The sequence below is a fragment of the Juglans regia genome, chromosome 7, assembly GCF_001411555.2.
Source record: "Juglans regia cultivar Chandler chromosome 7, Walnut 2.0, whole genome shotgun sequence".
In the NCBI taxonomy this organism is placed as follows: domain Eukaryota; kingdom Viridiplantae; phylum Streptophyta; class Magnoliopsida; order Fagales; family Juglandaceae; genus Juglans; species Juglans regia.
The window spans coordinates 10062560-10134648 of record NC_049907.1 but is presented as its reverse complement, the minus strand read 5'-3'; the positions used below and the strand labels follow the sequence as shown (position 1 = coordinate 10134648).

Sequence of the window (72089 nt, the reverse complement as noted above, 5' to 3'; positions counted from 1 at the left end):
AGTAATTAGCAAATATTTTAACCAATGAGGATGAAAATGGGGTTTCATTGGAGTAGTCAAAAGGTTAGCTAAACTGATTTTTGTTATGGTGCTTATCCAAATATTTGAGACACTAGCTAGTACTCTCCAAAAAGTGCATGCATGTTATAAATTATGAAAATTAACACAAAATATATTTTATTTGATTAAAAATTAAAATATGATCGGTAGATCTGCGATATTTGATAAAAATAAATTAGATAAAAAATTATAAAAAAGCTAGGAATTAATAATATTTTATTATTATATAGACTTTAAATTGATAATCTATTAATTATAATATAGGATTAGGTTTTGAGTGGAATAGGTAAAAGGCAAAAAGTGTGACATTAAGCAAATTTTGGCTAATGGGATATATGGGCAAGCTGATGGTAGTAATGTTCTAATTAATAATACATGATATTAATTTCCAACGTAAAAAGCAGCCACCGCTAATCGCTATGGGTATGTCTTCCCTTTCTAGTAACAAACAGAAGGATTATGTCGTAGGTTCTAATCCCATAAAGGTGGAGTCATCTCTTTGTAAAAATAACCAACGGTATGAATCTAAGTGCTATGGGTGAGTCGGATACAAAGTGCTGTAGATAATATGAATATACTGAAGGGCCGAATGATCCCTCTTGAAGATCGGGCTGGACCCCACACCACAAAAGCCCACGTACCAAAAATCAAAAGCCCCCCCTCAGCACAACGCATGAACTAGGTCCAATCGCCAAAAGGTGCCGACATGGAATTCGAATTCAATCATTATTAAAATGTCATAACAGGTAAATAATCATCGAGCAATGCTACGTACAGTTTTTAAATAAGAACTGTATTATAAATATATTTAATTTTATTTTTAAAATTTTTTAAAATTATAAAAATATCCCTATTAAAATGATTTTTTTCTAATTTAATAAAGGACCTGTACATACAGTCTCCAAATGGATATTGCAAATAGAATTTCTCATAATCATCCCACCCGTAATACTAGCTAAGTATATTCGAATATTCTACTCAGCCTCCGGTTCGCTACCCGCACGCCACACTCCTGACGTGGCCGAACCCGGTTCCTCTCCACGTCACGGTTCTTTCTCTACTCAATCCTCTCTCGGATATGCATCTCACGCCACTCGACGAAACGTATCTCCCTCTTCAATACGCATCTCCATCTTCGAGCCTCAGAGAAACGTATCTCCCTCTTCGAGCTGCATCTCCATCTTCGAGCCTCAGAACACTCCCTCTTCGAGCCGCATCTCCATCTTCGACCCTCAGAACTCTCCCTCTCGAACCTCATACTCATCCCGACGGTGTAACTCCAAAATCTCCGAAACCCTAGAAAATCTCCAAAATCTCCCAAACCCTAGAAAATCTCCCAAACCCTAGAAACAACTAAGTGGAAGATATGCATTTTATTTCACCCCTTCTCTCTCCCCCCTTCAGCCCGAAGCCACTGGAGTGATGGGTGCTTAACCTTTGAAGACCCATCTCCCTCACCCCTTCAGTAGAAGAAATTTCATCTAAGGTAAGAAATTTTTTTTTCCAATTCGTTTTAAATGTCTACCTTTGAAGACCCATCTCTCATTTTGATTTATGCATTATTTTTGGAGACACAGGGACCGATTCACCACAACTGTTTGAAGAACCATCTCGCTGACTCCCTTCAGTTTTTCAGTTTGAAGAAATCTCCGTGAAAGGTAATTTTTGTTTCAAATTCAGTTTGTGCATCTACCTTTGTGTCAATGCCGATTGAAAACCCTAGTATTTTTTGTACTCCAAATAAAAAACCCTTTAGAAATTAGGTTACATCCCTTGTAAATTACATTTTGTTTTTGTAAAAGCTCTGTTATGAACAATGTGAAGTGTTGAATGTAAAATAATTGCCAAGTAAACAGTTAGCAATTTGCGCATTCTTTTAAGCCAGATAGTTTTGTTAGTTTTGTTAGTTGTACCCAAATCTTATGTTTGTATTAATTTGTATTTTAGTAAATTATATGCCTCTGGTTGGCTGTTTAAAACAATTCTCTCATGATCTCATTGTATTTATGCTAATGTGTAGTCACAAGTGGTCTGCATATGTGACACAATTTTTTTTTTTAGTTACTGGTCATGAAGTTACTGATAATTATTTCAATTGTCATACTATTGCCAAAAGGAAATTAAGGCAAAACCCTTTTCATCTTGGCAAACTTGCTAGTGCATTCCATTCATAATTTTGTGCAATAGAATATAGGTTTGTAATGGCAAAAGACTAGTGGCAGTATCATGAGATTGAACATGCAAAAGCAATATCTTAATACAGAGATCAAAAACAAAAAACTTATAAATCAACCAAATGATGAAAACTACTATTAAGGCTTCTGTTTGACTGTTGTGTCTCTCTCTTGGAGTTTCTGCATTTTTTTTGGGTTGTATTTATTCACCACAACCTTTGACCCATCTGCCCACCCCCTTCAGTAGAAGAAATCTCTATCAAAGGTATGTTTTTTTTTTTTCCAACAATGTTTGGGTGACTGCGAACACATATTCTGGTGGCAGATTAGGAATATCTTCTACCTCTAAATGTGTGTATATCCTATGTAGCGAGAATTAGGGAAATTTTCTTTTTCATTTTATGTGGTTTTTCCTTTGAACACTACTTATTAATATCTCTAATATTGTCATCATTTATAAAATTAAACGAGACCTTAATCAAATTTTTAGATTGTCTTGGACTAATATGTCACTTTTTAGTTTTTCACTAACTATTCAAAAGTTAAATCCCATGTTCTCTTTTAATTATCTTACTCTTTGTAATAATAAATACTATTTATTTAAACTTTATTTTATACTAATTATAAAATTGTTAATGGATTGTAACACGAAGCAAAATCACAACCTTTGTAATTTTTTGCATTGAAATTGTGCTCAATAGCAACCAAAGTCATGTTACACATTCTATCAATACAATGCGCTTGTTGTTAGCATTTTAACTGCTTTTGCTTGTTAGCATTTTAGCATTCATTTTTCTGGTTTTAGATAAATTTTTACTTGGTATGAAACAAAAAAAATAATGTCAAATTGATGTGAACAATAGATGCACCCAGATTTTATATGGCAGGTTTGATATTCTGCTCCTACTGTCTAATAATTCTGATAATGAAGCATGTGGGTAATAATTCAATGTTACACTTAAAGTATTTTATGTCAATCATCACGTAGATCAACTATGGCATCGATTCAATCATCATCATGTATACTTAATGATTTTGAAATGGAATTACTGAGTTGTTGGTGTGGTTTGAAAGCGCCATTAAGGATCTCCCACACCTCCAAAAATCCTGGAAGGAAATTTTATGCTTGTCCGAAATATGGAACGGTAAATAATTTGCCAAGTTTTGTATTGCTTTAACGCATGTACAAAATTATATATACATGAAGATTGAAATCCTTGAATTCTATACAGGAAGAAACAAGATGTCAATTCTTCATTTGGGCAGATATACTTCAATTAGTAGTATCTGAGAAAAACCTGGTGAGAGAGAATGAAATTCGGAAGAGGGAGGATGCTTTATTGTTGCGTGAGTATGAAGCTCAAAAAGAAAAGGAGAAACTAATAGAGAGAGAGAAAATGCTGAAGAAGCAAGAGGACCTACTTCGAGGAAAGTTAGTAGAGAATAGGGTTGTACGTATATTGTTGTGTTTATATTGGATTGTATCTCTTGTAATAGTTTTTGGTTGGTTCTGAATGTAGATGTATCATGTTAGTTTGAAATATAAATAGAATGATTAGATCCTAACATGTATGATATGTTATCTATGTAGTCTAATTATGACAGCTTAGGCTGGTTGCACTGTTATATGATTGAAACTGGGTAATTATATTTATGGTTGTTATGTGATTGTGGATGGGTAATTGAATATCTGGTTGTGAATGGCCCACTACAAGTGTGAATTTGGAGGTGGCTTAAGTAAGAAAAAGGAAATCCAATCTAAGCATAGAGAAATCCATTTCCTCTGCTTATTGAGCGCTTAAAGAAGTCAAGGTATGGGTTCTTGAGGTTTAACATTGTCAAATACGCCAATGTTGCCTTTTTTTTGCTTTTCTTCTCTTCTTTACGTGCAGTACTTCATTGATATGGGTAGTGCATTGTGGTTGTTAACAGTAGTCTTGGTTCTGCTGTGTATTGTGTTTTGTTTGGTCTTGTTGGTGGGAGTTTTGGTCATAGATTCTATTCTCCTATTCTGTGCACAAGACTTTGACATACTTCAGAGTTTAACACGAATGGGTGAGGCTGTTGGTTTCTCCAATTCTTTGCTGTTGAAATGCCTGATATTTGCTGCTGAAATGTCTTATCTTTGTGGCTAGTGGTATTTATTTTTTCTCAATTATTTCTATCCTGCTGATGTTAGCTTAATAGGAGAGCTGAATATCCAAAACAGATTCGTGTATAGTTGAGTTTTGCCTAGATTCGCATGATTATTAATAATTACTTGTATAAAATAAGTAAATACGTTGACCTTGTTTTTCATTTGGAGCCTTCTACATTGTAGATTTCTTCTATGCTAATTAGTGATAGCATGTAATGTTTGTGAGTACACAATTCAGATAACTTATTTCGTTGATGGTGTCTTGAATATACACAATTTCTGAATGGGGAGTGTTAATTAGAATTACTAGTCATATTTTCACATATATTTTCAACGAATCAGAATATATAGCTCAATGTGTATATAAACCCATATTTTACTATGGTTGTCATTTGTCTTTACAGGTGCTTATTTATTACAACAAATTGAATCAGCATTTAAAAATGGGTTATGCTTAGGACTTGGCGCAGAGGCAGAGGCATCTGGTGTTTCAACTATTCTTCCGTTCTGGTTGTGAATGTGCTGGACTTTTCTTTTATTTTTCTTGTATTTACCATGTATGTATTTAGAAGGATATTGTGACTTTCAGTTGTGGTTGAAGGAAAGAGGCAAATTTGCTTCATGGCATACTACCATCTTTATTGACTACTACATTGCCACAGTTTTCCAATATGCAATGGACATGCAATGGACGTATCATATAAAATTTCCCAATATTATCATGCAACGAAACCATCTTTTTAGACCTGAGAAATGGAGCATCTGAAGGATGCTGCAAGAAATAAAAATATCCATCTAACATATTGGAATTATTCAGCCATTACCATTTTGACAATACTGAATGTGGAAATCAACCAACCCAAACAAATGCAACTTCTCAACCATGGAGAGTAAAATCAGTTGGCGCATATTGTTTCTCTAATTTTTTACGTAATCTGTCCTCATCTAAACAAGCTAAGCATACAAGGTACAAATTTAATAATCTTGTGGGGTCTACGCATACAAGCTACGGAGCCATATTGTTTCTCACTTTACAGGATTTTCACAGAATTCACTTCTCAATAAAGTCCTTGATGTTCTTTGGCCAGATAAGGTACTCTTATCTTTTCTTTGATTCAGCCATATACTCGTGCGTCCAATAAGTTGGTTGTGCTGGCTTTAATAATTTGTCGCCTGGAAAAGTTGCACATATGCCTTCTGCAACTTCTACTCCAGTTCACTCTATTAGCATCCTGAAGAATATAGAAGTAAAATCATTATGGAAAGCTCATAGGAGATAAAGAAATAAAAATATAAAATCATCGCTAGATAGAAGTTAATACCTTCCTTCAGATTGAAGTTCAAGGAGAAGTGCATTGATCCCACCATTAATAAGAAAATCTTCATGAACGCCCTAAGCTAGTAGTTTCCTGATAAATCCAATTATCAAATGACTGAAAGGCAAACACTGAGAGGCAAAAGGCTTGTCCTTGAAAATTTCTTACAGGTAATCTAAAGGTTTCATGCTCATTTCCCAGAATTTACAAGAGGATCCCTATATAAAGGTTAGTCAGCAAACCTTAACAATATAATGATTATCACCATTATTCCTTAGTCACATGAACAAAGAAAAAAAAAATACAGTCCAAAATATCCAATCAAGTCCTTCATATTATAAAAGTCTACCTCAACATAGTACATAGGTTCATCACAATGAGGTCCCTCTCGAGCACCCCAGATGCAATCTGTCCAAAATACAAAATCCAATTAATGATGGGCTTAAAGTTTCTGCTTGTCATCTAATAGAAAACATCATTCCAATTACCTGGCCCCTGAACACGTACATTCCTTGACAGCATTCAGCAAATTCTTGTGCCACTTCACCAGAGACCGTGTCATCTAATAGCATGTTAGGCCCCTGCATGTATGGCAAATTCATTCCCAAACCCTTTTGTTGGCAAAAAACTACTGCTATTTTTCTTTTTTAATGCGAGTAGCAATTGACACAGCCACAAACTTATCCTCCCATTATGCATAATTCAAAGCTAAAATCCAACCTCCTACACCAACAGTATTATCCACAACACATATATACCTGAAGCAGAATCTTCCCAAGCGACATCCTCATCTGCCAGCCACTACAATCCGACATACAAATGATCTTTCCCCTCCACTAGCCACATTGCCTTAGATTTCAGAAGCAAACAGTTGCAGAAAATGACATATACTTGCCCATTCTAAATAAACTTTGATTATGTCAAAGTTTTGTGCAGAGAAGCTATGACCAAAACTCTATCACAAAACTATGTTACACAGCAGCAAATAGTTCAGCACAAGAGCAGCACCAATTTTTCCTGCACCAAAATAAAAATCACAACCATGAAGTTAAAAATCAGAGTGATTATACAGGCAAGGTTATTGAATAAACTATACTCTATCATAAAACCAACAGAGAACATTAACTATTCACCTTGAGAACCTAATATCTACACAGCATACATTTATTTTTCACAACCATAAATGCCCACACTCGCATCTATCTTCCACCATAGTTCACAAAAGCTGAGATCTCCAAAATATACATACAAAACTCAGCGACAATATCTCTATCTTCCACCATACTTCACAAAAGGCTGAGATCTCCAAAATATATATACAAAACTCAGCTACAACAGCATAGCTAAGTTCCATCGGGCAAGCTTGGCATAGCCTATATTGAAAATGTCAACATTATTCCTGAAGCAAACACTAAAACAGAAAAATATAAATAACAAAAAGGGGAAATAACACCAAAACCTGCTCATTGGCCGGAAGCATTGTGTTTTGTGTTAGAGTACTACACTGGGTTTGGATAACAACCTCATCAACAGCAGCACCAACTTCTGACACCGGGAGGTCAACATTGTCTTTAGGGTCGTCAAATAGATTCCTATATGTCTACATTGGAAAATAAAATCAATTGCATCTCTATCTTCAACAATATATATATGTTTCTCATAATATCTACCGTTACTAGTCCAAGGCTATATGTGATACCTGTTTTTTCTTTCTCTTCCTTGTAGCCTTCTCGACCATCGGGACCTTTCTTCTAGTTGGCGGTCTCCCTTTCCCACGAACAACGTGCGGGCTTAATATCTTCTTATCCTGATTGGCGACTACGTTCTCTTTTAATTTTCTTGAACCGGACTCAGTCTCTAATCCGACATACTTATGCTCAAAGTCATCCAACATATGAAAGAATGCATTCACATGCTCATCATTCCGGGAGACACGGGTCGCAAATCTTAGACATCTTTGTACGACAAGGTCATACCGTCGTGCATCCGCATTGACCCGTACATCATCATAACTACTCTTAACCAGTGTGTATCTTCTCTTTAAATCTTTCCTCCATCGATCCAACACATATTTCTCTGGCAGCTCATGAATGTACTTCATCTGACAGACTTTAAATGCATGCCTACAGAGAATCCCCCTCATCTCAAACAAGGCACACGTACATTGAACTTCGCATTCAGTTTCATTAAAGTAAACTATGCACTTCACAATTCTGGACTGTCCATCAGGTGTAGAGATTTCTTCCAAAACATCGAAGGTGGAAATGCTACCTTCATTGCCCACAAGTGAAGGGTTACATAAAAGCATCCCCCAAACCTCTGCTTGGACCTCTTTAAATTTTGCGTTCGTGTATAATGATTGAAACTGCCTCTCAATTTTGAATAGGGATACACATGGAATTGTTTGGTTACATGACTGGAAATCAGCTGTCGTCTCCGCCTCCACCTTCTTCCTCAAAGCATTATCAAATTGGTCGACAAATTCTTTCAATGTCGTACCGGAATGCACATATCCATCGAAGAACGCGTTCATGCTTTCAGACCGTTGAGTAGTGCTCATACCAGCCCAGAATACACCTTTTAAGTAGACTGGTACCCAAAATGACCTCTCGGTGTACAACCCCTGCAACCATGCATTCTCAATCAGCTCATATTTATGAATTAACTGCCCCCACTTCTCCTCAAATTGTTCTATATTTTGTGTATCATAGATTGCACTCTGAATTGCAGTCTTCAATCCTGCGTCATATGCGGAGTGGGATCCCAATTTCTCCGGCAGTTTCCGCATTATATGCCAGAGACAATATCTATGTCTTGCATTCGGGAATACAATCTCAATCGCATTCTTCATTGCCCTGTCTTGGTCTGTTATGATTGCTGCGGGTGCCCGTCCATTCATGCATTCTAACCATGCCTCAAACAACCACACGAAGGTACTTGTGTCCTCGCTTGAAATCAAGCCTGCCCCTAAGAGTATAGACTGTCCATGATGGTTTACTCCAACGAAGGGAGCAAACGGCATCCCGTACCTATTTGTTAGGTACGTAGTATCGAACGTGATAACGTCTCCAAAATACTCATATGCGGCCCGACTTCGTGCGTCAGCCCAAAACACATTCCTAACCCTAAACTCATCATCCACATCCATGACGGAAACAAAGTCATCATTCATTTTCCTCATTCTCTTAAAGTAGCCGTTTAGTGCTTCACCACCTCCTTTACTCATTCTTAAGTATCTAGCTTTGTCAATAAAATTCCTACAATCCTGCTCTTGGAAAGCTAAATTCTCAAACCCCCCCGCCTCAGTCACAAGTGCTTGGAAATTTTTATTCATCCGAATACCCGCTCTGTCATTCAAGTCAAGCATTCTCTGACTATATTCATCCAAATGTTTGTGAGATCTAAAAAATCTTGATTTTTGTGGACTAACTGTGCTGTGATTGTGAACAAGATCAACACTGGTCAACACCCATACCCCATTCACAAACCGGGCATTTATCTTTGCCTTACAATCAGTTTTTGTCGTTGGCCGTGGCTTTGATAAATTACTGTGGCTAGGATAATACTTCCCGCCACGTGCACAACCAATTGTCACATACTTCGCACTCCCATCCAGATCTCTCTTCGTTCTTCTTATGATAACACCAAAACCCTCTTGTTTGGCGTATCGTTTGTAATAGTCTAAAACCTCTTTATCAGTAGCAAAGTGCATACCAGCGTTTGGAGGCTCAACTCTATTATCATCATCTGAGACTTCATTCATCCCCTCCCCGTTTGGCTCTATATTTATGTCGGATGAAGTTCCTGACAAGAAAGATTGCATGGTTAGTAAAAATTCAAATGTTTACTATATTTAGTAGATGTTAACTGATATGCATGTAAAATTAGACCTTCTAAATTCTGATCAGCTACAGAATTGGATGGCATCGATGGCACACGCGGTGGCATCGTCGAGTGCTGCATATTTCGAGATGCACATTATTTAGTAAGGAAAATATGGAGGTACAAGAAACAAGCACAAAAATAAACTACAAATGAACTACCTGGGTTGTATCTTCACATCATGTCAACTCCTCCGGAATACTAGGTTGAGGGGATGGCATGGTTGGTCCAAAGGGTGGCGGTGCGAGATGCTGCAAAAAATTTTTACTTAGTTACAATGACTCAAACCCACGCATTAAACAAAATCAATATCCATTCTACACTATACCTGGCTACCCCAAGCATATGGAAATGGATGTGGATATGTTCCTGAGAAGGAAGATATCCACATGGTTAGGAACAATATATGTATTTTTAATATATTTAGTGGATGTTAACTGATATGGTTAAAAGTGTACCTCCTAAATTCTTTTCAGCTACAGAATTGGATGGCATAGTTGATGACTCACTTGCGCAATGTGGGTAGGGCATAGTTGGCACACATAGTGGCATCGCCGACTGCATAATTTTTCATAATGCACGTTATAAGATAAGGAAAATACAAACGTACAAGAAACAATCATACTCAAATGAACTACCTGGGTTGTATCTTCACATCGTCTCAACTCCTCTGGATTACTTGACAGAGGGGATGGCATGGTTGTTCCTTGGGGTGGCTGTGGCAGATGCTACAAAAAATCTCTATTGTTAGCATGACTCAAACCCATGCAATAAAAAAAATCAATATACTAAAATAACTTTACCTGACTACCCCAAGCGTACGGCGTTGGATGTGGATATGGATATGGATATGGATATGGATTTGGAGGCATCATATATGGCACGTTATATGGATTTACATTTCCATAATATCCCTATAATATATAAATAATCAATGGATTAAGTAAATGCTAACAATATCCCAGGCTGCGATATTTTCAAATAACCAACTAAAGCATACCTGGTTTCCTGAAATCGATGTAGAAGGCCTGGGTGGCCTTCCATCTTCCTCTTCGCCCATCACACAATTTATTCAATATCTATTGATGAAACAATATTATATCAACATAAGAAATCCCACAACCTATTATTGAATGGGTATAGAAGCTAAGGGCTGGAAAAAAAACCTGCATACATCCATCGCTACTCTTTTAGAATTTAAATGAAACTTGTTTTTATAAATGTGCTTGTTATAAGAATATTGGAATTTTAAAAACATATCTTCCATTTAATATATGAAACCCCATTCAATATATGAATTGCTAGCGTATGTGACATGTTTGTCTTTGTTAGAGTTCCTATAATTCTTGGAAGCAACATTTGGAAGCAACATAATAGAGGACAGTGAAAAAATTAAAGACTTCAGACTCGCATTACCCAAATGCATCTAATAGTCTAAACTGTTTCTCTAGACTATCCCACATTTGTTTATAAACTAGTTTTCCATTTACTTGCACAAAGGCAACAAACAACCCCATCCAACTAAACATTAGTGGACCAATTTGTTTCACACAAACTATTGTGCAGAATATATAGCCTCATGAGTCATCTATAAGGATGGCTTAATGGGACCAAATTGTTTCAGAACATAAATTTTTTTTTCCTTATATGTAAAAAATCCCATAACTTCTAAAGATAGTTTATTTTTATTAGAGAAAATAAGGGCCAAATATTTAGCATTCACAACCAGTTGACCACTGCTTGCAATATCATTTACCTTTTCCAAATGTGTTGTTCATTAGATAATATTATTCAATCTCTAGTTCTCTTTTTATGTAAGTATCTTCTCCAAATAAAAATTTCAAAATGATATTTCAAACATCTTTATTGTTTGTTTGTTTTTTTCTTTGACTAGATATCCTTATCCTCTTATATCATTATCATCAAGTTCATGTCTTTTTAGGGTATTTATAAATCCATATAAAAAAAAAACAAAGACCTTTTCCAAATGTGTTGTTCATTAGATAATATTATTCAATCTCTAGTTCTCTTTTTATGTAAGTATCTTCTCCAAATAAAAATTTCAAAATGATATTTCAAACATCTTTATTGTTTGTTTGTTTTTTTCTTTGACTAGATATCCTTATCCTCTTATATCATTATCATCAAGTTCATGTCTTTTTAGGATATTTATAAATACATATAAAAAAAAAACCAAACAAACAATTAAGATGTTTGAAATATCATTTTGAAATTTTTATTTGGAGAAGTCACGCAACTGCTACTGATTGGGCATGTTGAAAAAACAAAATAAAATACAACAATATCAAAAATCAATTGGGCATTGCTTAATATAGTGGAGGTGCCGTTCAAATACCTCCTATCTATCTCCTTCTTGTTGGTGGGTGGTTTACGCAAACATGGGGCCAGAGTATCTGTACAGAATGTTGAAAACACAGATTAAAACAGGAATAAAAAGAGAAAAATAAAAACCCATTCTCTTTTATTTCTTACCCTTACAGTGGCTCTCGGCAGCAGCAACCCAGTGGAGGAGCCACGCACTCGGTGGTTACTGTGAGTCACTCGGTGCTATACGCCGTGATGGAGCCACCCACGCACTTCCGGAGTGATGGAGACGCACGGGGCTGGCAGAGGGTGAGGCCGGCGGCGAAAGGACACCAGCTGGGGGAGTGGAGGAGAGAACGCGGGGGAAGGAGACGACGCAGAACGCGGGGGAACGACGCAGGGAGACGAAGCAGAACGCGGGGGAAGGGAGACGAAGCAGAACGCGGGGGAAGGAGACGAAGCAGGGCGACGAAGCAGGTAGACGAAGCAGGCTGAGTAGAACGCGGGAGATGACGCAGACAGGGCGACGAAGCAGAACGCGGGCGATGCGGGCGACGCAGGCGACGCGGGAGACGAAGCAAGGAGACGAACGCGGGTCGGGGGGGGGGAATTGAAATCAAACTAAAAAGGGAAACGCATGTTTGCATTAAAAATAAAAAAAAAAAAAATAAAATACACGTCGGATGGAGTGCGGTGGATGGATGAACAGTAGGCACCTGTATAGTAGAACTCAAGTATATTAATTTCCTCCAGCGTAGCAGCGGATCCGAAGCCCTACCAAGGATTGGAGAATGTCAAGCCATGAGGCAAACCATTCTCATCACGTGCTTAGACTATATAAATAGAGTTCAAAGAACACAATTGATTTAACTTCTAAACCATCTGAGAATTAAAAACACTCTCCACACTCTATTCATCGAAGGTGTCTCTTACCACACCTAACCTATCTCATTTTCTTGTTGCAGGTTACTAAAAGTCGTTAGCAGAAATTCGAAACACGTCCGTAACATATACATTTGTAATATGTTACCACGAGTGAATATACGTTTGTAAGCTGATTGACAAATTCTTCAAGTACATTACTGGCCCTAAGAGCTTCCCTGCTTAGTATCAAGCAAAGCCCGATCCCGGCCCAAAAGCTACAGGGCCTGGCCTTTTCCCACTCTTAAAAGATTATGCGAGGGACAGAGGAGAACCAGACCCAGCCACCCGCTACGTATAATATCGCAGAAGAAGAGAAATCGCTAAGAACGAGAAGTAGAAGAAAATGATCTACAGGAAATGGAGTCTCCTTACTGGCCCAGTAGCAATTCTCGGCGGCATAGTCGGCGCTGTGGTCGTTGCCAACTTCGTCTTCTTCGAGCACGTAAAAGCTCTATCATCTTTTTCTTTCTGGGATGAAATTTCGATTGTGTTATCTTAATGTCTCTATCTTTTCTTTTCAGATCCTCTATTTTTTTCATAGACTCAAATGAGTTATTTTTGTTTGATTGAAGGCCTCTTCTTACTGGGTTAGATCGGGACTGGCTGAGTTGATTAGAAAGTTAGGGTTTTGAAATTTAGTATCGTTTATGTTACTATAAGCGGAACTGTGATTGATCGGAATCTAGAGGGAAAGACATTCAAGAGTTTGAGTATTTGATTCCGACTGTTTGGGTCTCTGGAAATGTAAAATCTGCGCTGTTTTACTGGGTAGTTATATGGCTTAAGCAATAGGTGAAATCGTGACATTTGACTTTCTCTTTCCTTCCTTTGCTTCTAATCCTGACGTGTTGTTATATTATTTTCTCACGAGAAATACCCGGAGCTGTTTGCGGCTTACCGTGATCCTTGTGAATTCTGCATTGGATCTCTTAAGTTTAGTATCAAGTGTGATGATGATTTGAATAGGGAATTGCATCTTTTATATTTCTCCAAAGTCTTGAGGTCTAATTTGTTGATCATGGAGCTTTGGCTATTGGTAGGATCTGGGTGGGCTCTTGTCTAATCAAATTCATGCGTGACTTTGTCAATGGATAATGTAATTTTCTTGAGTCATAAAGTATAACATGTTCTACATAGGTTTTTCTGATGTGTACTCCTTCGTGTACCTGGTACTCCCTCTTATATGTATACATATATCTTTAAAGTTTACCACGCTACGTGTGCCTGTAATACTGGTTTGATTATTTTCACCAACATAGGTTGAAAAATGTTCTGGTAATTGATTTTGAAAAGCTTAGGATTCCTAGGGTGCTTTATAGTATTCGACATTTATAATGATATGAGAGAAGCCTCTCCTCTCACATTGAAAAGGAAGGATAACTACTGTATTTATAGAAGCACCTCACTTTGGGAATTATAGAAAGTGACATCTGTTCCATATGTTTAGGATACTACTTTCGATGGAGACTTGCTCAACATGCTTTCTTTCTTTTTCAAACTTTTGGCTTCCTGGAAACGAATGGAGCCTCATATGCTCTTTTTGGTTGTTGGAAAACCTCATAAAGCTAAAGATGCTATTGGATTCGTGAGGGCCAGTGAGGCCTGGGTACCAGCTATGATGAGTAGACCGAATTGTTTCCTAAATGCAGACATTGGGCTTGTTGGTGCTTAGGACGGGGAGTGTTGACCTCTATTAAGCCTAAGCACCATTCACTGTAATACTATACTCGACGGTGGCTTCATACGGTATAATGTAGGTTAGGAGATTTCTCGAAACTGTTATGTGGTAGCTCATTTTGCTTAACGCATGCTTTTTCGTTGAGTCTCCATGCCTATACCGGTGGTGAATCAAAGAGGCAGGATGCCCTCGTAAGGGGAGGGGGAGGGATTATAGGGTCACACTTTTTAGAAATGTCTAAACACTGTTGGAAGTTTTTTTTTTTGATAAGTAAGAAGAAGTTTTATTAGAAATGAATGTATAGGCGAAACCCATGTACACATGAAGTATACAAAAGAAAACACCCAAGTACATTCTAGGAAACGGAAAGCGACATTAGAAAATCTGAACGGAAGATCCGTTAGTCACTAAAGCAGAAAACCAAAACAGCAAAGAGTGCACAAAGAAATTCCAAAGTTGCTCCAAGTATGCTCCTTGTCATTAAAACACCGCTCATTCCTTTCCATCCAAATGCACCACATGAGACACAAAGGGACCATCTTCCAAGCTGCATCCACTTGAGTGCAACCACGAAGCCCTTTCCAGCGTGCTAGAAGATCTACCACTCTCAAAGGCACGACCCATGCGAAGCTGGTTCTACAAAAAATGGGATTTGAACCTTAGACCTCAGGGCCGGGGGGAGCATATTCCCCAGCCCAAGGCCTTTACTACTTGAGCCAACCCCTAGGGGGGAGCCAGTCCGGCAATGTTATGTATGCTGGCTGGTGTTCTAATTTTTCTGAATTTGATTGGGAAATTGTGATCGATATTAATTTTCTTTCACATATTTTAAATTGCAGGATCCATTCCTTAAGCCAGAGCAAAAGAAGCAAGATGCACCACCAGCAACCAAGTAAAAGAAAAGAGGTGGACAGTTGGTGTTCAATGTGATTTATGGCTGTATCCGGGTCTGTGTTTTGCTTGAGTATGTTTGTCAAGCACACTAACTTTTAGTCACATAGTGGATCTTGAATTTTTATTTGAATAATACTTCTGAGATTCCGAAGCAAAATTGACTAATGATAAAGTGCTATATTAGAATTCGGTTACCTCAATGAAGAAGTTATTTCTGAATCCAAAGAATGACTTGTGTTGAAGTTGCCGTTTGAGCCCTAAATTCTTATTCGAATAATATTGAATTTGACTTGGTAGACTGGGAATCAATGAAAAAGTCTTTTTTGTTTCAAAATAATCTTATTAAGGTCATGAATATTGAATCTCATAATGTTTTGTCTGAGCAGCTGCGATCAACAATTTGTCAGCCTAATGTTGGAAGTGGCTTAACCAACTGGATTTTGGTTTTTCATTAGTGGTTGGAATTTGGTGCTCTAATGCATCCGTGGTATTTGTGGCTCCAATTATAGCCCATTTCTTTAAGCATTTTATATCTGGTAGCCATTCTGGAAGATGTGCTTGTTTTTGGACGGGAACTTCAGATTCAAGATCAGAATGAATAACTTGTCGAGGCTTATGCCAACGGCCTTGTAGCTTTACTATATTTACATACTCCTCTCTCGGGAGGGATATCCTGGATGGCCTTCCTGGTGATTTCATTTAGAGCATGCTGAAACTCGGTTGTTACATCCCAACACGATAAATACTTAAGGTATGCCAAAAACTTTTAGTGCTATAATACAATGAAATGAATTCGATCTCATTTTTAGACTTCGCATCCCAACAGTGAAAGCTGTCAGGAAAATGCCTTCCTGGTAGCTTGTGATAAATCAACGTGTAGAGGAATTATCCGAGTAAAACACGATGGAGAGTATGTGCAGATGGCAAGAAGACCACATCTCAAATATTCATAATCAACTTAGCCGGGGACCCTCAAAACGCAGATAACCCAAAGCTTAAAATCATCTGTATTTTTCACCATTCACCAGCAATTCCATCACCAAGTCATTCCAAGAGTCTATTGGCCCTGGCAAGCACCAATGCAAACAATCATTCTGAACTTTGGCATTCTTATCATTCGCAAAGGGCTGGAACTGCCGGTAGGGTCCCGGGTGCCCATCAGGCCTCAATATTGAAAGGCGGGTTGTATCCAAAAGCTTCAACATCACCCCATTTTCAGATCCTACTGCAGCAGCCTTGTCAAATTCTTCCAACTCGATGTCACGCATCATACGGTCCACATCTCTCATATCAACCTCGCCGTCTTTGAATGGCATTGTTCGGTTGCAGTATCCTCCACTGAACCATTCTCCATTCTCAAAGTGGTCTGGCGTGGTAGTTCTGAAGAAAACAAATGCCTTCTGGCCATGACGTGTGAGAAAGTTGAGAACCAGCTGAAGTGCCTTGCGATATGCATAGTCAAATCCTAGCTCTGTCAAGTTCTTTCCAGGGCAGTAATGACAGCCTGCGATGGTGTTGTTCTCATGGTAAATTGCCGTTTTGAGAAACCATTTGCCACCAGCAATTACCATGTAATCAAAATTCTTATATTGATTGGTCCAAGTTTCGTCGAGTTTGTCAAGGTAGAGCTGGATTTCTGACGAAGAAACCCCATTCGTGTCCTCAAAGATGGCTGCTTTTGTGAGGAAAGGAGTCCAAATTACTGAAAGTGTGAAGTTGTGAGTAGGAAAGTGCCATCTTTTGGAGCGGTATTCCTCATCGTGGTAGACCTCAACAGCTTGTTCCACCTGTGGGACGGCAAAATTGTTATTTGTAGAATCAAATCGTCAAAACCGAAGAGTGTCTGTGACACGCACTCAATGCCCCGGAGTCAACAAAACAACAATAACAGAAACAACTTCAGACGGCAAACTCAATCAACCATGTCAGGTGGCGGTAGGTCCAAGTATATGTTCACTATAATTACTTAATATTTTAGGACACCGGGGGTCTAGATTCTTGAGAATGAACATACAATACAGTCCTGTCCCACTATGTACTTGTTCTCAGTTAGGTAAACTTTTTTCGTGGGGATGATATTGAGCATAGCTCAGCAACGCATGAAAATGAGAGAGGAACAAAACAGCCATTTAAATTGTCTGCATATTGCAACCAGCCTTTTTCTCGTTATTGTGTTCAAGTAGGGTAAAATGACCAACATTTCTAATTAAAGAACTCGAACAGAGGCAATCAAACTAGTAAATGCTGTTAACTATTAATTATACAAGTCGGTTTCCCTTGCTTCTTTCCTCCCCTTTGTTATTGAAGACTGATGAAATTTATGGGCCTAATTCATCTCATAAAACCGGTTGTATAAGAGAGGATTGCTCATTGCTTATAAACATGCCCAAGACCTTGTCCACAGTCAATGTGGGATTATTCCTCAACACCCTCCCTCACGTGCAGGCCAGTATTTTTTCTGGTCCTTGTCACGGGGTAAGTAGTGTAGGCCCACATTCGTCCTATGGCAGGCTCTGATACCATGATGAAATTTATGGGCCTAACTCATCTCATAAAACCGGTTGTATAAGAGAGGATTGCTCATTGCTTATAAACATGCCCAAGACCTTGTCCACAGTCAATGTGGGATTATTCCTCAACACCCTTCCTCACGTGCAGGCCAGTATTTTTTCTGGTCCTTGTCACGGGGTAAGTAGTGTAGGCCCACATTCGTCCTATGGCATGCTCTGATACCATGATGAAATTTATGGGCCTAACTCATCTCATAAAACCGGTTGTATAAGAGATGATTGCTCATTGCTTATAAACATGCCCAAGACCTTGTCCACAGTCAATGTGTGATTATTCCTCAACAAAGACTACTTTATCTGGAGAGTAGATCAAAATAACTGCCAACTAGGGTTTTGTTGGTGATAAGTAAACCTAAACCAATCAGTGCTAATAAATGTAGAAAAACCAATAACAGGAATGTCCACGATACTAAACTGTTAACATTCAGGAAAAGCCACATCCCACATGATAGGTAAACCTGCTTAGACAAGACATTACAACCTCCTCAGAGCAGTAGTCGAACCACAACCAACACGATAAATACTCTCTAGGAATGGCTCATGAGAGCTCTCTAGGTGCTGTAGAAAGAGGGAAGTCTTGGTCATGGAATGACACCTAACACTGATAACCCATAACTGTTCACTCCATGCTTTCACCAATTTTTATTGCCAACGAAAAAGTGGTAAAGTTTTCACAATTGTTAAAGAGTCAAGGATGCTTAGCTTTAACCCGAATCTTGGAAGACAGCGTAAAGCACATATTGATGATTACAGTGCTTAAGCAATCAACTAAGCAAGAGAAAAAGGAATATTTAACAACCAAAACAGATATAAAGACATGATTCGAAGAAAACATGACAACCAAAATCTGATATTTCTAAGTACTACTCAGATTAAAGTGTACCTGTGAGAGAATACAGAGCAATGACTGCACATGGTTACGTGAAATGGAATCGCCAACAAAGGCCCATGACTTATTCCTCATAAGGTCTAGAAATCTCTCGGAATTGAACCTGGGTAACTCACAGTCGAGTGGACGCCACCTCCAGAAAAGGTAGCCTGAATCGGGACGCCCATTCCTCATACAATTTTGATGACTCTCAACCACATGGCAGCTCTCGTCGGTGTAAGCTGGACCTGATTTGTCAGCTATCCAATCTCCCGTGAATATATCACACTTTTCTGCAACTATATGGCGTCAAAACAAAATCAACATAATTGTCTGATAGAAAATCATAGTGGGCACTGATATTTAAGGAAGGAGAGTACACTGGAATTAAACTCGAAAACAATCCACTGAATATGGAAGGTACTTATTTTTTTTATCTGTGCCCAAAATGACAAACTAGTTTGCTAGCAAACAAAAGCTCATAAGAAGAGAGAACTTATTTTCTAACAATAGAAAAGACGCAATAAAAAACCAGCCCGCTATTTTTCTTGAAGGAAACAAAAATCAAAGAAAACCCATTTTCTAAGCTAATTTGCATGTTCTCTCATTCATGCATGCCTTCAAATAAAAAACGATGGAAAAGTTCCTCACCATTATCAGATGTATGGTTTTCATTTACAGGAGAAACAGCAGAAACAGGCGCCTGAGTGGAGACAGAAACCACAGGGGACTCTGTTTTTCTCTCAGAAACAGGGGGTGTCTCTAACTGTGAAGAAATCCTGATCGAATCAGAGGAGAAAAGACGAAAAGCCAGACCCAATAAGAGAAATGAGACAGCAAACTTCACAAAGACATGATTGAGTTTGTGGAGTGATAACAGCAGTTTCGAATCCCGTTTCATTGCCTTCACCATTTGGTGTAGAAAAAAACCAAGAAATCTCTGAGCAGTTGGGGAGAGAGAGAAAGAGAGAGAGAGAGAGAGAGAGAGAGAGAGAGAGAAGGAGAGGAGATAGTGTATTAGCATGAAAAAATTATTATTGAGGATGTAAAAGAGAGAAGAAGGTTGCTTACAAGGACGTGTTGTCTCTTTACGCTTCTTTGCAGCGGAGTTATGGCCGAGTGTGGATATTAAAGACTCGAGCGTCAGATATTTGTACCGTGTGATATACGAAAAGAACGTCGGCGTTTTGACCTCACATTCAAGTTTTAACTTTTATGAATCCACTGACACTTTTTATAAAAGAACTGTTGTGACAGCTACGCACTTTTTAAGGCGAAGGAAATCGCTTTAAAATATTTTTAGAAAAAAACTCGATCACATACCCAACATGCAATAGAAATTTAATTTTAAATCTTTTATCTGATCAAATTCTACAGAAATTTAAACGACTTACAATTAAATGTGATTGTTTTTTTTTTTTTAAATTTTTGCATTAAAATACATTAATTAAAATAAATCAACATCTTACTTTATAATTTTGGAAATTACAGGGGCCAAGTTGTTCTTCTGTTATATTTTGGTTTCGAATTACTAAATATCTTTGTTCAAACTTTAAAGCTACGAATGAAAAAATATATATAAATTGAGTTATATGATAGGAATTATATAATAACATTACACAGTCGATAAATATTATAAGATTTACTTAACATGTGTTAAGAACTTAAAATTCACACACCAACTCTAAAGAGAGTGATTCTTTTATATTTAATCATCTTAGAACTTGGTTGCACTTCAACTTCAAGCAAAAGAGAAATAATAAGAATAATGCTATACATCAGTTACTATTCACTCTCACACTCTATACTTATAGTTTTTTTTTTTTTTTTTGTTTCATAAGGTATGAGAGTGTTTTTAATAGGGTGTGAAGTAGTGAATAGTGGCTGATGATAAATTTTTTTAAAATAATAAATAAAGACAAAAATAAATAAAAATTGGTACAATGGGGTACAAATGCAGATGAAGAGAAGAATATATGTCAACCGGTCCAGATCTAAACACTTTGTTCTGATTATTTTGGTAGCAAGTTATTGGGAAGAACCGTGCTACAGCCCCCGCTCCCTCTCCCGCTCTCAGTCCCGCTCAGTGTAAAATGTAGTGTTTTTTTATTTTATTTTTTTATACATGTATTTTTTTAACACTATAAAATATTTTTTAAAAAAATAAAAAAATTATAATATCATTAAAAAACACTTACTTAATCATTAAGTAAAAAAAAAATATATTAAAAAAATAAAAAAATGTAGCGGGACCGGGAGCGACCGGGAGTGGTGAGAGTAGCATTATTCTATTGGGAAAGCCATTCTGATGCACATGTCCTGTTTGCCATCTAAACATTTGATAGTGACTGCTTTTAGAGTGTTGTTACATCAAAGGTGGACCACTTTTTATTATATATTTAGCTAAAAAAAAAAATTAATAATATAATTATATTCCAACTGATTATATTATGTGGGCATGATGATTTACACATGTTTGATTAATAAAATGTTTTTATTTTTTAAAAAAATAATAGGGTATGGGGTTCATATCAGTCAAAATTAAATGGACCAACCTAACACCATGCACCAACTTATTTAGAAGGGAAGGAAAAGATTTGAGAGCTTATACATCTTTATTTATTGACTAAGACACTTAAACTAACACCAAAAATAATTATTGCTCTCACTTGTATTGGTGCATGCGGGTAGAACAATTGATAGTTAGGAATTGGAGAAGTATAATATAAAAGGAGCATGCTACTCGTGGCCCTAAACAAAAACTTGGTTCATCCATTAAGGGCATGTGGGTTCTTTTAAATAAACCAGTCAAAGATTGGCCCAATCTTGCTAGGGGTGCTGCCCATCATTCGTGAGTATATTATTATTAGAAAAATGATAGTTGTAGTCGTAAGATTACAAACGCCACGCAATCACTTTGAAAAGAAATGAATAAATACGATATCTACATGAAAAGAAAATTAATTTTTTAATAGTGGACTCACTCTTTTTCAAAGCGACTGCACGGCGTTTGCGCGCTCCACGACTGTATGTAGCATTACTCTTATTATTATGAGGTTATTATGCTCCGTTGCTATTTATAGCGCGGAGTACATAATCACCCCCACCATTATCTTGTTCATGTTATCAAATTAATACTTGTGTTTAGATAAAAATGGCTAGTGGTCTTCACTCACAAAACTTACTACATGCTGATACCCCGTATAAAGTCACTTCATAGATAATGGTCATGAGCTCAATTTTTAAAAAATAACGACTCACTCTCAACTAGCTAACAGATGCAAAGTTAACACATTACCATAGTGTCCTCAGTCCTTCGGGACCCAACAGAGTCTGGTGAGGAATTTCTTATTTTACAAGAGGAGTTCAAACGGAAGGCAAGAAAGGGGAGGGTCATCTGACCATACTGTTCACATTCTCCCTTGATCGAAAAATGCACGAACAATTTAGCACCATCTATAGGATTCATTTATTGCTTTCCATATAAAAGGTTGCATGACCAAATAAAGACTATTTCTATACAAGAGACGCATCTAGCAAAATTACTCCAAAAGAACCACGAACATAAGCCTCTTATCACTATGTTATTTAAAGTTTAAAATAGCATGCGTCGGGGCGTATGTTGCACATGTAGGCACTACACGCTTGTGCATACGATGTGCAAGGGTGAGTACCAAAGCTTGCCCCCAAGCACAACAGGCACTTAGCTTGCCCTCCCTGGGAATACCTCAGGCGCCCAAGTAATGAAACTTGTCCTGAGGAACAAGCATATTAGGTGAGAAATGAAGCTTGCCCCATGCAAAAAGCTTTGCGAGTACTTTGCTTGCTGCACTACCCACGCTCATGGGCAAGCAATGAAGGTCGCCCCGAGCAACAAGCGTGCCAGGCACTTAATTCCCTAGTGCTACATTTCTCTCAAAGCAACCATAATGGTGGGCTATGTGCCCGCCATAGATCATGCATCATTCCACTAGTTCCTAGTAATCCCTTAGTCGCAAGCTACATATGTGATCGTGAATTCGCGGGTTCAATCCCTCTTCAAATCTCATGGCCCTTTGTTCCTTGGCAAATCGGGATAGTATTGAAAATTTGGCTACATATTCTTCTACCATTATAGATCCTTGCTTTAGATTGGTAAATACTTTTGCCTGATTTCCTTGACAATTTGTGGATAGTATTTGTCAAAGAACTATTGTTTGAATTGTCTTCATAAAATGTATCCCTCCGCCAAGGTATATACCAATTGCTGCTTCCTGGAGATCCACCACCTCTTATGCTCTGATACCAAATAAGCAGTGACAACCCAGGTTTTCTTTTTTATATTTACTGAGAAAATGAATAAATAATAGACTAATAATATTTCAATAACTTTTTCTTATATTCGAGTCCTCTTCACTATCCTTTGTTGATAAATCTTGTTTATTGTAGTATGCAAAGCAATCTAAAATGGAAACTCTAGAGCAACATGAACAACATTGTTAATGCCTACACGGGTCCAATGCTAGGTATAGGAAACTTCAACTCTATTCTCGGTCAATCTAAGAAATATGGAGGAAAACCCTTTGCAAACTCCTCTCGTCAGGGTGGTTTAAAAACCTTTATGCACGAAAACGGTCTGGTTGATATGGGATTCTCAAGTCCAATACAATTGGTCAAACAATAGACATGGTATAGGGAACATTATAGAGAGGCTAGATAGAGGAGTGGCTAACCTTCTTTGGACTCTTCTTTTCCCTAGTGCAACTATTCAACACCTTCCCATAAGCTCCTTTTATCATTCTCCTAGTTTTCTAGATACAATGGGTAAAAAACACATTTCCAAATCTTTCAAATTTGAAGAATTCTAGATAAGAAATCCTGCTTGCCAAATGGTGATTCAAAAAGCTAGGGATACCTCTTTTTCAGGAACACTTGGATTCTTTCTTTCAAAAAAAAAAAAAAAAAAAATGAAAGAGGTCAAGATCCATTCTAACATAAAACATCTGACCCTCTCTATGTCCCAAATTCACTCCTTTGAGCCAACCCACAACTCCATGCTTTTGGAAGAGAACTTAAAAGAAAATCTCAACAAGCAACTTTGTAGAGAAGAAATTCTTTGGTGTCAAAAATCTCGATTAGTAGCTAACAACCATAGATCTTAACACAAAGTTTTTCCATATGTCAACCATGATGAGAGGACGCAAGAATTTTATTGAGAGTTTGAAGATCATCCCCAATCATTGGGCATCCAATCCCACTGATATTCATAACATGTTTCTAGAGCATTTCCAAAAAATCTATAACTCTTTCAATCCTACCTTGCTTCATGATTTGGATGATTTGTTTCCGTAAACAATCTCTGAGTTGGGTAATAATTTCCTCTATGAAATCCCTTCTAATGAGAAAATTTTATCTACACTAAAACAGACTCCTTCCACAAAATCTCCTAGTTCAGATGATTTCACAGGTTTGTTTTATCAACACTATTGGGATATTGTGAAAACTGATCTCAATGTAGAAATCAAGAACCTCTTCACTCATGGGAAACTTTTCAAGGAACTGAACCACACTCACATTAGTTTGATCCCTAAGACTAATAATCTAAACATAAATTTTGACTACTGCTATACATGAGACATAAATCCATTGACTGTGCCCCTTGAGCCCTAAATGGGTGGTGGCGCATACTACCGACGACTCCATTGGCCGTGCCATTGACACAGAAAGAGTCGTCGATGCCCAACGACTCTATTGGGAGTACTCCAGCATCAAGATTTATTTGTTCCATGAGCCCTAAGTGCGTGGTGTCGCAACTCAAACACCCGATGACCCAGTTGGCAGCGTCGTTGACACAAAAAGAGTCGACGGCGTCCGACGACTCTTCTGGGCATACTCCGGCTTTGAGATCTTCTCTGGTGACAGGATCTATCTCTCGTCGGGCTTTTCGTGGAGGTAAATCATAGATTTGGGAGTTCAGATCTACAGTGCTCTATCTCTCTCCTTGTTGAGGCAACAAAGAGGAATGGAGCTTGGGAGAATCTGCTTTTGAAACCGAAGGTTTGATTGAGATGGGTCAGATTGTGAGCTGTTGGGTGGAATCGAAGGCTTTTGAGCTTTCACAAGAAACATGGGGGTCCTCAATAAATATTGTGGAGAAGAGCAAAAGGGTTTGGAGGTCTCTAGTTATGGGTCGTAGTGGCATAGGGTGGCTGGTGGCTACAGTGGAAGTAGTGTTACAGGCAAAGAGAAACTTGGAATTCACAAAATACTTGTGCGAAGGTAACAGAGCCTTCGTGGCTCAACGAGGCTCCAACATACATGGTAGATACCTAACTGTTACCGAATATGGTAAAGGAGGCTGGCAAAGAGATCTAGTCATTCCGGAAGGGTACAAAGGGCTAGGTTGGGAGAAATGTTCTGTCAAGTTATGTAGAGCCACTACTATTTTTTATCCATTCATGATGTTAGGTCACGACGGGAAAGCCATGAGAAGACATTCGGTCATTAGAACATTAATTTGAAGGTGAAACAAACAGAACCAAGACAACCGTGGTGGCAAGACGATCATATGCAGCAGCTCTGAAGACTGGTCATGCTTTGGCTACTCAATTTGATACCAGGGGCAAGAAGGGGAACTGTGAAAGTGGCTTCGAGACTATGCAGACCACGCAAGGTTAGAACCAGCAGAAGGAGTACATTAAAGGAGATGAAAAACAAACTTTTCGATTTGGAGGCAGTGGTTGTTTTTTTTTTTTTTTTTTTATTTAAGAAAATAGACTCGCTTTCAGCTAAAGGTAACAAGGTTGTAAGGCCCAATAAGAGGGAATCCAAGATAGACTTGAATTAGTTAAAATCAGAAAAAAGAAAACAGAAAGTCGGGTTCGGCCTAATCCCTATAACTAGATCCAGAAGAGTATGGAAGGTCAAAAGGAAAATAGGGTCATTCGAAGTGGGTTCTATGTCAAGTATTGGCATAGAGACAGCCGAAATGGAATGCCCTTCGTCACATTTTAGCGTTCTCCCTGAAGAAATGATGGTACCCTCATTGGACCTAAGTGAAACCCCGAGGCTTGAGGGAGATGTAGGTTTTACCGAAGTGGCACAGAATGGATCATTGGAGGGGGGGGGGGTGACGCATCTCCATTTCTCGCCGAAGAAATTACAACACCCTTGTCGGTGGTGGGAAATTGTGGGTTTGCCGCCAACCCAAAACTTCCAATGGTGACCATGGTCTCACCACTCATGACAGAGAGAACCAATTTGTCAGTATCGCTTCAGGCATCTTGTGACAGTAACAAGGGTGCTGTTGAGGATGGTGTGGAGGAAATTTTGGGCTTGTCGTTGGTGCCTTGCGAGGATGAATGTTTAGGGCCTAGTGTTCAGTTGGGAGTTGAGTCTAGGGAAGATGTTGTCCCCTTGATATCTCTTTGTCCGTTAGCTGTCTCATCATCAGATTGAGTTATGCAAAAGGTTAACGAAATACAATAGTGTGTGGGGATTACATGTGGAGGATTTGACAACCAATTCATAGCACTACTCACTACTATTGAGGCGGGTCACCTATTGGAACCGAAATCAAGTTTTAAGAAGAGCAGAGAATTTAAGTGTCTTACTTGGATAATCAACTACAACACGAAGAGAGGTAGTTTAAGTTGAAGGAGGATTAAAGGGAGGGCATGAATGTAGCTTCGGGTGCAGTTTTAGTTTTGGGTGTAGTATGTTGTAGAATGTAGCTTCCAAGGGAGTTTTGGGTGGCGTCTTGGTTTTTTTTTGTGAAAACAAGGGGTTGGGGTAGTTACAGTTGCTTTGCTGTAGGGAGGAGCGTTTTGTCCCAATCGGGCTTAGTGTATACTGGTCATTAGGGGTACTCTATTATGGGCTAGGTGTTCTCTTTTGTATGCATCCAGTGTACTTGGTTACGCATATTAATATTAATAAATTTTTACTTATAAAAAAAAAATCCAAACATTGTCCAACAATTCAGGCCCATAAGTCTTTCTAACGTTTGCTACAAAATTATTGTAAAAATACTAGCAAACATGATCAAATAAATTCTTCCAAAAATCATTTCACCTAATCAAATGACTTTTATCCCCTACAGAGTATATGAAAATACTATCCTCGCACAAAAGGTATTCCATCACCTAAAAAAGAAACGAGGAAAGTAAGCTTTGATGGCGACTAAAATAGACATGGAAAAAGCCTTTAACTTTATGGAATGGAGCTTACTATCAAATTTCTCAACTGGCTGGGTTTTCATCATATTTGGATCAATTGGATCAGAGAATGTATCTCTACCATTTCCTACTTTGTGGTCATTAAGGGGAATTCTCATCGTTATTTTCACCCCTCTAGAGGACTAAGACAATGGGACCCATTGTCTTCTTTTCTCTTCGTCATTGGCATAGAAGTACTCACTCGGCTCATTTGTAGATAGGAGAGTCTAAGAGACTTAAAAGGTATTAGCATTAGCAAACAAGGTCCTACCCTTACTAATTTTCTTTGTTGATGAGCTTATTCTCTTTGGAAAAGATTCAACCTAAAATGTCCAAATTTTTATCAATTGCCTAGAAAGATATTCCTCTTGATTAGGTCCAAAAGTTCATTTTGGAAAATTCTCAATACAATTTAGCAATAATACCCTGCCTCAAACCATAAGAGAAGTGAAAGAGATTAATTTCAAAATTGCCTCATCCAAGGTCAAATACCTAGGACTTCCTCTTTCCTTCAAAGTCTAAAAAAGAATTCATTTTGCATAAATCCAAGAAAAAATGTCTTATAAGCTAGCAGAGAGTATATCCTTCCAAATTAACAGTGGCACCAACATAAGAGTTTGGTTTGATCTTTGAATTCCTACACAAAATTCTTTCCAACCTTCAACTCAATTTGAATCTATTTATAAGGATCCTTCCCTATCAATTTATGAGTTAATCTTAGAAGAGCCAAGATGTTGGAATACCCTTCTTTTACAAGCCCTTTATCACCAGGATACTGTGAACAAAATCCAAAAAATCCCACTTGCTCAGAGTTATTTTCATTCCATTAGAGACAAAACAATATGGGTTCATCATTCATCAAGAGAATTCTTGGTATAATTTACATATGCAGCTATTACCCTAAACTCAAACAATCAACAATCCCCCATTCCATCCGCTCTCTCGAAGAATCTCTAGAAACTAAGAATTCAAGATAGATTGAAGTTTTTTGTTTGAAAAATTCTATGCAATAATATCATTCCAACCAAGTCTTTGCTGAAAAATTTTCTTCCCTTAAATGAGGACCAATCTTGCTCCAATTTGTAATATGGATGAAGAATCACCAAACCACTTGTTCTTAAAGTGTTTTTTTGCAAGAATTTTGTAGAGACAATCACCTTGGCCTCTAAACATCTCTTGCTTTGCTGATCTTGGCATTAGTAATTGGGTCAAATGCATTTTATCTCCCTCTAAATTTCTTAGCCTCCCAATTAATGAAAGTCATTAGTTTCAATTGTTTACCATTCTAGCAATGGATAATATCTGGCATTTGAGAAACCAAATTGTCCATGAGTCAATCAACTCAATTATAAAAACCTTTGTGACTAGGGTTACAAAGATCATTGTAATGCTTGGGACAATAAACAATTGACCAACCCTCAGAATTGGAAGCCTACACTAAAAGACCATTTCTTATTAACATTTGATGTGGCTGTAAGAGACACATGTAGCACAACAACGACAATCTGCAGATCAAAAGAAGGTTCTCTGAAATTTGATATAACTAGTTTCACAAGAAGTCAAAACCCAAACCAAGGTGAAGCCACAACTTTGTATATAGGCATAAAAGAGGCAAAAGAATATTGGATCAAGAAGCTTACAATTGGAGGGGATTCCCAAGTAGCAATCCAAGCGATTGAGGAACTAGAAAAAGTTTCAAATTGGACAACAGAGCCCATAGCCAGGGACACTAGACTCCTATTATAGTCTTTTGAAAGCTAGAATATTAGGAAAATACATTGAGGTCATAATCAATGCACATATTCCATTGTGTAATGGGAAACTTCCAACAATATCCATGGAAGTATTCCTCTTATCACAATCCCCCCATGCCTGCTAGATTTTTTATAGTGGTAAAGATCCTCCTTTTATAGGCCTTAAATTCAGTACTCTTCTAATTTTGTGTTTTGCTTCTTCTTATATATGGATGCTGCAAAACATAAATCCATCATAAATTTTGTCATTATGATGCACCAATCATGTTATTTTCGTTTATTTATCTAGAAAATAGCATTCTATGTTCGTAAAATAAACTCAATAATCATTTTTATGAAGCATTAAGGCGAAGATCCTGTAGGAGTTGAGGCATACAGAGAGATTGCTGGTGCTACTCATACTACGATGGTCATAGCCTAGTGAACATGATTGCTCCGGTATGCACCAAAAACTCACTTGAATTGCCCTCACCACTTCCTCCATATCCACCTCCTTGTAATACAACCTTTCCTCTAAAAGTCCCTTCACATTACCCTTCTCACATTCTTCATTAGCCCACAAAGAGAACATTTTCCAATTCGTTTCTACAGATACTTCAAAGTTCCTTCTCTCACTCATTGTCTCCAACAAAATCATGCCAAAACTATAAACATAAGATTTTGTTGTTAATGGAAGATTTGCTTGCCATTCTGGTGTCAAATATCCTCTAGTGCCGATGACGCTTGTCATGGTTCTATGCATGTGGTCTAGCTTTGCAAGACAAAAGTAGGTTGTGTTTGGTTGTTGAGGCAAACTCAATTTATCTCAACTCATCTTAAACAAATCATTAATGGGACTAGGGTTGTAAATGAATCAGTCTGTTCAATAGCCTGCTCGATACTTGTCTGATTAAACTCGAATTGAACTCGATTCGTGAAAAAAAAAAAGCTAGACCGTGAAAGCAGATACCCACTCAATTAGTAAATGACACGTGCCCAACTAAACTCGACTCGACTAAAACTCGTTAAGGCCCGCATGTTTATGCCCGAGTCGACTCGTTAGCATGACTCGATTAAAACTCATATATATATTGATAAATATATACATACATCTATGTATATACATATATATATGTATTAGCTAATAATATAAAGAAATGATTTGTACAAGCTCCAAATAGATAAGTCCCATACAAGCTCTTGTAAAAAAGTAGACCTCACCTTAAAAAGTGTAAAAAAAATTATTTTTTATTAGTGGGATCCATTGTTTTACAAAAAGTTTGTATGAGACTTGTCTATTTGAGACTTGTATCTAGCATTACTCAATAATATAAGTATGACACTTTTATAATTAAATATATAATATGTAACCTAATTACTTATGCTTATATATTGAATATGCTTCATAGTTATATTTTATAATTTGTACAATATTTAGTCGATAAAATTTAATAATTTCATATGCTAGTATGTAAGAATCATATATGAAATAGATATATAAAATCATATTATGTCTATGTATTAATAATTTATGCAGGCATATAATATGTTGTTAGGCTTTTATACACCACAAGCTATCTTTATCTCTATAATTTTCACTGCTTTGCAACCTAGAACAGTGGAAATGTAACAACTCTCAAGCGAAAAAGGTATAACCTGTCAAAGGAAAGCCCATTTGGATTCAGAAAATGTCACCTCACCTCACCTCAACTCTTCTCATCATTACAATTTTTCTAAATTCTCATGCAAAATATAATAAACAAATCAACTTTTTCAAATTTCAAAACAACAATAATATTAAAAAATAATATTTTTTTCAATTTTCATTTTTCATCTAAAACCATCTCATCTCATCTCTGAATCCAAACCAGCTCTAAGAAGAAACATTTCCAGAAATGCATATATTTTCCTTTTAAGGTAATTGAAGACATGCTTGTTAGTCTCGTTTGACATGCTCAAACCTAGCCCACACAAGGATAAGGCTAAACGACACCACCAGGGCAACTAGGTACCCAGCCATTGCTCCATAACTCACACAAATAGGCCATTCCTGCATCATGACGTAAAATCATTCCAAACCTCGATAAGAATGAATTACAATGACCCAAATTAATCGAGCAAATGGAACTAAACTATTCAGTTTGAGAACAGACAAGTGGAGCAAACATCTAATAAACCTTAAAATATATTAAATGAGAAGGATGATATAAGCAATAAACCACATAAACAGAGAGCATCACAACATTTTAATTCTCCATGTTGCAGACCACGATTTTAAAGTTACTTAAAATAAAGAACAAGAAGTTCAGAAGTATCCCAACCCCATGATACCTTCTATGAAGTGCATCACTCAATGAACTGATATATCTGCCCGAGATTGATATCTTCAAACTATTTCAAGGATAAGCAGAAGTACCTTGTTTGTAGCTATCGCTAATTAATTATCTCAACCTTCTTTGGACTCATGAATCAATCGCTCGTGTAAGACTCACTATGAAAGGTTCACAAAAAGCACCAAGATCTGATCAATGCCAAACTGATGCGAAGGCACTAACTAACCTAATTCCTGAACAGTAAATTCCAAGAAATAAAGAATTTTCCCTTTTCTCAACCAGAACCGGCCACTTTCATGTCTGCCAGCTGAATTGGACACGATGATATAAAGAGTGCTGATGATCACTAACGCTAATCAACTATTAACAAGTAATGTTTGAAGTAGTAAACTATGAATAAAAAGAGATGTAGCACCTGCCATGGCCTTTCCCAATCAAGCGGCATTGGCCAAGCCCCAAGCCAAGCCCCAATAATAGCTCCATGTGCCGGTAGGCAAATCATAAAATCTAAAGATCCAATTGGCCGACAACTAACAGAATAGAAGTTTCCATTATCAAATATTTATCCCAGTTAATGATAAAAACGAAAACATAAGCCCCATTGGCTGACTTAGTTAAAAAAAAAAACCTAGTGATTGGAAACTAACTTTGTGTGTGCAAATATCCGTTGCCAGTCCTTCCACGATGAACCAAATACAGAAACTGCAGGCACAATCTGCCAAAACCAAAAAAGTATTGACTATGTAAATGGTCTTGTATTTCTAAAGTTGTTTATTATTTACTTTGAACAAAAGGATAATAATCAGATACTTTAGAAGAATAGAACACATGTATTTAGGTCTAATAAAACGTTATGGAATTCCAATCCAGATACTCTGAAATGTTATAATGTTGAAACTGTAAAGCAGGGAAGCGTATTTCATACTTACAGTGAACAATGACATCAACAGAGACCAGTTAATGGTCGTTAAAAAGTATCTGTGTCCAACAAGAGTGGTACAAAATCAACACATATCATGCAATATAACTAAATATTCATAACAACCAACTGAAGAATAAGAGTCCATAGGTTATCAAATTTGAAATAGGTTTGATAGAGGGATCATTTAGATGTATTCAGCCTTCAAAGTTCTGAAAACATAACTCACAGTTGAGGTTGAACAGTCACAGCTTATCTTTGAAGTTTGGAATATTCCAGCTGAATATCCAATACAATGGGCTTTCATTGTGTTTTCATTAAAAGTTTGGAACATACAAAAAATATTCCAAAAAAGAGAAGGGTGGATTTTACCAGATGGTGATGATTATGGGAAAGGAAAGGGTTGTTTCAGAAAGGAACAGAAGTGTGTGAAACAATTCCATCCAACCTAAGATGAAACTTCTATTTTCAAGATTTCTTTTATGGACAAGTAACTTAAATTTTCAAAAGTATTCTGATAAAAATAAAGTCTATTCAGCCCTTAATCACATACCGAGTGCCAACAGGTGCGCCCAATGCAATAGCTCCCAAAGAAATTACTAGAGCCCCTACATAGCAGAAACACAATATATGATATTTCATCTTTTTCCCTTGCAAAGTCATCATGGATGGTGCCTTACCTAGGCAAGTTTAACATGAGCTTAATAAGGTTTATTGCCCAGTTAATAAAGCACTAGCCTAGGCAAGTAGGCAGTAGCAAAAAGATACATAATCTTTGCATAGGTGCAGTTATCTTTCTTCCTGGTGTATGTTTTCTCTTTCAAATACTATAGTATGTTAAAGATACAACCCATTTATCAACGGGAAATAAAAAAAAGTAAATGCTTTTTTTTTAATAAGTGTAAGTATATTAATAAAAAAATACGCAAAAGCCATGTTCAATACAAAGAATGTCCTAGCTAAGTAGAAGCATTAGAAACAAGGAAATCATGGAAATCTTGGCCATTAAAGTTTACAGCAATGGCCAAGTACAAAGACTTCCAAAAAAGAAAGCATTTAGTTCCTCCATTGTTCTTTCTTTGTCCTCAAACATCCGTTCATTCCGCAACTGCCATAAACACCACATAACGCAAATAGGCAACATCTTTCATACAGCCCTGATATGTTGGTTACCTTTTAGATCTGTCCAACTAGCCAACATCTCCACTACAGACTCGGGCATAACCCAGCCCAAGCCTAGTCTTCTAAATACTTCATTCCATATCCCTCGAGCTACCTCACAATGTAGAAGAAGATGGTCCACTGATTCACCCTCGTTTCTACACATGCAGCACCAATCTGCGATGATCACCCCTCGTCTTCTCAAATTATCCGTTGTGAGGATCTTACCCAAAGAAGTGGTCCACACGAAAAATGCTGCTTTGAGAGGCGCCTTGTGTCTCCAAATCATTTTCCAAGGGAACTGAGTTGGAAGTTCTTGTGACAGAGATTTATAATACGAGTGAAACGAGAATAAACCTTTACCCCTAGGTATCCACCACAATAAATCAGCTTGATGGTTACTGCGTTTGAGTGAATACAAGAAGCTGAAAAGAGCTGCAAAATTGTCCAGTTCCCAATCTTGTGCCGCCCGGCTAAAATTAATGTTCCATTGGATTTGTTCCCCCACTATCACCATTACTTCTGCCACAGAGACATCATTGGCACTTGCCACCCTAAAAAGAACAGGAAATAGATCCTTTAAAGCACCATTACTACTCCAAGTATCGTACCAGAATTTGATCCTAGTCCCATCTCCAAGACAAAATCTTGTGTGCCGGGAAAAAACCCCCCATCCTCTTCTTATATGTTTCCACAAACCCACACCATATGCCCCGCTCACTTCATTGGTACACCATCCCCCCCATAATTCTCCATATTTACTCTCAATCACCATTTTCCATAAAGCCTCAGGTTCTTTATGGATCTCCACAACCATTTCCCAAGTAGCGCCCGATTAAAGATTCTCAAATTTCTAATGCCTAAACCACCAGAAGAGATAGGACTGCATACTTTCTCTCACCTGACTAGGTGAAATTTAAACTCTTCACCCAATCCTCCCCACAGGAAATCTCGTTGAAATTTCTTAATACGAACCGCCACACTTGCTGCAATAGGAAACAAGGACAAAAAATAGGTCGGTAAGTTAACGTACTCTTTATCAAGGTAATCTTACCGCTTTTTGACAGATACAATCTCTTCCATCCTGCAAATCGACGCTCTACTTTCTCAATCACTGTATCCCATAAAGAAGCCGCTCTCAAGGCAGCCCTCAATGGAAGACCAAGATGTGTCATAGGGAGTGATGAAATCTTACACCCCAAAGTATTAGCCAATTGTCCTATACGCAGCACACCTCCAATAGACACCATCTCTGATTTATCCAAGTTCACTTTCAACCCTAAAACTGCTTCAAAACAAAGGAGGGCCTTTAATACTTGAATCTGATTATTATCTACCTCACATAAGATAAGAGTGTCATCTGCAAACAATAAATGTGAAATATTAATAAGTCCCCCACCAGGGGATCCTATCGAATAACCAGTCACACGCCCATTTGCGACCAGGGCAAAGGTCATTCTGCTCAAAGCCTCCATTACAATAACAATGGGTACAGCGGATCTTCTTGTCTAAGACCTTGTGTGCTATTAAAAAAACCTGTTGGACTTCCATTTATTAGAACTGAAAATTTTGCCGTAGATATACACTAACGGATCCAAGATCTCCATCTTTCCCCAAAACCACACCTCCTTAGGAGGTCAAGTAGAAAATCTCAATTAACATGGTCGTACGCTTTCTCCATGTCTAGCTTGCATATAATCCCAGTATTGCAAGCTTTCAGTCTACTGTCCAGACATTTATTTGCGATAAGGACCGCATCTAAGATCTGTCTATCCTTTCTCCATGTCTAGCTTGCATATAATCCCAGTATTGCCAGCTTTCAGTTTACTGTCCAGACATTTATTTGTGATAAGGACCGCATCTAAGATCTGTCTATCCTTTACAAAAGCAGTTTGAGGCTTTGAGATTATCTTTCCCACTACCTCACTAAGGCAATTCGCAAGTACCTTAGAGAGAATCTTGTAAACCCCATTTACTAGAATAATGGGTCGGAACTCCCTAATCTCCTCAGCCCCAACCCTCTTCGGAATCAAAACAAGGAAAGTGGCGTTTAGGCTTTTCTCAAATTGTCCAGCTAAGTGAAACTCCTAGAACACCTTCATGAGATCATCATTTAATACCTCCCAGCATGTTTGAAAAAAACCCATAGAAAACCCATCAGGATCCGGAGCCTTGTTTTTGGCCATCTAGGACCACTTCGAAAACCTCAACCTCCTCAAACGACCTCTCCAAACGAATACCATCCATAGGCCCAATAGAGTTGAAAGCTAGCCCATCAGGCTTCGGTCACAACCCTCATGCACGGTAAGTAGCTGTTCAAAGAAGCCAACTACATGATCAATAATTCTCTGCTCATCCTTACAATCTGCCCCATCTATCTTCAGCATCATAATATTATTAGATCTCCTATGAGAACTTATAAAAAAAGATAGATCTCCTATGAGAATTGGCTACCCTGTGAAAAAACTTAGTATATCTATCTCCTTCATTCAACCATAACGCTCTCGACTTTTGCCGCCACGAAATCTCTTCTAATAGAACGATCCTCTCAAGATTTACAACCAGCACTAGTTTTTTAGCTAATTCCTCCTATGTTAAGGTCCTGGACTCTGGTAGCCTTTCCGTTTCTACGATTTCCCTTGTCTTGGTTTTCTTGTGTTCTCCGATGTCCCCAAAAGACTGGCTATTCCACAACTTTAAGTCTTGTTTTAGAACTTTCAATTTACCCGCCGACATGAAACTTGGAGTGCCCTGAATCTGATAAGATGACCACCATTGTTTGACCCTATCAACAAAACCTTCCATTTCCATTTCCATCTGAAATGCTCTTAAAAGAGCATGCTACCAAAAATAACCCAATGAACTCCTCCTTTTTCTCCAACACCCTTTGGTCCCACATCACCAAAACGCCTCCTAAGGCCCTGTTAGCTGCCAAATGTACCCACTCCATGTGTGCGCAGCTCCATAAACTTCTTACAATTCTTGTGGTAATAACTTTCAACTTCGTCTCCTGTAAACAAACAATGTCCGCTTTCCACCCTCACAGCAAGTTTCTTACTTGAAGATGCTTACTCGGCTCATTTAGACCATGGACATTCCATGAAACAATTTTTGGTTTCATTTGGGAAATGCCAACCCCTTTCCTTTAGTCCTCTCCCTGCTAGAGCTACCTTCAGAGTTCATTGACCAAGTCAACCTCCTGAGTTCATGCTGTTTCTTGGAACCAACTTTCCTTTGTTGTTGATGACCCGCTTCGATAGCCGTGAATAATGCCATGAACTGCTCCTCATAACCTTCACACTTCAAACCCACCATTTCCTAAATATCCTTTACTGTGTTAAACACTCAGTATGATGCATTCAACTAATCTGGAAACAAACACTTCCACGGGATAGGATTTTGCATTCGAAATTCCAGTTGTTCCTCCATATACTCTTCTCCTAACACCAAACTCACTTTCCCAACAGAGTTGTTTGACACATGAATAAGCCTCTGAGAGTTCTCCTCATTAGAAAGGAATAAATCTTCACTGGCCAAGTCCCCTGTTTCACTGTCCCACATTAAAACGACATCGTTGAACAGCACAGGGGCACTCGCCGGACCCTCGACGCCTCCCCCACACACCGTCGACAGTTTCTGTCCACTCCCTGGAGGAGAAAATGCACTCGGTGGTGGTGGAAGGTCCACTTCTAGATCTGTCGCCTGCTGTTTCGTCTCCTGCAGATTTGTCCCGCCCTCCAGTTGCTCCACCACCTTCATCGGCAGCTTCTGAGGGTGTCGCGATGAGGACTTCGGCAAGTCCACCACCCTCTGGTGGCGGCGCGACCACAACTCCTGCTGAGAAGGCTTCCTTCCTCCACCCGCGTAAATTGCCCTAGGCCTCCACGCGTTTCGGGCCTTTGGATTGGGCCTCGGCCTAACAGCCCTCCACCCTTGTCCATGAGGGTCATAGGCCTGGACCAGTCTCGGCCCATAATGGCCCATCTGAGTATACGAGGCCCTTGACGGCCCCTTGCTGGCCCTTGAAAGCCCTTCCACTTCTCCTCCCCCTAAATGCCCCGTTTTGCCCATCTCCATGCCATCCCCAACAATACTCAACAACTTGGCTACTTCCCTTTGCAAATTCTCCTACTGCAACTACACCTCCCTCACCATGCAGAGTACCTCTCGCACGTCGCTTTCACACTCTCTTTCCCCAAAGAAGCCCTGAGGTGCTCGAAACTCTTCACCATCATACCCTCCCCCGCCGGCCCCATTTCTTGGAGCAGCGAAGGTCACCAACGGAGATAACGCTTCTTTATAAGATTTCGAATGCACCACCTCCTCCCACTGCCTCCTTTGAGCATCACACCACTAGACCCAGCTCTATTTCTAACCACCTGGGTGACCTCCCTCAACACCTCCCTCATTCTTCTCCAACCCCTTCCCCCCTCTTTTTCAGGGATAATAATAAAGCTACGGTGGCCCCCTTTAGCATACACCGCAACCTCCAAGAATCTACCACGATTATTCGAGCATCTCTACGCAATGAAACTCCAATAACCCTCCCTTATTGACGAGTAATAATCCTTTCTTTCACCTATCACACTCTCCTCCAAAGCTCTCTCAAGCCACTGCGCAGTGCTCAGCCCCAGCAATAACTCCTGCTTAAACCTCCTACCTCTCTCAATGATACGTACCAGACTACCTTCTCTCACAATGGAGAAAAGCTTTGATTCAATGACAAGTTCCCTTGTGCATCCCATCTTAGCCAACGTCGACAGAGTTGATAAAACTAACTAACCACCATCCTCGACGGCAAACAATGGAAAGATAAAAGTTTTTTTTTTGCCCACGTATGGAGAGAAAAAACTTAAAAAGTGCAAAAAGAAGACTTCTCAATTCTAAAAAAAAAAAAAAGACTTAAAAAGTAAATGCTACAACCTTATCTACACAAATACGCAGTTAATTAAACTAGATTGGTCCTAAAATAATTGAAACGAACATGTGATACCGATTAAAGGATACATGTTTTAGTAACTATTATATATTGTGTACAATGTGTTCATATGAGGGCTCTACCACAAAAAAAATAGTTCTAAACAAGGATGAAATTAGCAGATGATATCACTTTTCCAATTAAAACATATTTCGATTCTCCACAACTTGTCAAGTAGATTTCCAATTATCGTGAATTCATCTATAATGTCTATCGAGCGTGCACCAAAGTGGATAAAATTTTAAATATAATGCACAACCTCTAAAACCTAAAAAGCATGGCCAACCTCAACATGACTCAAAAGCATGAATAGTGAAAACCATGGCCAAAGTTCTTCCAGCATAACGGTATGAGTTATACATTACCTGGGATGACCCAGGCTACTTGAAAACATTGATTTCAATTACCAAGGCTATGAAGTGATGGACATTTACTTCGTAATCTAATCACACACATGTCAAGAGTAAAAGACATTGTGGGGAACAAAATACTAACCAACAGGAAGTCCTAGTAGCCCTCGTCCTACGGCTTTCAAGTACTGAGAAAGAGAAGTCGTGAGTGAAATATTTAAGGGAAAAAAACTCAGTATAAATACAAGACAATAGATAACAAAAACACAGTTATTTACTGAGAAAATAATGAGGAAAAAATTGATTCAAGTTATGAATAAATCCACTGCTCTGAACCTAGCACATACATTTGGTCCAATTGACCAGAGCCTTCCATTCCTTGAAACTAAAATTATTAAATAACATATAACTCAAAAAAAAAAAAAAAAATCCCACATTTTCACGTTAACCAAACTGATGAAAAAAAATGTAAACTTTACCGAGCATTCTTCACGATTCTTCCGGTGCCGACTATAGAGAAGAATCACAATTGGGCACTCTATAACCTGATTAATTAAACAAAACACTAAAATGACAAAAACTTAACAAAAGAAAAAAATATATATAACAAACAGAAGCATGATAAGAAAGAGGATATACAGAGATGAGTAGGAGAGTGAGAGAAGGGTGAGAGACGAGGTTGACGGAGTAGACATTGTTGGCCAGCAGAAGGGCCAGACCCAGGCCCAGCCCAGAGATCAGGTGTACAGAAAGTGCCTCAAGAGCTGAGATGGAAGGGGAGGAGGGACTGATTTCTGCCTCTGGTTCTGGTTCTGGTTTTGGTTCTGCTGAGGATTTCACGGACGAAGTCGTCGCGTTAGCCTTCATGTTTTTTCTGTTCGAGCTCCGTCAAGAAAAAAACTTGTAAAGAGGATTAAACAGCGACAAGAAGAAGACGACAAAAGCGATCATAGCATAAGATTCTGTATATACGAGTTTGGTTAAACTCATCTCAATTCATTTCAATTCATCATTACAATTTTTTTAAATCTCAATACAAAATATAATAAACAATTCAACTTTTTCAAATTTTAAAATAATAATAATATTAAAAAATAATATTCTAACAATATTTTATCATCTCAACTCAACTCATTTTAACATCCAAACACAACCATGTCTATGCGATGAATACTTCTCTTGCTACCAGCACTCCAAAATAAAAATAAAAAAAGAAAAGAGACCCACAGTGAAAAGTATGACTTCCTTTTTTGAAATATTAAGTAATTGAAAAAAAAAAACAAGAACTTCAAATAACACAAAAATCGATAGGTAAAGAACTTAAATATATGAATACCCATACCCAGGAAAAAAAGTCAATTAAATGAAGAAACAACAGGATGCATGCATGAGAAAAATTGAAATACTTCGCACAAGCCACAAGGGTTTGTGTCATATGATATGAGGGCAGCAATACTCAGCGACGAAACATGAAACGATCACTAATTGAGATATGAGAAACAAACCTCTTTATCTCTCGGTCTGTCAATCTGTCTCCTCGTGGCGTATGTGCAATACTTTGCCGTGATGATAGGGGCGTTGATTCATGGGAGGCTGCACTGGTGACTGGTGGATCTAAGTGGACTTCGCTTTATGTGGGAGACGGAGCAGAGTCCCCGGTTCCATGGGCATATGTGATTAGGGGCGTAAAAAAAACTGAAAACCGTTTAAACCCGACCGGATCTTAAACCGGTATGGTATCCATTTTTATATTTTAAAAATGGACTAAAATGATAAAATCGAATAAGATCGATATATATATATTTATATATTTTATACTATAGTATACATTATATTTAATTGCTAATCCACATAACATGAAATTTCAATCTTATTATTCAAGTCTATTAAATTTATAACATACAATTAATATAACATGTAATATAACATAAAAATTAATCTTATAATTTTTAATATAACATTTGATATAAAATCTAAATTTTAATCTTATAATATAAAATTAATAACAATCTTAAGTATAAACATTAATATTAAGTTATTAATATAAATTTATTTTTACCGTTTGGATTCGAAACTTACCTCAATTTATCTCATCTCATCATTACAATTTTCTCAAATTCTCATATCAAATATAATAAATAATTCAACTTTTTCAAATTTCAAAACAATAATAATATTAAAAATAATATTATAACAATATTTTATTCAACTCATATCTGAATCCAAATGGGCCATATATATATATTAATGATAAATAAATTTTTGGCATAATAAATTATAATGTATATTTTTTTGTAAATATATTTTTACACATTTGATTATATATACTCGTATAAAAAGTCTAGAACTTATACAGACTATAGTTAATTTCAATATTATACCAGTAGATGTTAATTATTATAAAATAATATAATATAAATAGACTAACTGTGACTCCCCCAGATTCTGTTTGGGATCAGACGAATATCTGAAACTCTGGGATATGCAACAAAAGGTTATATGCCCTCGTTCATGACAATTATAGATGCAATGCATCTAGCATGCAATTAACAATTGTAATATTCGTAGCGGATAATTTTTTTCTTTGAACAATACTATGTACCAGAACTAATGTATCCAAAAATATAAATATACTTTATGACATTCACAATATAACTAATATTCAAAAGGTTACAGTAATTGTCCAACAGGTCTATAATATAATTAGTACTGGAGACAAAGCTCCCTAAGTATATGCAAAACTACGATAACTGCTAGGCTTATCCATCGAGTAGCTCGCGCAACTCGATCAAGGATGCCATAATACTATCGAGGAAACGGAGCATCGAAGTGATGAGCTCCGCGTCGTGCTGATGTTGTCTAGTCAACTGCCTCCAATCGATCATCTGCAGCGCTTTCTGATCCTGACACATGATCTACCATTTTGGAGGAAATGGTAGTTGTGACTACCACGGTGAGATTTGATTACAAATCTTAGCAAGTTAGCAGAAAACTTAACATACAGTTTAAATATGCATGTATGACAATAAAAGCATGAATGCATATATGGTAATCATAAATAAGGATGACGTGACTTGGAATATATCATGGCATGAACTGACATGACTTAAACAGAGCACAGACTGAACTGACGTGAACTTAAACATGACATAAAGCTGAACGTGAACTGAACATGAATTGAACTTAAGCTGAATGTGAACTGATTGAAATTAAACATGAACTAAACATGAAATGACTGAAATTGAACATGAGCTGGACTGAAAATTAAATAACATGAGCATAAACGTGAAATACATGAATTTGGAATATTGTTCAACAGTTTTGAGATGCATAAACTGTACTCGAAATATAATGTAACATGAAACAAAAAGGACATATGACTTTACGTAACGTGACGTGACATGTATGTGAGATGCATGAGTTGAAGTAACATGAAACAGATAAACAGTATGTGACATGACATCATGTGTAACAAATAACATTACTTGATATGACATAACGTGTAACATATAACATTATGTGACATGTCATAACATGTAATAGAAATGGCATGTGAAAGTGATTTAATCAAGTAATTAAGCACAATGCTAGAAATCAGATTCAATATGAAATCAAGTTTGGGGTTTCGAGTAACCGTTTAGGGTTTCAGTTTCCTCCAAGCTTTTTGGATTTTCAATTGGATTCCAGATGTTTAGGGGTTTACTAGGTTTGAAACCATATTTGGTTTGGCACAAATTAGATGATTGGATAGAATAGGATTTTGCGTAGGTGATATGATCTCACAGCTTGATTTCCTTCACATTTCGATCTCACGGTTGGCCTTGGTGCCAAGTGTCAAATATTATTCACCAAGTGTGGCTAAGATCTTGCCAAGTGTTAAAATAAAACTTCTCTAACTTAATTTTGACATTCCACACTAAGATTTTAAAAAATTGCATTTGATGCTACTATCGAGGTTACTATTCACTCCATGAAAAGTGAAAATAAACTTTATACTGAAAAATACAAAATATACACACTAACCTAACTGTGCAATTCATTTATCGAAATTTAACTCCGAAGTGCCTCAAAATAAACAAAACGTATTTTTGATCAAGCATTTCGTTTGAAAATTAAAAATGAGTTTATTACGCCGTAAAACCTAAATAATAAACTGAATATAATGGTACAGACCATATTACATTTTGAAATTTCTAACTACCTCAAATAAATAAAATCACACTTCTGGCATCATAGTGAGTTATAAAACTGACTATGCTGACTAAGTAAAACTTACGCAATTGGTCGATTTGTAAGTTTTCACAAGGTTATTAAAGCCTATAGAAATTCTACCGTTAAATTTCTAGTGGTCTATTACATTAATAGTTTAGTATATGTAAACATAATATTGTTACTAATATAGATAATCATAAAACCGAAAAAACTAGAAAAATAGGAAGTTTCGATTTCAGTAGTGAATCGGTCCATTATCGGTTCTTAAATTTTTAAAACCAGTGTATACCAGTTCAATTTTAAAACATTTAAAAAATCAGACCAAACCGGACCAGTTAGACCGGTTACACCCCTATATGTAATATTGTATTTTCAAAGCGAGAAGTGGTATATAAACGAAGGAATTAAATAAAAATAATCTCATAAACTGACATGATTTTATCTCATTTATTAAATTTATTTTACAATAAAAATAACTTTATAATTTGACAAACTATATCAAGTCATGTCAGTTTGTGAAATTATTTTTGTGTAATCCCTTTATGTGTAACAATCCCACCCTAGAGTGAACGAGTTGCTACTTTTCATCCTTTTTTTTTTCTAATAGATAAATAGTTTATAAAAAGAGACTTGTATCACGAACTAAAAATTTAGGAAAGGGACCTACCCCCATTTCTATCATATTTCAAAATTCCAAAATAACCTGTTTATAAAAACATAGGACGGTCTCATTAATTACAAATTAAAACTACAACCATCTTCTGGGTAGAAACGTCTACTCGGTTTATAAAATATTTTTCTCAAAATACATGCCCCAAAGGTTTTACAAACCAACAAAAAATTTTCAACATCAAAATAAAGACCCAACACAGGCTAAGGGTAGTCTAGACGTCCAGCTCCCCCTCCCTAGCAATTTCTTACTCCATAGTTTCTTGTTCGACATTTCTTGGATGTTTAAAACATTAACACAAAAGTGAGTCTAACACTTAGTAAGTAGTACACCAAGCAGTTAGAATAACATATCTCAACTATTCTTTTCTTTTGAAAGATCACACAAGTTTAAAATATTTAAATAAACATAAAACATTTACATAAGCATTTGAATTCAGTTTCAATTTCCTTTGGCCGGTGCACACTATTACATTTTATGTGTTAGGGTTAGTGGTCTTTTGGACCTGATCTTTGCCCGTGGCCACGAGTTAGGAAATCCGTTAGTTAGGATGACGCCATTGGGTGCACTACCAATGGAACTGATTCGACATTGCAATCTGCCCCTCCTTTGGTACCATAATCATTTAGTCGTTGGCCATTAAGTATTTTCATGCATAAAACTTTCATTCGTCTTTATTTCCTTTATTTCCATTCATCGCATTTTCATCATCTTTTTTAGTCCAATGCACATGCCTTTTCTTTCATAAAGATGCATTTCATGTCATACTTTATAGTAAGGATAATTATTAGCTTTTACGAAAACATGTGCATGATAAATCTCGTGATCTAAACCTTGAATGTGCATGCTTTACATCATACATATACACACATTCATAATTCATAGGATGCTTAACATGGGTTGCCAAGAAGTCTTATACATTATATACATTTAACTTTTCGTCACAAAGAAGCATTTAAATAAAGAAAGCATTTAATAGAAGAAAATATTGAGTAAGAAGCATGGTCATAGCTACTTACCTCCAAGCTTTACTCTTGATCCCCTTTTGAACTTGAAAAACTCCTATTCAATGAAATGGAACGAGTACATCAATATCCATTTCACTCTAAGCTTCACTAACCACAACCCTTAACTAGAGGCTCACTTTATTAAAGTGCTTTCCTTAACTCCTCTTCACTTAGAGGACATTAACTGCAAAACACAATCTCAACCCATTTAACTTCTCACCACACATGGCACTAAGCCAAAACACTAAAACTCTTCATTTCAAGCAAATCCAAAGAACTCACAATCATGACTAATAGCACGCTTGCTGTCCAATAAAGGCCATTGGGTCTTCTATATGAAAGATAGATGGGGATCATAGGTTAAGAATGTACAAATGGTAGGAATTTATTTAGGAATGAAAGAGAACAAGGGAACATCACAAATCTGGAATTTTCATTCAAATGGCATTTTGACAGCTTTTTGGTAACTTAGTGGAACCAAATTAGGTGAAGGGTCAAAGCTTACTAGATGACTAGTTTTGTCCCTCATTTTCCATAGTTTATCATACAAAAAACTAGGTTTGGTTGAGCAAAAGATGCAAATGAACAAGGGGGATAAAATGGACTGGTTTAAGCCCCAAAACGGAACACATAACCGAAAATTATGCACTACATGGACAGCTAACAGCCTTATTGCATTTTAAACTCCCTCCATTCAATCACAATCCCAACTACATAGACTAAGGACACTAGTGTTGAAGAAATCTTGCAAAAAAACATCATTTTTTGTTTAAATATAGCACAAAACAGGAAGGGCAAATCCCTTATAAACCAGAAAATTACAACATAAAACTCACTAGTTTTAATAAAATCCTTGGTTGCTTACTAAGACTATTGACTTAGGGAAAATATTAAAAATACAAATTCTCATCTCTATTAATTTAACACATAAAACAAAGACTAGAACATAATTAAGAACATAGAAAGAAAACCCATAAGTTTGGTATATATAACTCTTTGAGTGAAGTCAAGTTAAACTCTGTTTTTTTTTTCCCCCCATCAATGCCATTGTATTGAGGAAAAGGTATTTTTATCCTCTTGACTTTTAAGACTTCCATTTTGAAACCAAAGTATTTAGAATGCCATATCGAAACAATGAATTGAATTTCCATTTGATATCCAAACTTACCTTATAAAGCATCATATATATATGTTTTCATCCACATTTACATCCTTTTCCAAAAGATCTAAGGTTGGAGAGAATAGAAGTCATTACTCTTTGCACCCTTGTGTTGCATTCTTATATAGTAAAGAGCTCCTTATGAGGCATATAGACAGGTCACAAAAAGCCTAAAAACAAAAGTAACACGTAAGAATCGCAAGCCTACCTTGTTGACAATGAAGATTCAGTGCACTCGAGCGAGTGCTTTAGGACAGTCTGTTATAGTAAAGATAGGGAGTTGAGGTGTTCGAGCAGCACTCAAGGGCAACCACATAGCTGGTGCTCTAGGTCAAGTGGCTAGGTTTCCAAGCTTTTCGTTTGACTGGAGTTGATGATTGTTGTGCGTCCTCTTTGTTCCACTTATTGTTCTTAGGCTCTTGTCTGGACTTGGATTGCCCTAACTTGCAAGTAAAGAGTTTTTCTACTTATTCATTCTTTGGGAGTCTCGTGGAGACTTGAGGAGTTTTATGGGGAAAATCCCATAAACTAAATTTGTTAGTGAAAATAAAATGCAAATAATTAGTTTAAGGGTAGCAAACCTGGCCAATTAGCTACTATTGCCAAGTTTAAGGCTTAGGGTTTGCCATCTTTTTTGGCTTTAAGGTGAGAACTATTGCTCGCCTAAGCCTCTAGTGTGTTGGGTCAAGCATCATTGCTCACTCGTGATTTTTTATCGTTGCAAGGACTCCTTGTGGCTTTGGGGGGGGGGGGGGTGAGCATTGTTACTTGGTTTGGTCTTTCCTTGTTGTTTAGGGGCAAGGCGAGTTTTATTGCTCGATGATATATTTTCTTGTTGCTAGGGGCGAGCAATGTTGTGCAAGGGCAAACATTGTTGTTCCCCTGCAGTTCTTTCTTGCTCACCGAGCACTCAATCTCACTCGAGGGTGAGCACTGCCACTCACTACTATTCTTTCTCATCTCTCTGGACTTTCCTTGTTAATCTATGCTGACAGTGTGCCAAGTTTGTTGTTCAAGGCGAGCTTCATGTACGAGGATGCTAAGTGTCTGCAAGTTCATCCATGCGCTCCTTTAGGAGTCTCGTGTAGACTTGAGGAACTTTATGGGGTGAGCATCCAAAACTCAAACTTGTTAGCATATGTACAATTTAAGTCTCGTATCAAGGTGAGGAAACCAACATGAGCTTCATTTGTCACCTTCCTCATTGCTCACCTTCTGTGTTACTTTGGAGCATGCCGGAGGTAAATGAATATTTATAGTTTGGGCAAGCTTCATGTTTACTTGCCTTTATCATTACTCAAGCAAGCATCATTGCTGCAAGACAAGCTCCATTGGTACCAAAGGGAGTTCCAAACACTAGCGAGCTAATTGCTCGCCAGGCTTGTGTCTTGGTTTGCTTGCCCAAGGCTCTTCATGTGTGAACGGGCTAAGTATCTACCTTTTTTGTTACTTTGGCGAGTTTGTTACCATTCACATCAAAGGCAAGGAAAATTAGAATAATATAATATCATGGATTCGAAATATTCATACGAGCATGCATGTGCTATTCACCATATGGCCAGAACCCGACCCCACTTTCCCACTGTAAATATGGTGAACACCCTATGCATGCCCGTATATTATAATATCATAAGATGATGAGAGAATGATGAGAAAATAGATGATGAATAGATTTTTTCTTATATTATTCTAATTTTCCTTGCCTTTGATGGGAATGGTAACAAACTCCATAATTGAATATATATATATATATATATATATATATGTATGTATGTATGTATGTATGTATGCATGTATGTATGTATGTTACTTCTTGTTTGTAAAAATTGTTCATATATGAATGTTAAATTTTGGGCATGAAATTTCATACATATATATTGTTTTCTTGTACTTGATACATAAAAGAAATTTATTTGTATTTGTGTTTTTTGTGTATAGGACGGAATCATATCATACATATGGATATTAAAGATATCAAAAGATTTTGGGATATTACAAATTTATTTTTAGTTAGAGAAAATATTTTTAAAAAATAGAAAATTAAGAAAAGATTACTTAAATGGTATATAGAATTAAAAATAAGCTGATGTATAGTATATTGTAAAAGTTATTAGGTAAAATAGAAATAGTAGGTTTTGATGAGGTATATATTATAGATAACAAGATGCACAAACCATTGAGAGTACTCTAACATGAAGTCACAACATATAGACTGTAAAACATTTGTCAAAAAACAATTTCAACCTCATTGCATACATTTATTAATGATACATTATATACCAAGATAGTTTGACGAGCAAGAGAAAAAGGGGTGTGATGAAGAAAGGAAAGGAGGTATGACTTAATTGTATGTCACAATGGTGACATAGATAACCTCAGCTCACTATTAGCTTGTGAGCCCACTATTAGCTTCTCTATTTGTGAAAGACACTCCATATTGTTCTTTTAGTGAGCATACTTCTTGCACCATCAATCACACTTCCATAATTTGTAGATATTTCCTCAATATTGTTAGTAACCTTAACTACTAACTGGGAGTTACCTTCCAAAACCACACTTGATAGTCCAAACTCTATACATAAAACCATTGCTCTTCGCAAATAGTCAATAATAAATAAACAGAAACTCTACAAAATACTTAATTTATTTGTTCAATCCAAAAATCCGTGTCCCTCCACAGAAATACTAAACAAAAACCTTTATAAAATAAATAACATATCCACAAAAACTCAAATTATTCATAACTTGACGTACCAAAATAACCGCCAGAGATAAAACTACTAAATATGATCCTCCAAAATACTTGTACCCTTAGCACTCATTCATCTATGATTATCAAACTTTTCCAATACTTCCTACTCTTGTTCTCTAGCTAAATCATAAAAATATCTGAAAAATGTTATGGAGATAAGGGGTGAGTTATCAACAACTCAGTACTCAGTAAGCAGAGAACATATGCTAGTATGTAAACATGAGCATTTTCACAGAGTTCAGAATGCAGTAACAAAACATTTCAGTTGCAATATGCAAATCTCAAAAATACATACTATCAGAAAATTAGAGCGATATTTCAAACATTTCATATTCAAAAACTAACTTTTCTTATTCAAAGACTCATTTGGCACAACATGACTGAACATCTTCATCTTATCATATCATATCAAAACATAGGCCATGTTTAACCCCCGTGATAGGGTTGTGCATTCTGCGGAAAGCCAAGCAGAACATAAATCACCATGTTATCAAAACGATTGCACTCAGAGCAGAGACAATTATTATATTATGTGGTAGGGCCAGAGGTCACTATTATATCCCGTGACAGAGCCAAATGTCACTATTGTATCTCGTGATATAGCCAGAGGTCACTATTGTATCCTGTGACAGGGCTAGAGGTCACTATTGTATCCCGTGACAGGGCTAGAGGTCATTATTGTATCCTGTGACAGGGCCAGAGGTCACTATTATATCCTATGACAAGGCCACATATCAGAGCAAAACAGAATCAGAATTACCATATCAGAATCAGAATCAAAGTCAGAACAGAATCAGAAAGTCATGCCAAAGGTTTTTTAGATGCCACATCATATCAAAACAGAGTATTGAAATTCAAATCATTTCACATTTTCCAAAATCAGATTCAGAATATCTTCACGTAACATGCAAATTTATCAAATTTTCATATTCGCTCATTTTTCTCAGTTTAATAACAGAATACTAAAGATAAGCTCATGTCTACACCAGTCATGTCAAAAAAATACATTATTCTTATACAAAATTTCATGAGTAATTTAGAACAAATAATTGAGGTCGCTTAAAATTTCTTGTCATAACAAAACATGCATATTTTTCAAAATTGATCTCAGTTCATTTTATTTTATGCAAATTCTAGCATAAGAACCCCACTTACCTGAACTTCTTGGCTTATTCAGAAATTCTCCACGATAGTACTGAACAATTGTCACTAGTCACCATGAGGGAAAGAGGTCACGGTAGAGCTGGGCAAGAGAGGGGGCATTGTCTTGACGATGGCACACTGAGAGAGAGAGAGAGAGAGAGAGAGAGAGAGAGAGAGAGAGAGAGAGAGAGAGAGAGAGAGAGAGAGAGAGCAAGAGAGGAAGAGAGGGAGACAGAGAAAGAGAGAGCCACAGGTTGAAGAAGAAGAATAAAACCAGAGGAGAAGTGCAGTACGAGAAAGGAAGGAAAAAGAAGAAAAGAAAAAAAAAATGACAAGAAGAACTAAAGAATGGCGCCTAAAGATGATGAAGAAAAAAAAAAAAAAAAACTAGGGTTTTCTATCTCAAGGCCAAAACGGCCAAATAGTCCACTACACACAAAAGAAAAACACAAGCAGCCCTTCTAAACTACAAAAACCCATTGGAGCCCAATAGAAATTTAAATAATAAAATAAAATAAAATAAACAATACTAATACTAATAAATAAAATAAAATAATTAAAATCCAACAATAAAATTATTCATTAAAGCAAAGATCAACTTAATATCAAGAAAGTACATCAAAATATATTTCATAACTTAAAAATTATAAAATAAATCCAACGAGAAATCCAATAAATTTAAAACAAGGAAACCCATATTTAAATTAATTAAAAAATCATTCAATTAAAAAAATACACTAAAATACGGAGCATCACAATTAATATTTAAGCATAGTGAGACCAAGATGTCTCCATCAGAATCAATGATTAGAATTCCAATTCGCACTTTCTTTGACTGTATATCCATAGAATCATCCCAATTTTTTTTAACCACCACATCATTTGGCTTCTTTCAGTTGATCATGCTTCTCTCAATACTTCTTGAGTGTTTGTTCTCTTGTTGATGACTCTGAGCTAAAATGAATTCCTACAATCCTTGTTTTGCAATCTGAAACACCTTTCTCGGATGCTCAAACTTGTTTTCAAAAATTAGAGAATATCTTCTTATCCATATGCTTCTCATTGTATATGCCACCAACTCTACTTCCTCAGCCTTCAACCTCACATTAATTTTCTTCCATAATTCCAAGAAATCTACCTTAGTACTAGACCACTTTGCACTATACTGTCAGGTTCAGTCCAAACATCAATTGTTGCAGGACAACTCCACAAAGTATGGACAATTGACTCTACTGCTCTTTCAAATACTAGACATAAATTAGTATCAATAATGTTCTTCTTAAAAAGGTTTAGTCTAGTTATGAGTAGGTCATGTCTAGCCTCCCATATGAAATGTTTCACCATACCTTGCATTATTTAAACTAATTTATGCCTAGTCCCTTGCTCAATAAGCTCAATCACATAAGAGTCTCTGTCTATATTTTTAACAAGGGATTGAACTCAATATGAATTGGATATTGACAACCATTTATCCTTCCAAATTTTAATATGATTTCCATTTCCCACCCTCCACAGGAGGCCTTCTTTAACCAGATCTATGGATGAAAACAAACTCATCCAAATCAATGATGGTCTAGTACCTAGCTTGGCATTTAACAATTCCCTTTGCTTGAAATATTTCTCTTTCATAATTTTTGCAACCATGGAGATAGGATTCTTCAGCAGTCTCCAACATTGCTTAAGAAGCATGGCCTTGTTGAAGCATTCAATAGCTCTAAAGCCTAATACTCCTTTCCCATTTGATTCCCTCATCTTAGACCAACTCTTCCACAAACTTTGTGCTTATGGCCGCACCATAATCTCAATATCATGGAGGTAATCTCTTTGCACAATCTTCTTGGAAGGTTGAAAACACTCATAGGAAATGTAGATATTGCTTGTATCACATCTTTAATCAAAATTTTCTTCCCTGAATGAGATAAAAAAAAAAAATTGTTCTTCCAATAGTTAAATTTCACTCAAATCCTCTCCTTAGATGCCTTGCCTAAAGGTATTATACTTGGCTATCTCCACCATAAATGGTAAACCCAAGTACCTCTCATAACTACCATAGGCTGACACACTAGCTACCTCCTCTCTCACTATGCTCTAGTAGGCTTGACAAAAGCACGCCCCATAGTCATCAAGACCTGGTAATTTTAAAGGTCCCATATGTATCAAGGCTTCTTTAGACTCTACTCTTGTAAACTCATTTTTCAACTATTTATTCATTGCCAATGTAACTCTTGGCTGATCAATAGCACTAAGGCACTCCTCTATTGAATTGCATGGAGGGGTTTGAGGAACTGAATATCTTCTGGAAATAATGGTGGAAGGCCCCATCTATCTCTTCCATCTCAGTCAGTATCCTACCCTAGTTTGCTTGTTCCAGTTCTTTTTTCTTCTCTGACTACCACATGTATGAAAATACTTTGTGTTTTTGTTACCTAGTTGATACCAATTTCTCTTGGGTCTCTGCTTCCACTTCAAGTTGTCTTGCTCAAGAAGCAATCACAGCTCTTCTTGTAACATTTTTATTGTTGCAGCGTTGTGATGGCCTTTAGGTCCCGTTTGGATTCGATACTCACCTCATCTCAACTCATCTCATCACATCATTATAATTTTCCCAAACTTTCATATAAAATATAATAAACAATTCAACTTTTTCAAATCCCAAAACAATAATAATATTAAAAATAATATTCTAACAATATTTTATTCAACTCATCTAAAACCATCTCAACGCATCTCAACTCATCTCTGAATCCAAATGAGGCCAGTCTCTTGTTTCTATTTTAGTCTATTAGTTTTTTGCATAATTTCCCTCTCAGACTCTCGAGCTTTATGAGAATTGCATCTAATTAAATAACCTCTACAAACTTTTAGTTTTTCTGCACCTTTTGAAAAAATTCTGTACAATAGCATTTCTTGACCAAGTTTCTTGTATGATAATCCCCCCCTCTTCCTCCATAGCCCATTTAGCTTCAAATATGAAAATCCTCTTCCTTTTCCACATTACTAAATTCTCTTTATTCAGCTTTGACAAGATAGGCCTATGATCAGATTTCCTTGCAGGCAAAATTTCCACCACCCCATTTCTAAAAAACTCTGACAACTGAGTGTTGAGCATATGGAGCCTGGTTGAATCGCTCGAGCGAAACATCTAGCTGCTCGAGCGAACACAAGTCAGAGAGTTCGCTCAAAGATAGCTCGACAGACCGCTCGAGCAAAGACAAGTCCGAGAGTTCGCTCGACACAGCTCGACACATGGCTCGAGCGAACACAAGTCAGAGAGTTCGCCTGAAGAGCTGCTCGACACATGGCTCGAGCAGTTGCGGGAAACAGGTTCGCTCGATGCAGGCTCAAATGCCGCTCGAGCGAACTTCACTAATTCTGTTTTGATTAGGGTTTCTGCCGCATGTCATATATATGGTGTTGTTATTTTGGCTTGCACAGTGTAACGTGAACAGTAGCCTTCCAAACAATTGTATTATGATTCTTCAAGAAATAAAAATCCTCTACAGCTCTCGTGGACGTAGGCAATTTGCCGAACCATGTAAATACTGTGTCGTGTGTGATTGCTTGTTTTTTCATGTGTTTGAATTTACTTTTGTCATCGTTTTTCACAACACTGAGGATTAACCACAGCTCAATCCAACCTCTCCTTTGTAAAACTCTCATCTCCATTTTTATTGCTCTTTGTAAACTTATCCCCCCTCCCATCCCAAATCAATCAAAGTTTCTTCGTCGAGGAATATGATCAACATGGAGCCACGAACCAAACTGGAATTTTTCACCAGTGCTCTGTGAGTTTCTTGATCCAGTACTGCTACATCCTGACATCCCATGTACCAATCTTACACACTTGAAAACACACTCAAGGAAGGTTCTTATAGCACATCAACACTCAAATTCTCATCCCCAACAAGTTAACAGTTGGCCCCCTTGAGATTGTCTTCCTCAGATCAATTTTGATTTTAATTCTAAGATAATTTTCCCTTACAATCCCACACTTGCATATATGGCCTTGACAGTGCCAATTGTCGCTCTAATTTGTTGCCCTAATTCACGGTTTATGCATACCAACAGAAGGTTATACAATTGGATCCAAAAAACGTCATAGTCAAAACACATATTCTTTAGGAGTGTTGATCTATCAAACGATTTCAAAATAAAAAGGATGTTATCAAATAACCAAGATTTCCCTTCTAGAACTTTACGTCTATTCGCCTGACTCAAAAGTGATCAGAAATAAATTTGGACTTATGTCTTGGAAAGAAAAGGACTTGCCCACTTTCCAAATCTTGGCCATTGTTGATCGAATTACCTCCTTGCCAATCATATAGTCTGAGCACAACTTCTCCACCACGCTCTTTTCCTCTCTCTTCGTCACCTCCCTCATATGCCTAGTTTCCAGACTTATCATTGAAATCTCTTCCTTAGAGAGATGTAACTCTTCCCACATGTCTTCTAGTTCCTCCATATCTTGCCCCACTCAGTCCTGTAATTAGACTAGGGAATTCTTCCTCTCTTACTCCAAAGAGTAAACCAGGACTTATTTGTTAGGAAACTTGGGTGGTCTATTAGTAAGGTTAATTATTATTATTAAGGAATCGGATTTGAGTTGACTTTATAGAAGTCAAAGTTTGTGACCCATGCTTTTTTTTTCTCGACAAAAAAGGGTTGGAGGGGGCGACTAGAGATGACTTCTCTACCAAGACGTGACCATAGTAGCACCCAACCCATTGGAGAGCTAGACAAGAGGGGCCTAGATAGCGAGAACTGCAAGCGCTTCCTACAAGTCAGACTTGAGTCAAAGCCTGATCCCTGCCCCACGGGGACATCAATGGTCCATGAGCCAATGGGTCACCAATAATCCTGAGTGCTTCATTCGACCCCAGGACCTAGTGCCCACTGTCAAATTCATGGACCACTGAGCCATCACCCTCAATGGTGTTTGAGACCTTTGCATACAACCCCAATTGCACAATATTAAATATCAATTATTAAAGAAATTCGCACGTTGCAACTTAATTTCAAATTTGGGTAGCAATTATCAGAATGATATATGCATTCCGTTTTGATGCCTAAAATAAATATTTTTTTAACTAATATTTCTTTTTCACCAAAAAAAAATTTCGTTGACTTCATAACATAAATTGTCAACTTTTATAGAGAATTAATTACGATTCTCACATCATCGGAATCCATAAATAGCAATTTACTCCCTTCTAATTTATGCGTTATAGTAAATTCTTTTCATTTGGGGTGTTTGAGAATGAGATGAGATGAAAATTTTATAAATAGTAGTAAGATGGTTTGTAAATAGTAGTGAGATAGTTTGAGTTAGGTTTTTATTAAGTTTTTGAAAATGAGAGAGAAAAATTTGAATAAAAATATTATAAAATTAAAATATTGTTAGAATATAATTTTTTAATCTAATTTTTGTTTTAAAATTTGAAAATGTTAAATTATTTTTTGTATTTTTGTTTGAAAGTTTAAGAAAATTGTAATGATTAGTTTGGAAACATTGTAATGATTAGTTTAAAAGTGTTTGTGTTTGAGTGATATTTAGAAAGGAAATGAGATGGAATGAAAATTATTTTTCCTAAATGATAATTTTTTGTTTGTGTGGATATTGTAATTGAGATCTGGTTAATAGCAATATAAACCCAATGTTATATCATCATAAAGCTCGTTTTAATAATGCTATTATTGCCAAGAGCGTAATGACTTGATAGCATATGGTCAAATTTTCCAAATAGAAAATCTAGATTCAAAACCCCCTACTCTCTTTACAAAAAAAAAAAAAAAAAAACACTAATATTAATAAGATATTGAGTTGATTCAAAACATAGTAATTTTCTATGTGATCTAGTGTTTGAGGTGAGTTCAACCAGCATGTTTAAGTTATTAATTGCATACATTTTTATAAGAGTTATCCTACTCACAAGTATTTGATGTAGAGACACTTATCAATTTTAAATCTTTTCAATCTGACATGTCACTAAGAGTGTCATCCGTACTGATTTTCAAATAAGATTTTTTTTTTAATAAATTTATATTAGATCCTCTAGGACTCAAATAAATCAAAACCCAAGAAATGATTCATCCACAAAAAGATTTTATAAGATTAAAATTTACAAATAAATATATTTTGATGTGAAATTCTTTTTACATTATATCATCAATTTTTTATTATAAAATATACGTAATTTATATATTTATTTTTGTATAAAATTTATCTTTGAATCGATTACTTCTCAAACCTCCGTGACGAAGAGCAGTGCACACAAGCAAGCCATGCATACACTTTGGCTTTAAAGTTTTGGATTAAAGAACCGATCTGTTGATTCCTCACAGCGCGAATTAGTTGATAGAGAATTAATTCATATAGATAATACATATAATATACGTACTTCACTTTTTGCACAAAACATTTTTTTCTTCCTAAAGTAGCAGAAGATCGAGATTAATGACATCGAAACTAATGCATGCATCTGGATTTCTTCATTTTTAGGAAGAAGCTGATTGAAAAAGAAAACTAAAATAAAAAAAAAAAAAATTGTCCTTTTTTAATGTAATTAAGCTGGTAAGTTGATGAATAAGAGAGTGAATTGTCAAGAATATTGAACAAAAACACTTCCACATTATTAATACAGACGATCGAAGGAAACCCAAAAAATGATTTTCTTTGCATAAAATCATGAATATCTTCATGTACCGATCAAGTTACCTGTTTCATTCACGATATCATCTGTGTTTGATCTCTTCTTCTGAAAACCAAACCTTCCAAGAAAACTAGAAAACCATTTAATTTTCATCTTGTTTCTGGGATTTTCCCGATGATGTCTTCCTCCCATGCTCATCTTCCTGGTTTGGTTCGATAGCATCGAGGTGACTCTGTTATTTGCACGAGAGAACGATGGGGCGATGAAACGCTTTGATCCACTGCTATTTGGCAATTTCATCAGATGCCGTTCGATGACATGAGAAAGTGAAACCAACTCATACGAGTCATATAGAGGGCTGCCACAATCCCATATTGCTAAAGCTTCTTCTCCTTCTTCTTCTTCAATTTCTTTTCCTTTCAACGTTTTTTGCATCTGGGTTCGAATTTTTTTTTCTCCTTCTTAGGTTCAAAGGGAGTTTTTACACGAGTGATCAGACAAAAGACAGACAGACATGTTTTTGTCCAATATTAAAGAGATTCTTATAAAGTACTCTTGAGTTGTAAATTTAAACTGGCCACTTAATTTGGGCAACTTGGTTTGGTAAACAAGTAAATTATTTGGGAGGGACAAATCCATGAGGTTCCCAAGTTGCTCCTTACAACAACCTGGAGCTGAGCATACATCTGATGAGGATGATATTGTCTTTTAAATTACAGCCTGGTCCCCTGTACCTAGTAAAAGAAAACCAAATAATTTAATGTTTGGCTAAGAATATGACAGATCCAGTTGTTTAAATATTAACTTAATTTCAACTACGTACAAGCAATTACTGTGCCGGCATCTGAGTACCTATAAATTTGTAACTGCACCACCCATATTCTGCATTTAAGAAGGTTCACAATAATCAGCACAGGCAGGCTCAATGAAACTATTATCAATATGATTGGAATTAACCGTTCTGATTAAATTAGTTGTCATTGAAATTATTCATCCTCACACAAATCAAGCTAATTAGTTATGCTGGCTTTCAAAACTTCCTACTTTATCATTGATATTAAAAGGTTGTTTTCATTTGCAAAATAGGCATTGTCTTGTTGGATTTAAATATAGTTTATAGACGAGAAAAGAGTAGTGGGTGGCTAAAGGTCGTGACGGTCTCACGTGATAGAGCGCGACTAAAGGATTAAACTACATCAAACGCACTAAATGAATTTAGGGATAAAGTCATTTACCCATATCCCTTTAATATCGAGATCAACCTATAGGGATAATAAACTCTAGAAAATGTTACCAACATGGAAATCCAACTAACCGCATTTCAACGAGATATGAATTTACAAAGATAAGTTTAAGCGATATATCCACATCAGATGTGCATTATCAACGGTCGAATCGTGCTCCAAAAGGTAACATACCAAATCGGCCTGACACTAGTAATCGTGCCTATAAAGATCAGTTATGCCATAGTTCAATACCTCAACCTTTATAAGTAGCTCACCAGGTTCATTCTATTGAGATATAGAATATAGATTCATTAGTCAAAGAGCTTAAAACCTTGCTAACGAATTAGAGGTTTCCCCACTACTTTTTTCGAATTTTCCTTTCTGGTGACAAGGCGTTAGGGCAAGCATATGCATATCTAAAAATCAGGTCAATCTCCTCGTTTATTTTCATAGATGAGATGAGATGAGATGAGTTGATATTAAAATTAAAAAATTGAATAAAAAATTATTAGAATATATATTTTTAAAATTAGTTTTTTTGAGATTTGAAAAAGTTGAATTGTATATTTTATTTTATGTGAAAATTTAAAAAAATTGTAATGATTAGATGAGATAAGATGAATTGAGATAAACTATGAAAACAAACGAGACGAAGGTGAATTTGACCTTTAAAGATGACGATGATTCTAACATTTTTCAAAATATTTGAAAAGAGTAATACTTTTATTTTTTCATTCGTATAGGAGAAGTGATATATCTATAAAAAAATTTTATAAAAATAAATTTATAAACTAATATGATTTTATATAATACATTATATCTATTTTATAATACAAATAATTTTAAAATTTAACCTGTGAAGATAAGTTTATTTGTAAAATTTATTTTTGTAAAATTATTTTAACTAAATCATTTCTGTACTAAATCCAAAGGTCTTCAAAAAGACAAAAACAGTAAATAGGAACATTAATGCAAATAGTACGCAGCGCACAATGTAGCCGAACATGCCACCTTCCACCGCATATGTGGTCGTCCACATTGATAGCAGATATGACTCGTCCTAATGGATTTAATTGGTGATGTCATTTTCATTTGTGGTACGCAGCTTGTCCAGAGTAAAATTCTATCTTTAAATTTATTTATACACTAAACATATTACAAGAAGTTTGTCCCATAAGTTAAGATATATAATAATTATATTTATTATATATACTATAAAAGTGGTTACGTGAATAGAAACTTGTAGTAATTTTTGTTTGTCAATTTATTTTTCATTTATGCCTTTTTGTAGCTAGTTATTATTACAATTTTGTCCCTAGCTCTTGTATTTTATTTTTTGCTTGTGCCTTCTATGAGTGACCGTTACTACAATTTTGCCCTTGGTTCTTGTTGGCGTTAGAATTATTCTTCTTCCTTTTGGGCATCATGGGGATTATCTTTGAGTCCAAATAACACAAACAATTTTGGGTTATCTTCGAGTCCAAATAACAAAATCAATACACATACGCATGAAAAAAAAAAACCAAACACAATCTGTAACATATGCCTAGATCTAAATAAATTGGTGTCGAGAGGATTTAACAAACACAAAGCTGCTTCTTATTTTGTGGAAATTGGTGTTAGGAGCCGGTGGAATACCAACCAAATAGAGAGGAGCGAAGAGAGAGTCCGACAGAGTGACGGAGAGAGGGAGAGAGAAAAGTTACCCTATATTTGCTTGATGTTGTTGGCAACAGAGGCGGTGGCGATGATCTGTCGTAATGACTAATATTGGCGAGATAGTGAAATGACTGTGAGCAATAAAGGGAAGAGATAGACGATTTTGAAAAATAGAAGAGAATTTCGGTGGAGGAGAGGGAGAGGGAGAGGGAGAGGGAGAGAGAGAAAGAGAGAGAGAGAGAGAAGAGAAACAAATTTTAGGTTTTGGAGATAGAGCAGTAACACAGAAAGGGAAGAGAGTATTACATGTTGCTAGGGTTCCAATATTTTTGTTCTATTGTCTAAGTGTTATCATTTTGCTTGGGTTAGTTATGAATTATGCATGCTTTGTTTTGGATTTTGATTGGGTCTCATTTAGTGGGCCAGTTACTAGTAAGTGGGTCAATTGTTATGTGGGTCAATTTGTAATTACTTTTTTAAATTCAGCAAGTATGATCAATGAGAAAAGAAATTTTGCATCCCAGAATTGACTAAGTGTTGGAGGCCTTGGCATCTCAAATTTCCAATAAATATATATATATATATTTTATAGAAGAGGACGAAATCTCAATTTTATTAATTGCCTTCGCTTATGTGGGAGGAATACCGTGGTAACAAGCAGGACACTTAGGATTTAAAATATTCAAAAAAACTATCCCATAAATCAAAACCAAATAAATAAAATAACCTATACAATAAACTAAAAAACCAATGCAAACTAACAAGGAAACAGAATAATGCACCTCAACGTTAAAGCCGTTAAACATGACCCTTGCATGGAATAGCAGGAAGTCCATATTTATCGACTCTAATCCAACCACGCAACAGATGAGGAAAATCTTGTATGTTAAGCCATTAATCATCACCTTCCCTTGCACCAAATCTTGCTAACCAATCACCAACTACGTTTCCTTCTCTACAAGTGTGAGAAACAGTGTAGTCCATTGCAGGAAGCAACTCTTGAAATTCCTCCTAGTAGTCCTCTAAATACCAGATGCTGCATCGAGCTCTTTGCAACCAACATAAAATCACCTTGGAGTCCATTTCAATGTCAACCGATAAGAAATTAAAAGTCTCATTTTCCAACCGCTTATTTTCTTACGAACCTTTCTCACCAACTCCTCCAAATCCACAATTTTAAGCCTTCCTGAAACTATGGGAACCCCCAAATATTTGAATGAAAATTTACCTTCAGAGAAACCAGTCATTCTTTTGAGATTACGTCTTCGAGCCATGGGAATTTTATTAGAGAAAAACATGGTTGTTTTCTCTTTGTTAATCAATTGACCAGACCAATCCTCATATGTAGACAATATATTCAATATGCAACAAATAGAGTTGCATCCACCATTAGTGAAAATAACCACATTATCCACATACATTAGATGAGAGATCAAACTTGTATCTCGGGCTTGTGAGAATTAGCCAAATCTCTTCTCCTCCACACTTTGCTTTATAAGTCATGATAAGATTTCCTGCAAAATAATGAACAAATAAGGGGATAAAGGATCCCCTTGTCTCAACCCTTGGCCGCCTTGAAAGAAACCGTAAGTAGTACCATTCATCAAGATAGAATACCAAGGTGGAGAAATACACTCACCAATCAAACCACAAACTTGGTTAGAAAAACCAAAAGAGCGAAGAACCTCCAGTAGGAAACCCCAATCAACTCGGTCATATGTCTTCACCATGTCCAGTTTTAAAACCACATTCCCACCATGTAACTTTTTATGAATAGAGTGAACCATTTCTTGTGTAAGAATGATATTCTCAAATATGCTTCTACTAGAAATAAACACATATTGTTCAAGAGATATCATTTTTGGAAGAAGAGTTGTCAAACAATTCACAATCACCTTCAAGCAAATTTTATAAAACACCGAACAAAGACTTATGGGTCTAAATTTATCGAACCCAGTTGGCACATCCATCTTCAGGATTAACACCACATAAGAAGAGGTATAGAATCTAGGCCATTTACCTCTTCTGAGAAATTTTGAAGCTGCTACCATAACATCAAGTTTAATAGTATCCCAACAACTTTTAAAGAATCTTGACCCAAATCCATCCAGACCCAGTGCACTATTACAAGGAACAGAATCCAAGGCATGGTACTCATTTTCAATTGATGGAATAGCACAAATTGCTTCGCTCTCAGCCATAGATATGACAGGCGAAATAAGATGAGATAAATCTGGCAAACTCCTATGTGACTCCTTTTGCAAAAAACTTGAAAAATAATTAACAACTGCTAAATTGATGTCCTCTGGAGAACTGAAATAGGTACAATCTTGAAGTCTCATATCCATGACTCTTTTTTGCCTTTTATAAGATAGATAAGCATGGAAGAATTTTGAATTTTGATCTCTATCAACTCACCACTTTACTTTCACCATTTGAGCTAGTCTAATCTCTTCTCGATGCTGCCAATCTGCCAACTCCACATGCTTCTGCACAAGCTCTTGTTCAATCCTAGGATCCCATCCATTATGTAAGTCTTAATCCAAAGCTTCTACCTGAGCTTCTAACTCCCGTATATGTGATTCAATCCTCCCAAAGACTCGCTTATTCCAATCTCTCAAAGCCACCCTTAGTTTTTTCAGTTTAAAAGCTAGCTTCAAAAGACCCATTCCCCCAACATCCTCCTGCCAGATGTTTGCCACAAAAGATTGGAAATCTGAATGTTCAGTCCATATTTGCTAAAACTGAAAAGGAGAAGGACCATAAGAGAAAGGATCTGATTGAAACTCCATGAAAATGGGTGAATGGCCCGGCATTGATCTCGGCAAATAACAATTTGTCGCATTAGGAACTCTCCTAGAAAAACTAGCATTCAAGAAGCATCTGTCCAACTTCACTCATCTCCTTGATAAGCCACTCTGACCATTACACAATGAAAACCTCCTCCCCATAGACTTCATTTCAATCAATCCACATTGGTGGATCCAGGAATTAAACTCATCAATCGCCGCTCTCAGACGAGATCTTCCACCCTGATGTTCTGAATCCTCCCTTATTATATTAAAATCGCCTACAATAAGACAAGGTTCATTTCCTAGAACCTTGAAATTTAATTGATCCCATAAGGCTCTTCTCTCAATCATAGTACATTTGGCATAAACAAAACAACAAAGGAAATTGTTAATACAATCGCCTACTCGAAGTAAAATAAATTGCTCACGTCTTAAAACCAGTTGAACGTAAATCTCATCCTACCAAAGCACCCAAATTTTCCCAGCAACCCCTTCATTAGTAATAAACTGATCCATATGTAACAAATGCAACAAATCATGCACCTTATCAGACAAAGTAAAAGGTTCCATCAAAGCAACAATTTTTTGTTTCATTTTAACAACCAACTTCTTTAATCTACCTCTAGAGATTCTAGTACCTCGTTTATTCCATGATAAAATTAGACCAATCATAAGGAATATTTATTGTGCCGGGCTAGCACCCGGGTCAAGCTCCAAACTTTTTTCTTAACTTCAACCCCCCTCATTTGTAGTAGCATAATCTTTATGCTTTGAAAAATTCTCAACATCTAATTCCGGTTTCGGTTTAGAAATAGAGTCCTCCATAGTGATAGTTTCAACAACAGGCGCATCAGGTATAACACTAGCATGTAGAGCACCAATACTGGTATCCACGAATCCATTTATTGCAAACTCCTGGTAATTGTCTACACCCTCAACATGATAAATACACACCTTTGAAATATTCTCTTCACTCAGCTTATCATCAACTCTGATTAACTCCATTGAGTCATTACAGATTATCGACTATCCACCATTTGTCATATCCTCATCTTGAACTAGTGCTTGGTCCTCAGATTCCACAACTTGAGAATTCAAGATGATACTCATATTTCCATGCTTTGGGTATGAAACAACCATGAAGCCTTTGCCTTTATCTACATCATCCTGTGGGACATAATCTTTAACTTCTTTCACAGTTTCATCATCTTTTAAATTCTTGCACACCCAACCTTTTTCACCATTATTCTGCACCTTCATTCTGCATGTGCTTACATTATGTTCTTGAATCTTACATAGTGAGAAAAAGTCTAGGAGAGTCTCATAAATTACTTCCTGTTTTCGTCCAGTCCCCATCGTCCCAATAATAAAAAAAAAATGAATTGGAACTTTTGTTGCATCCATCTCTAGGCACAACCGTGCGCCATCTGTGCGAGTTGCACATCTCGTAGGATTATCTCTTCGAATATAACGACCAATCGGCATAGTAAGGATCTTTAGAAATGATTCATAGTAAAAGTTAGGCGGAAGCCCTGGCAACACGATCCAAACAGGTACCAAGGACGATTTTTCATCTTCATTAAAATCTGGTTTCTAGTGAAAAGCACGATATTGAACACCATTCACCTCACAAACTTCACGAGAGAGAGCTGTCAGAAAATCTGGTTCATTTGACATGCGAGCAAACATGTCGATGCCTCATCGTTGAAACCATCGGAATGCAAGATAATCCCCAACGATTATGCATGAAAGACCTAATACAGTTCAGCGAAGGCCTTTGACTTAGAAACTTTAAAACAATGGAAAAACATAAAGGTTATGCAGACCTAGTAATCTCCCCTTTAGAAAATTGAAAACAAAGTTTGCCATCAATGTACTTAGGCCCACGATGAGGCATCGACATCTTAGGGATTGGTTATGGCACCGCAAAGACGAGATCAACGTAAGAGCATTGTCTTGCCTCCATGTCAGCGGCTGCCATGCAACCCCACGATGGAAACTCTAGCGTCAAATGCTTCGTCAGAACCCTAGCGTTGTAGGAAACATTCCTCAAGCCCTATAGTTGAATTGCAATATAATTTACAGACATATTTTTTAATGACAATAACCATAATAACGGTCTCAAAGTCGCGTTCCTGCGACATGGCAGAGGGCACGCATCAAGCACAATTGTCAGAAGCAGTAGCAACATTGAAGGGAAAGACTCTGCATCTGCGTGAAGAATAACAGAAACAGAAGAGTGTGTTAGAAGCAATGCTACAACATCTTAAAAATCTGACATCCAGTTATGAGCAATTAGCAATTATAACGAGAAATCAGCAATCAGGTGAAGGATCCTCAAACAGGAACACTAAGGTTAGTGATAATCCTTTATTTGATGCAAATGGGGGGGATACATGTAAGGTCATTAGATAGATTTTCCTAAGTTTGAAGGGTCTGAACCTATTGAGTGGGTTCTTAAGGCACAATAATTATTTTCTTATTCCCATACACCTAATGACAAAAAGCTACATATAGCTTTTTTCCACATGGAGGGCAATGCCATCTCTTGGTATTGTTGGCTTCGCATATGGGATGAGTTTTTCACAGCCCTAAAGGTCAAATTTGGGCCCTCTGCTTATGAGGATCTCGTGGGAGTCTTTATAAAATTAAGACAGACTACAACGGTGGAGGAATATCAGTCCCAATTTTAAGCCTTATCTAATAAAATCAGTGGAGTAACGGAGGAATTTCATATTAGTACCTTTCTTAGTGGGCTTCAGGATGATCTTAGAATTATTGTTACAATGTTTAAGCCTAACACACTTTCTGCAACATTTGGATTAGCAAGATTACAAGAAAAGGAGGTCCTAAGAAAAACCCATGGATTATCGCCCAAAACCCAAACTCAAAACAAAAATAAAAAAAATTCATCCCGCAAATTACTAGCACCAGCACCCATATTAAGTTTACCAACCCTCTAAACAAACCAAATACCAGAATTCATATCCAAACTCAGCCCCTTACAACACATCCAAGAGACCTACCTTACCCATTCGAAGAATATCGTCCATTTAAATGCAAGAAATGAGAGAGAGGGGTTTATGCTACTATTGTGACAAGACATTCCAAAAGCAGGGTCTCTAGCACCTAAAACTATGCGGTTGCAAGGAGAAATAAATAATCAAAAGGTGCTGATTTTGATTTATACAAATAGTACTCATAGTTTTATTGACCCATTTGTGGCAAAGAAGGCTAAACTGTCAATGGTAGATAGCCATTTGACAGTCAAGATAGCGAATGGTGCTACCCTCCCTTGCTTTGGTTACTGTAAGGCAATCCATGTTGCTTTACAAAAGTTACAATTTATTGTTAATCTTTATGTGTTAACACTTAGTGGGTGTGAAGTGGTATTGGAGGTGGATTGGTTAAGGAGTTTAGGGTCTATTCTATAGAATTTTTCTATTAACCATGCTATTTTCTGTGGGAGATGTTAAGGTTAAGTTGTAGGGTTTACAATCACCTATAAAGAATATTAAGGAAGAAGAACACATTAACTAGCTTAAACGGTGGTCATCTAAAGGTTTATGGCTTCAAGTTTTGGATGGAGCTATAATGGACTCTAAGGAGGCTATTTTACCAGTAGTAAAGCAAGTGTTGGAAAACTTTTAGGGTATTTTTGCTAAACCTACAGAGTTGCCCCCTCCTAAAAGCTATGATTACAAAATACAATTGCAGGAAGGAGTCATGCCTACTTGTGTAAGACCATACATGTATATGTATTATCAAAATGAGGAGATAAAAAAGTTGGTGGCTAAGATGTTGAGAAGTGGCATTATACGAAGTAGTCAAAGTCCTTACTCATATCTAGTGCTACTAGTGAGGAAGGCGGATGACAGCTGGTATATGTGTGTGGATTACCATACTCTCAATATGCATACTATAAAAGATAAGTACCCGATTCCTAATATTGATGAATTGCTTGATGAATTGCTTGAGATACCATCAAATTAGGATGAATCCTAATGATATCCCTAAAACTACTTTTAGAACCCACGAGGATCATTACGAGTTTCTGGTTATGCTCTTTGGGCTTATAAATCCTCCATCGACCTTCCAAGGGTTGATGAATGAAGTGTTCAGGCCGTACCTAAGGAAATTTGTGTTGGTTTTCTTTGATGACATCCTAATTTATAGTAAGACACTATAGGAACATCTACAACATCTTTCTACTGTCCTGAAAATGTTACAGACTCATAAATGCTTTGCAAAAGAATCCAAATGTGTTTTTGGAAGCAAGGAAGCAGAATACTTAGGACATTTGATCTCTTAAGGAGTAAGGGCTGACCCACAAAAGATTACAACAATGCAAAATTGGCTTGTACCGAGAAACTTCAAGGCCTTTAGAGGTTTTTTAGGCTTCACAGGGTACTATCGAAAGCTTTTTCAAGGATATGCAGCCATTGCAGCCCCTTTTACAACTCTTTTAAAGAAGAGTTCTTTTATATGGACTGAGAAGGCACAAGTAGCATTTGATCAACTCAAAAAGCAATGAAACACCCTCTTGTTTTCAGGTTGTCTAATTTCTCTAAAACTTTTATTATGGAATGTGATGCATTAAGGGAAGCTTTAGGAGCTGTCTTAATGCAGGAAGGACAGCCCATTGCATATCTCAGCCATGCACTGAAGGGTAAGAATTTAAACCTATCTACTTATGAGAAAGAATTATTGTCGTTAGTTATGGCAGTGAGAAAGTGGTGGCACTATTTGTTTGGACAATCTTTTAAAGTTCGTACGAATCAGCAAGCATTAAAATACTTGTTGGAGCCACGAGTGGGGACACCAGCCCAACAGAAGTGGGTATCTAAGCTTCTCGGGTATGACTTTATAGTGGAATATAAGAGTGGAAAACCCATCACAGCAGCTGATGCCCTATCTAGATTACCCTCATTTCATCCAACCCATTCACCAACTACTTCCCACCATCCCAACACCAACCAAACAAACACAAACACAAACACAACCACACAACCAAACCATCATCGTCATGCAATCAGTATAGTGCAAGCAAAGTGGATAGAGGAGTTGAAGAAAGCTTTCCCCAAAGACCCCCAGTTGCAGCAGCTATTTAGCCACTACCGTCAAGGGATCTTGGACTTAACCCTTTACCAAATTCGAAATCAGGTACTCTTTTACAAAGGCAGGCCTCATCTTGGGTCTTTGGTGCCTTTCTAACAGTAGATCCTGCATCAGTTTCACAGCAATCCATTAGGGGGCCACACGGGAGTGCAGAAAGCACATGTGAGAATTAAAAGGGAATTTTTCTGGCCTTGATTAAGAAGTGATGTCCGAGCGTGAATGCGATGTGTGCCAAAGGAATAAGTTTGAAGCCCTCCACCTTTCAGGGTTGCTTCAACCTTGGCCAATACTGTTCAAAAATTGGAAGGATATCAACATGAATTTCATTTAAGGGTTGCTGCCTTCAGGTGGCAAAACTATGATTATAATGGTAGTAGACAGATTGAGCAAATATGCACATTTCATGGCCATTACTTATCCATACACAGTTATGATAGTAGCAAGATTCATTATGGTAAATGTTTTCAAATTACACGGGTTCCCACAGACAATTGTCAGTGATAGAGATCCAGTGTTCACAAGTCATTTCTGGAAGGAGCTCTTCAGAATTTGTGGCACATATATTTTACTGAACACAACATATCATCCCTAAACTGAGGGCCAGACTGAGGCCATGAATAAGGTGCTTGAGTGTTACCTTAGATGCTTTTCCAGTGACAGGCCACGAGATTGGGTGAGATGGTCACCTTTAGCAGAATATTCCTATAATACCTTAGTGCACTCTTCCACAAAAGTCTTACCATTCGAAGCTGTTTACAGCCAACTTCCTCCTTGAACATTGCCTTAAGAGTTGGGATCCACAAAAGTACAAGTTGTTGATGAAGAATTAAGAACTCGGGATTTCATTGCAACTTTCATACGTGAAAATCTGCAGGAAGCATAGTCAAAGATGAAGTTCTTCGCAGATCTGAAGTGGACGGACAAAGAATACAAAGAGGGAGACTTTGTTTAACTCAGGCTACGTCCCTATAGGCAAATGTCGGTGACTATGCGCCGGAATCTTAAGATCGTGCCATGGTCCTATGGTCCTTTCAAGATCATCCAGCGAGTTGGAAAAGTTGCATATGAGCTCGATTTACATATCGAATCTCACATCTATCCTATCTTTCACATCTACTGTCTTAAGAGGAAGCTAGGGAATGGGATTCAACTTAATGTTAATCTTCTGATCGTGACTCAAGAGGGAGCCTTTGCTCCGGAACCAAAGAAGATTATGCAGAGAAGACTTAAGCGAAGAGGAAACACGGCTGGCGTAGAGGTGTTGGTACAATGGTCTAGAACGGCTAAGGAAGACGTGACTTGGGAGGATCTCTCCACTCTGCGACAGTGGTTCCTAGACCTTGAGGGCAAGGTCCTCTAAGGGAGGAAGTGTTGTTATGTGCTGCTAGGGTTCAAATATTCTCATTCTACTGTCTAAGTGTTGTCTAAGTGTCTTCGTTTCACTTGGGTCAGTTATGAATTACGCATGCTTTGTTTTGGGTTTTGACTAAGTCTCATTTAGTGGGCTAGTTACTAGTAAGTGGGTCAGTTGTTACATGGGTCAATTAGTATTGTTGGGTCAAAGTAAATGTGTAGAAGTGGTCTGTTATGTAATAGCTTATTTAAATTTAGCAAGTATGATCAATGAGAAAAGAACTTTTGCATCCCAGAATTGACCAAGTGTCGGAGGCCTTCGCACCTCGAATTGCCAATATAAATCACAAACTCATTTTTTAATTATAATAATCATAACAGGTCGAAAGATGGTAGAAGAGGGGAAGGCTTTCAGCGCAGGAGGGGGAAGAAAAGGAAGGAGAGAGACAGAGGGAAAGTGGAAGTAAAAATAAGATTTAGGGTTTTAATTTTTATGTATAAACGATGTTGTATAACTATTTGGACAACAAAAAAAAATGAAAAGATTCTACTATCTAAATTAAATTGAAATACTTAACAAAAATATATTTAAGAATAAAAGAGCATAAAATATAAGATTGTCAATATAATAAGAATAGATTTAGAGCGTTTGATTTCACCAAGTAAATCCCAAACAACTTATTCTTCCTTGTTATAGAATTGTAATTATCCCAAGTTGATTATAAAAATCCCTTAACTATTCAATATTTTCTCTTGAACAATTCTAAAAATATCTCCAATTAATAACTCTATATCTGTATGTGAATTTAATTAATTAGAGATTCATTAAGTTCGTTGAATTTTTTTTTTAAATCATACTAATCACGGTAAAGTATCCCCCATTAATGGTACTTAATTATAGAGCTCAACCACAAATCACATTTCGGTCTCATTGCGACTCAATAGATCGAACAATAATTAGCTAGAAAATTGCAAGCATTACGAACAAGAAATAAACACTCAATCATGAAAATATTGAAAATAAAATAACTTAGAATATAAATTGTGTGTTCAAGACTAGACTACATCAAAACTTTAGAAAATAAAATTAGTTCATAATGAAATTGAAAAGAAAAAGAATAGAATTAGTGTTCTTCGTTGGAGTCGGTTGATGAAGCATGCAGCTCTTGCCTCTGCTCTCTAGATTCGCCTCCTTGAAAGAAACTTAATGAATACTCTCTGGACTATTGAACTTTAAAACTCAGACTCAGACTCTCTTAATTTTGTGCTAATGATATGCTTATATATGGTAGAAAAGAAACCCTGGCGTTTTCATTATTTCTGCCTTAAAATTCGCATAACTTTTAGGACTTATATTGTCGACCTCATACTGTTTCATGACTCATAATTTAGAAATTCTTATTATAGACAAAGTTGTAACCCTTTAAGATAGATTTCCAACTCATCTACAATTGCGTCAATCATATATGTGAGTAGAAAGCTATAATTGAACACTCAAGTATATCTAGGCTGTCTCCTAGCGCATTTCAAACTTGGATTTCTTGTGGATTCCTTCTGTGAATTCTCTCTCTTTTTCTTGATCAAAATGACTCTCAAACCCTTTGCTAGTTGTTACCCATAATGTCGTTTAGGTTGGTCTTTTAAGTTAATCGTTTAGACTGGTCACCTAATCTAACCGCCTGGAGCCTTGTTGCCATGTCTTCTCGCCCAGGAGGTAAAATATCTCACTCATCGCCTAACTCTTGTCACCAATTCTGGTTGCCATTAGGTCTCCTCGCCTAAATCTCCTCGGCTCTCTTCACATCTTGTCGCCTTTCGTCGGACTAGATCCGTAGTCTCTTCTTTTGTACCAAAATGCTCTCCTTACATACTAAATCTTCTCATTCTTTCAAATCCAAGAAAATAAAATAAAATATATAAAAATAAAATAAAATCAATAGAATTGAAGGAAAATTGACATTTTTCGTAAATAAAATAATAATAAAAATCACGTAAAAATCATACTCATCAGCATACATGCATGGCACATTATGCCCTTATTAGTGTGTGTGTGTGTGTGTATATAATATGTATATAATATATACATATTATTTTCTTTTACGATGGATGTGATTCCTTTTAAACACCAATTTGTAAGCGTAACTATTGTTCTGAAAGAAGAGCAAAAAATCCTACTAATTTCGGCATGCGTGACATGTTGGTAGGGGTGAGCACCAACTTACTCGAAGTCGGATTCTCCTTTATCGGACTCCTACTCCAACTTTGACTTGTGTAGGCTCTGATCCAACTCTGACTTGTCAAAGTGGAGTCAGATTTAGACTTTCAATTTTAGATTTTTTTAGCTTCATATTTAGTCCATTTTACAAAATATTTCTTTGTGGGTTTTCAAATTTAAATTTTTCAAAAAATTAAAAACTAAAACTAAATCATTCACTGCTAACTTAATTTTATACCAATATCTAAATTATTTTTATACTAGACTTGTACTATCGTGCTAATTACATGTTATCATACTATAGTATTACATCTTATTTTTAGTGTCTAATTTCATTTTATTATAAATTAGTATTACATGTTATTATACTAATGTCTAACTTAATTATATATTAGACTTTCTAGTGCCTAATTACATATTGTTATACTTTAATAAATTAGTATATGCGTTATTAACTTATTATTTTAGACTTATTTGAATACTAGTGTTTGACTTATTTCTATACTTGATTATGTATGGTCGTGTATGGTAGTAATATTATGATGTTTACATATACTAAACTATCATTAGTCTATTTATATTACACTATAAGTATATTATTTTATAATAATTAGCTCATACTATATGATAAATATATAAATGAATACATATTTTTGTAACACATGTCTAATATTGGAGTTGGATTCAGAATCGGAAGGCAAAGTCGGAGTACATGTGTTATAAAGTGGAGTCAGATTCAGAATCGAATTTTTGAATTTTTGCTCCACCCTACATGTTGGAACTTGGACCGATGGATAGTGTGAAGATCATGAAATAGGCCAATGCCCAAGAGTATCATATGTGGCAGTCATCATCGAGGTCCAAACCTCCAATAAATCCAGTTTCCTTCCATAATTAAGCTTCTTGTCCTTGACGTTGTTTCTGTATGCTTCTCTTTGAGTTGCTAGGTCACCTTCTAAGATTGCTTCCTTGAACACCACGATTTAGCCACTTTATATTGATCGCCTCTAAGCTAGCAGTTCCTCGCCGGTTTAGACTTATTCCTAGGGGTGTAACAGGTCCAATTTGGTCCGATTTTTGAAACATTTTGGGACTGAACCGGTTATACACTGGTTTTACATTTTTAAGAAACGATATCACACCGGTTATCCTCCTAAACTGGTACTTCCGGTTTTACCGATTTTTTTATTTTTAATATATATTAAATCTCTAACCTCTTATATTTATATATATATATAAATATTAGTAATACACTAACACTATTGGTTTAGTAGTTGTAATAAACCCTTTTAGTTGTAAAAGAAGAATTGTGGAATGCAGAGATAGGAAAATGGAAAGAATTGCAGTGAATGGTGAAATTATGATCAAACGTGAGTACAACTCTATTCCAAGTGAGCACCTTCTAGGAATTACAAAATAGTTCTGCAAATAACAAGATGATTCCCTCTAGCAAATTACTCTCGTATATAACTACCAGCACTCACTACCTAGATGGCCACCAACTAATAGGAATTTAAGGACTAAAACAATACAAAGAATTACAAATAAAAGATAGATGGCTTTCTTATAAACTAAAGTGTAATGGGCCAAGGCTCATTCGTACACCCCTTCTTCCTCTTATTACTGAAGCATGTTA

General features: G+C 36.7%; 5 protein-coding genes and 1 long non-coding RNA gene across 10 annotated transcripts; 1 reads left to right on the top strand and 5 right to left on the bottom strand.

The window, feature by feature from the left end:
* Positions 1-5731: 5731 nt before the first annotated feature.
* LOC108996442 (ABC transporter F family member 2-like) lies at positions 5732-6884 on the bottom strand. The gene is made up of 5 exons (XM_018972337.1): positions 6821-6884; positions 6446-6704; positions 6176-6268; positions 6037-6095; positions 5732-5780 (listed from the first exon to the last, which is right to left on the bottom strand). Exons 2-5 carry the CDS (start codon positions 6500-6502, stop codon positions 5765-5767), a joined length of 225 nt encoding a protein of 74 aa, XP_018827882.1. The 5' UTR covers positions 6503-6704; positions 6821-6884; the 3' UTR covers positions 5732-5764.
* Positions 6885-7030: 146 nt separating this feature from the next.
* Positions 7031-10629, bottom strand: LOC108996438 (protein FAR1-RELATED SEQUENCE 6-like). Its single transcript, XM_035691407.1, has 9 exons — positions 10570-10629; positions 10373-10483; positions 10208-10285; positions 10028-10127; positions 9898-9938; positions 9578-9644; positions 7387-9491; positions 7147-7287; positions 7031-7060 (listed from the first exon to the last, which is right to left on the bottom strand). Exons 1-9 carry the CDS (start codon positions 10627-10629, stop codon positions 7031-7033), a joined length of 2733 nt encoding a protein of 910 aa, XP_035547300.1.
* A 2405-nt stretch (positions 10630-13034) lies between these two features.
* Positions 13035-15696, top strand: LOC108996467. The gene is made up of 2 exons (XR_001997009.2): positions 13035-13260; positions 15336-15696. It is a non-coding gene; the product is annotated as an uncharacterized LOC108996467 (long non-coding RNA).
* A 401-nt stretch (positions 15697-16097) lies between these two features.
* LOC108996466 (protein trichome birefringence-like 25) lies at positions 16098-19921 on the bottom strand. Of its 3 annotated transcripts, XM_035692295.1 has the most exons (4): positions 19900-19917; positions 19480-19768; positions 18844-19127; positions 16098-17177 (listed from the first exon to the last, which is right to left on the bottom strand). In XM_035692295.1, the coding sequence occupies exons 2-4, from the start codon at positions 19739-19741 to the stop codon at positions 16392-16394; spliced, it is 1332 nt and encodes a 443-aa protein (XP_035548188.1). In that variant the 5' UTR covers positions 19742-19768; positions 19900-19917; the 3' UTR covers positions 16098-16391. The 3 variants fall into 3 exon arrangements, with proteins under 3 accessions (XP_035548188.1, XP_018827930.1, XP_018827931.2); XM_018972385.2 differs by having other exon boundaries at positions 19480-19921; XM_018972386.2 differs by lacking the exon at positions 19900-19917 and having other exon boundaries at positions 18844-19121; positions 19480-19828.
* Positions 19922-30553: 10632 nt separating this feature from the next.
* LOC108996478 (uncharacterized protein C1450.15-like) lies at positions 30554-40216 on the bottom strand. 3 transcript variants are annotated; one of them, XM_018972411.2, is made up of 9 exons: positions 40003-40216; positions 39137-39371; positions 38977-39042; positions 38643-38685; positions 32562-32616; positions 32019-32067; positions 31737-31804; positions 31505-31619; positions 30554-30806 (listed from the first exon to the last, which is right to left on the bottom strand). In XM_018972411.2, exons 2-9 carry the CDS (start codon positions 39362-39364, stop codon positions 30693-30695), a joined length of 738 nt encoding a protein of 245 aa, XP_018827956.1. In that variant the 5' UTR covers positions 39365-39371; positions 40003-40216; the 3' UTR covers positions 30554-30692. The 3 variants fall into 3 exon arrangements, with proteins under 3 accessions (XP_018827956.1, XP_018827957.1, XP_018827958.1); XM_018972412.2 differs by having other exon boundaries at positions 31509-31619; positions 40003-40171; XM_018972413.2 differs by lacking the exons at positions 38643-38685; positions 40003-40216 and having other exon boundaries at positions 39137-39373.
* Positions 40217-44524: 4308 nt separating this feature from the next.
* LOC108996440 lies at positions 44525-56535 on the bottom strand. Its single transcript, XM_018972336.2, has 2 exons — positions 56156-56535; positions 44525-44570 (listed from the first exon to the last, which is right to left on the bottom strand). The coding sequence occupies exons 1-2, from the start codon at positions 56523-56525 to the stop codon at positions 44557-44559; spliced, it is 384 nt and encodes a 127-aa protein (XP_018827881.1). The 5' UTR covers positions 56526-56535; the 3' UTR covers positions 44525-44556.
* Between the last annotated feature and the right edge of the window lie 15554 nt (positions 56536-72089).

Coding starts and splice junctions, on each gene's coding strand:
- LOC108996442 (XM_018972337.1), bottom strand. CDS start 6,502: ATGTCGGATTGTAGTGGCTGGCAGATGAGGATGTCGCTTGGGAAGATT. Junction 6,269..6,445: donor TTGGGAAGATTCTGCTTCAG/GTATATATGTGT, acceptor CCATACATGCAG/GGGCCTAACATGCTATTAGA. Junction 6,096..6,175: donor TGTACGTGTTCAGGGGCCAG/GTAATTGGAATG, acceptor TATTTTGGACAG/ATTGCATCTGGGGTGCTCGA.
- LOC108996438 (XM_035691407.1), bottom strand. CDS start 10,629: ATGGGCGAAGAGGAAGATGGAAGGCCACCCAGGCCTTCTACATCGATT. Junction 10,286..10,372: donor CGTACGCTTGGGGTAGTCAG/GTAAAGTTATTT, acceptor CATCTGCCACAG/CCACCCCAAGGAACAACCAT. Junction 7,288..7,386: donor GGAAGAGAAAGAAAAAACAG/GTATCACATATA, acceptor TTTCCAATGTAG/ACATATAGGAATCTATTTGA.
- LOC108996466 (XM_018972385.2), bottom strand. CDS start 19,852: ATGCTAATACACTATCTCCTCTCCTTCTCTCTCTCTCTCTCTCTCTCT. Junction 19,128..19,479: donor AAACCATACATCTGATAATG/GTGAGGAACTTT, acceptor GACGCCATATAG/TTGCAGAAAAGTGTGATATA. Junction 17,178..18,843: donor TGCTCTGTATTCTCTCACAG/GTACACTTTAAT, acceptor GCCGTCCCACAG/GTGGAACAAGCTGTTGAGGT.
- LOC108996478 (XM_018972411.2), bottom strand. CDS start 39,364: ATGAAGGCTAACGCGACGACTTCGTCCGTGAAATCCTCAGCAGAACCA. Junction 39,043..39,136: donor TCACTCTCCTACTCATCTCT/GTATATCCTCTT, acceptor TTAATTAATCAG/GTTATAGAGTGCCCAATTGT. Junction 38,686..38,976: donor AGAATCGTGAAGAATGCTCG/GTAAAGTTTACA, acceptor TCTCTTTCTCAG/TACTTGAAAGCCGTAGGACG.
- LOC108996440 (XM_018972336.2), bottom strand. CDS start 56,525: ATGCAAAAAACGTTGAAAGGAAAAGAAATTGAAGAAGAAGAAGGAGAA.